Raw genomic sequence first — 72,089 nt, forward strand, 5'->3', positions numbered from 1 at the left:
TCAAAATTAAGGGTTAAAAAGTACAGACAAGATAACATTCCAACTGAGATTAAAGGAGCGCTGACATCCAATTTACTCATGGCAAGATTGTTGCACCAGCGAGTCGCTATAGACCCTGTAGCAGCGATTCGCGACCTAAAACGCAACTGAGGGATAAATAACTATCCCTCTGATTGATTTATATATCACTGGTATCTAGCACGATTCAATTCAAAAGGAAGAGTCCATTTGCACATCAACAGCTTGGGGTCACGTGACCCAAGGTAAACGTCCCAATGAGGTCAATAGTAAAGCGATCGGCTTCAACTGGCACTGAACAGGCTACGGCTTGTCATGTGAGTTTTAGGTCACTTTTTAACTCACTCAGCTGAACGTCAGGCTATAGTGTACTGTAGTACACTCTATAACACTCTAATGATTAGGCTCACCTGCTCCGCAATCATATTCTCTGCTAGGCGGGCACATTCAATCATGCCTTGTCACCTGCATTGCCGTCGTTGCCGTACAAAGTTTTGACTCTGGTTGATTACGATAGTCTGGAGCTTGGAATACCCGCGATTCGCGACGTCGCGAATTATTTTCGCTATGACCAACCTTTTACAGAACAGCGATTTCAAAATGGACGCCGTTCCAAGCAGCACTAATAAGGTGCCCAGGGATGGACACTTCAGCCATGTTCGCCCGTGTATCTCAGTTAGCTGTATTGGTGTGTTTTGTCATGCACAGCATTCATGTATACGCAGAGGGGTCAATGCAATACCGCTATCGGTAATATATATCATCGGAGAAACAGAATACGTTCCCTGGTTGCCAGGTTCTTCTTTGCACCTCCAGATGACCCCACCTATCGAGCCTCTCGCTGTTGCGGCAGAAGTAACACGGACGCGAAGTCTACAGATGAACTAAAATTCAACGATACCTGCGTGTTACTTCTAGCGATGATATATGACAATACACTGTTCCACTTTGATAGCTTGTGGTCGTGAAGACACCCTCATTGCGCTTTTTCCGTGCTTCGAACGAGACGACTGCAACTCACCTGCAACTAAATTCCCCGACATGCTGACCGACAAGCACACGTTTAATCATGCTCTTTTCTTTCGCCATTCTTTTAAAGGTGGTTTTCATCTAGATAATTTCATAAAATCATTCAAAGTGGTGTGACGAAGATCAGACGCGATGAGTGAGTGCGTTTCCAAGCTGTGGCGCCACGATAAGAGCACTCGGATCGTTTACGTCATCGCTACTAGCACATCGTCACTCAGGATGGTATTTGTGGAATGCATCCGTCCTCCATGAATGCACCACACCGAACACCATGGAGGAAGGAGCCGAGCACGTAGCACTATAAAGTGTCGATGTCGCAGGGCACTCCGATTTACATCAAACTCTCATGCTCTGTTTGCCTCCGAAATAAAATAACTTCCACGCGATGGATTCCATTCAAATTTGGCCAAGACGATCTACGCACACCAAGCAATCGCTGGAAGGGCGCATCTCGATTACGAAATTTGAGCTCATCAGTGCTCCTTTAAAGGGAGACTTAAGTCAACTATTAAGACGACGTTGATTGTTGAAATGGCGGTCCAGAAACCTCATAGTGTTACTTTTCTGCCTAGGAAGGGCCTATTTTGAAATATAATCACGTTTTAATAGTCTGCTTCAGGTTAGCGCACTTCAAATTATCCGCCTCAAGAAGCGGACAAACTCACGTCACTGTTGCCGTGCGCAACGTAGCCCCGCTTTACTGCGCTAGTAGAAGCAGACCGAAAGGAACGAGAGCCACAGCAGTAACAATGGCCATTGATCAATTTCCCGCCATTGGCTCAGAGATTGCAGACGCTTTTGTTTCAACTGCGCCCCTCTAGATGACACCACCTGTTGGAGTTAGATTTGCATGAGTTCATGAGTAACTTAGCCACGTGCCAGCTTTGCACTTGATGTCTTTTAGCTGTCACAGAGCTCTATAGATAGAATGACGTGGCGTGGCTTTGACTGTGCGCGCAGTGCTGTTAAGGGTAACTGCAACAGATAGGGAATAAATATTTAAAATCTCGTGGTACGCGATGCATTTGGTCAGGCATGCAGGGCTTATTCCTAATGTACGGTTTCTGCTTACGAGTTGCGCAGTCTGTGATCTGCGCCGATAGACCAACTTATGGTGGAAGAAAAATTACTCTCTCCCACTAAAGGAAACCATGCATAGGTGTGAACCAGCGGGTGCTAACGCCTGCACAGGTGGCGCCGTTGACGCTGGCTCTCATCGCGGCGTTGCGCAGGAGATCAACCTGGGGACGAGGCGCTAAGCACGCAAGGAGGGACCGCTGTTTCTTACTGTAACATGCCAATCACTGCTAATGGGTGAGAGACACAAGACTCTTATTGGACGCAGAGACTCTCAGTACAGTTTTAACTGAGCATAACGCGCACTCTGCTCGTTTTCATTGTTCAACAACGCACAAGAGAAGTATATCACCAGCACTACATTGGAGGTCAAGATCCAGTGCCTAATACGGGGAGGCCAGTGAACGGTTGTGCAGTGCTAGCGGTCGTTTTTTTTTTTTATCATGGAACTCGCTATCAGATATGCTGCTTGCGTCGGTGGTGCGAGTCAAGAGAGTGGGGAGTGTAGGAGAGAAAAGAAACGGGGAGGGGACGCTGCACAAAGCATTGAACTCGACCATAACACGCTTGGCATCTAAAATGGCACCAGTGTATGAGGGAAAATTGCTGGATCTGCAGTCGAAGATTTTCCGCCAAAGAAATGTAGACTGCAGACTCTAGATCACAGTACCGGCTGCCATTTGGTTCAGCACGTTAAAGATATCAGTTAATTTGCATGGAGCATACTACGATCATGTACTCTATAAATGCTACATCTACTTTATAGCTACATGTACTTTATAAATGTGCTCGCAAAATCACTTGTGAATTTACACAGTGTACACTAATCCAGAGTTCCCGTCTGTTTCTGAAGCATTGTTACAGCAGAACACTGAAAAATATTGCTGCAGGTGCATATATATAGCTGTTATATATATATTCACACAGCAATTCATACACGCCATTCTAACAACCTGACACATACACATGGCCCCACTCATGGGTTGGCTGCTGTGAGGAGCATGCACAGAAGCTTTCGTTGACACTTGCAGTGCATCATGTTACTGGAACATAAGCAACAGCGTCATAAGGCTAGACTATATTTTAGTCTTATGACATTCTTCAGCTCTCAAGGAGCAGGATGCTCTTCTAGAAAAGAAAAAGAAAAGGCAGATCCCACACACAGTATACAGGAATCGATGCATAATGCGAAGCAGCCAGGAAGGAGGAAACCATGCTGTACAATTAAGACGTGGATATTGTGATTTGCATGTTAGGAAATGTCATTTATGTTCATCATACAGCGATATGCAATGCAAATTTTGCTGTATATTAAGCTAGCGAAATTGCCGCAAGCACACCAAGAGCCTGCCATGTAAATAACGTGGTGCATGATTTTATGTCATGATTTCCATGTTACCATTTGCTCTTTATCTTCATCATGCAGTCACGTCCATAGGTTGACGAACTCATCCACGAGTCGACTGAATCAAACTCAGGTCAAGCCGTGAGTCTCAGGCTGAATGAGCTGCATAAGTTTTGCTGACCTATGGTCACGTCATATTAATTTTGGTATAAACGAAGCTATAGCAAAATAACCGCAAGCACACCAAGAGCGTGTCATGTATGTGAGGCCATTCGTGACATGCATGTCATGGTTTTCCCATTACCACACCCTTAATTTGTGTTATTTGTGCAAAAATATCTCGTCATATCATATTTGGCATATATATATAATGAAACGGCTGCGAGTGTACCAATCAATGTATAACGGTATGTATACCAATTTTGGTATACATCCTTTTAATGATATGCTAAGGAGAGCACAAGGCTGTAGGTGGCTAGATAGACAGATAGGTACATATATATATATATATATATATATATATATATATATAAGGGAAAGAAGTGTATTCCTATGGGCTCGTTTTTTCGTGTTTTAACATAATATTAATGAGATCTAACAGACAGTAATGCCAAGGAATGTACAGGGGAAGTTATTAGAACCAATGGAATGTAAATAAGAAAAAAGAAAAGTGGATAAAAAATAACCAGCCGTGAGCAGTAAACGAACCTATGACCTTCGAATAACGCGTTCGATGCTCTAACCACTGAGCTACCACAGCAGCCTTCCCTCCATTCACTTTTTTGGGTTTATATGTGAATTTAGAAGTAGGAGTGACAGTGAGCGCCATCTATAAGCCAAGTGACGAGTGTGAAAACACTCTTTTATGCGCATGTTTGGCGTCACGTAGCATGTGAACTTATATGAGCGGACAGCTGATTAATAGTCCCTCGTATACAACCTAATGACACCAAGTCTGCCAGTACGAGACCCTCGTTTAATGAAATAAGGGAAAGAAGTGTATACCTAAGGCTCGTTTTTCCGTGTTTTAACACAATATTAATGAGATCTAACAGACAGTAATGCCAAGGAATGTAAATAAGAAGAAAGAAAAGTGGACGAAAAAATAACCAGCCGTGCTCATGGCTGGTTATTTTTTCATCCACTTTTCATTCTTCTTATTTACATTCCATTGGTTCTAATAACTTCCCCTGTACATTCCTTGGCATTACTGTCTGTTAGGTCTCATCAATATTATATATATATATATATATATAGAGAGAGAGAGAGAGAGAGAGAGAGAGATTGTTTGATTGATTTATTGATTCAAAGTCACAGAAGTTCACTAAGACATGCATTGCATTTGAAGTTAAACAATTGTAAAAGGTCAGCTATTATTAGTATATTGCGTGAATGGCACCAGTGCTCTATCTGGCTTATTAAATGCATATTATTTAATTTATTGTTATATAAATATACAAAACACACCTATTTAATTTGCAGAATCCTCTGAAGAAAATAGCATCTTGTTATCGTAAACCTGCGATGGCTGGATGGCTCATTGGAATGTTGTCACCCTCTGACCACATTGCTTGTATTGCCTCTGTTGCCAATGAAACGACAATGATAACCCCATTTCATTCATAGACAGTGCCAAGTTTACTGTCTACATCCAAGGTCAGTGGGCTTGGGCTGAAGGCTGCTGTTGCGAACGCGTGTTACCACTTGCATTACTTCGTCAAAAAGCTTACAGTGTTAAAAAATTGAAAAAAAAATATAAAGCATTTCTCGAGTTCAAAAAACAATACCTCCTTGTAAGTTCACATATCTTTAGTTAATATATATAACTTTATGTATACTTTTAGTCCACTAAGTGACCAGCAAAGTTGGTTTTCAATGAACACTGAGCTTTTTTCTAAAAAAAAAAACCGAAATTGGAATTTCTTTTTCAGACGGTATATCTTGAGCACCTTAATCGTTTTTACTTCATAGCATGTTGAACAGGCTGCTATGACAATTAATTTGTGCTGTTTTATTTTGACATGCTTTCACAGTGAATATCGAATTTCACAAATTTATTCAATTTGACTCCTACCAAAATCACTTAATGAGTTTATATACATAAATAAGTTATTTATAGTTACATTATCTCATTAGCTTGCCATAAACACCATTTTATTGAGTGCATCCTATATACGTCCTATGAATGAAAATTGTTGTTTGATACTCTCTAGCTAAGTCGGCGAAAAGCTACAAACTAGCACAAACAGGCAGGAAAATTTTCGTCTACAGAAATTAGCTAGAAGAGCAAGTTTTAAACACAAAGAAAAATGTGGTGATTTTTAAGCCAGATTTTGCAAAAAGCTGTTGGAGAGTGAGAATCATTTTAGTGGAGAGTTGGAGATGTTTGTCTGTCTTTTCGCCTGACATGTTACTCTAGATACTGGATGATAATTATGATATATGCAGCGATAAACACATAACACATACATACACTCACACACATGCACTACACTATTTACGATGTTTCGTTCAGATTTGGGGCCCAAAAGAATGTCAGTAGCACTTTTGTGGCATGTAACGCACTGGAGCTACTTTGCCATGGGCCTAAAATATCTGGTGAAGTTGTCTATATCTAACAAATTCTGGCATTTTAGATTATATTTATCATACCTTTTTCTCGTATTGGTTTGATACTATTGAGATTTTGCTGTAATTTTAAACAATCAAAAAATATTCTCATAAAATTATTCAAACAAAAGACCAAATTGAATGGTACTGCACAATATTACTTGCACTTTTCAAATACTTTCACACCATTAATTCTGACACGTCAACTCTACCATGCTGTTTCCAAACTTTTATTGCATAACTTCATCAGTGTACCTTTATGATTTACCTTAGAGTTTTGCCTCTAAATTTAGGTTTACAGGCTTTAACAAAGTAGTATGACCTTTTCGAGACAGTGTATAGGAGGGCTCCAGACAATTTGAACCCCATTGGGTTCTTTATTGCGCCCTAGTATTCCACCTAACGTGGTTCTCTAGGATTTCACTTCTACAGAAATGCAACCATGGTGCCTGGATCAATCAAAGCTGCATCTATTGGGTGAGTAGGCGAGTACTGTATGAGCCACTGAAGCGGCACCACCTCTGAAAATATAAGCGCATACATGTGCACCAGCCTATACGTGCAAGCACTTCTTTTGAATAAAAAATAATTTTTTTGTGGCTAAAGTATTTTCTTCCTATTTTTTTCTTTAGGCTTAAAAATGGCATAAAGAACATTCACAAACTTTATGGACAATGACTAAGCAGCCCAAAAAATGATAGAGGGGTTTCACTTCAAAGGGAAGGGGACTTTGATGCATTAGAATTGTCATTTACTGATTTTTTTGCAAGAAACGCCTCAAGGCCCTTTCTTGTAGGGATACATTACATAAGGAGGAGGGAAAAACAGATAAGCTGTAGCATCAATAAAAAGCAGAACAATACTCATCAAACAAACACCTAAAAAAGTGTGACAAACAAACAAAATATACAAAAAGATGCCATTCTGAGAATAGAAAGGCTCTAGTGAGACAGACTACAAATGGGTAATATTTTTAATAAGTTTATTAAATTTAAATGTATTCATTTCAGTTGCAATATAAGGAGGCAGCTGGTTCAACTTGATAATGGTTTTTGGGATGAATGATTTAGCAAAGTTGGAAGTACGGCAAGCTATGTGTTTAATTTTGAAAGGACGATGTTGATTTGGAAATATGATTGAAAAAAAAATGAAATAATGAGTGGCAGTATATTTTATAAAAAAGAGGTAAACAAGCTAGTGTACAATGATGGTAAAGGTTATCAGGACCAGCACAAGCCTTTAGGACTGACACACCAATGAAATGGTAGTAATCAGATAAAAAATAACAAACTCTGTTGCATTTTTCTGGAGAGATTGATGTTACCTATGAAGTAGGACTAATCCATGTGCCACATCTATGAAGTATACTCTATATTTTAGGATGAATTGAAGTAAAGTGGGTGAGTCTATGCACCTGTGCAGGAGCATGTTGTAGATTACAATTTAAGAGGCAAACAGGTAGTGGCAGCTACAAAGCGAAGTAGGTATGACGGTTCCATGTCAGGTCAAACATAGAATGAACACCTAAATAGTTGTCAGTGGAAGCTAAATCAACAGTAATGTCATTAAGAATACATGATGTACAGAAAGCAGCATGAAACATTTTGTAAAGGTGACAAGTTTAGCCCTACACTTATTTAGAAATGTAGCCATGATGAGCACCAAGTCGTAATTGAACAGAGGTTGCTTTATAATAACTGGTAGCCAGAGTTACTTTTTATGGCTCAGTACACTACAATTGTGGTCATGAGTTAAAAAGTCTGATTTGAGAAAAAATATATTTAGGCAAATCATTAACAAATATTAGAAAAGAACAGGTGACCAAGGAAACTTCCCTGCAGTGTGCCAGATGTTACTTGAGCCGTCGAAGAGTTAGAGCCATTAACAAAGGTGAATTGACTGCGATATCAGAGGAACCTTTGTATACTAAGATGTGTGTGTGAATGTTCAGTTGTCTTAACTACAGAGTCTATGGCCCGTATTCACATTTACAAACCAACCTTGGCCTTCCCTCGAGTTCTCCTCAAGCTTCTGTACCCTCTACATGTGTTATAAAGGCTTACAACGGATAATAAAAACTTGAGGTAACATCGAGAATGGTTAGTGAATACGAGCCTATGATCGGAGAACCAATCAGTGCATCGAAAAAACTGGGAAACAAGGTTTCAATTTGAAAGCCAGCGTCTATTAATAAACCATGAGTAAATTAGGTCTGCTGATGGTCACAAGGAAATTCCTTTCAGAAAATGTGCTATTTAAACGTGATGTAATCTTTGAAATAATTATTCATTTGAGTTTGAATGATGCCTAAGGAGCTTGGAAAAAGTGTAAGTTAAAGGAATGGGTCTGTAGTTTAGAGAATCAGGGCAGGTGCCTGATTAGAACATTGCATAACTTGGCTTCACACCAGTCACGAGGAATGCAGCAAAAGGATAATGATCAATAAAAAAGTGCAGTGAAGGCTTCAAAAATACTCCCAAGTATATTTTTTAATATACCGTTGCTAAAAACAAGGAGATCCATACCTGCAGCATCTTTATTGTTTGTAAATAAAGAAAAAATACCATCTTTACTGATGACTACAAATTTATGGCATAGAGTAGAGAAATCGTGAAATGAACTAAAGACTCGAAAAGGAGTAACCATTTCAAGAGTGAAAACAGATGAAAACGCTTTTATAATAAGACAGGCAGAATGGACGCTATTCAGCTAGTCAACGTTCAGATGCATCAGGACGTAAATGTGGCTTATATTACATTCCAAAATCTCCAGGGTTTATTACATAGCATAGTGGACATGCAGGGGCGTCTGCGTAAGCATGCATTTGGTCAGTAGCGACATTGCGGACCCGAGCTAACGGGGGAGGGGGGTTCTCACCAGAGATGGATTGCCCACCCTGGTGCAGTATCTGGCCACTACCTCCCACATGCATACATCAATTAACTCACGGACCTCAGTCCCCAGCAGCTGTGAAGCAACTGATTACGGTGGCGGTCAGATCTACAACGCAGCAGAGGGTGCTAAGAATCTCTGTATCCGGACAGGCAGCCATTGGAACGTGAACATGGCAACGTTTAATGGTAGAACCTTACCTGGTGAGGCAAGTCTAGCTGTACTATTCGAGGAGCTAGATGGTGTTAATTGGGATATAATAGGGCTCAGTGAGGTTAGGAGGACAAATGAGGCCTACACGGTGCTACAGAATGGGCACATCCTTTGCTATCGGGGCTTGGCTGACAGAAGATAACTGAGAGTGGGGTTCCTAATTCACAGAAACATAGCTGGCAACATATAGGAATACTATAGCATTAATGAAAGGGTGGTAGGTATTGTATTTAACTCAATAACAGATACAAGATGAAGGTGATACAGGCTTACACGCCTACATCCAGCCATGATGACACTTCAGTTGAAAGCTTCTATGAAGACGTGGAATCGGCAATGAGTAGGCTAAAAACACAGTATACTATACTGATGGCAGAATTTAATGCAAAGTAGAGAAAAGGCAGGCTGGAGACCAGTAGGGCTATAGTCATCATTGCTGTCTTGCATCAGTGGAGGTTCATCAACCAATTTATCGATGACACATCTACACTACACTGGCTGTTTTGGTATGTCTTATTCAAATGGCTGATTAAACACTGGGCTTTCGTTAACGGGGATTAACTGCGTTTAATAATCGTTGGGGTGCAGGAATAGGTCTGGCTACATGGAGGTAGGAATGCAGAGTGAGAGTGTTCAGAGGTGGGGGAGCGTCCGGCGAACCGGAGGGCCAGGCGCGACTTGATATTTCAGCTTGCAGTTCACAGAGGAGGAGGAGAACTTTAACACTGGAGGAAGCGGAGAATCCCGAAGCGGCGTGCGACTTGAGACTGCAGGTGATGGTTGCACATCTCTGGATCCTTCTTGTAACATCCTCCTTTTTTCTATGTCGATCCTTCACCCTACAATGAAATTTCTGAGCCTCTTTGAAAGCTGTATGAAAGCTGTACAATTCAAGCAGACATCTCGATATGCTTCCGTTGATATGCCGCTGTAGTTGGCTGATTTACGTTAGTATATTGTTTTGGATTAATGCTTGCCCTGATGAATACTTGGTTCCTTCTCAGAACGCTTTTCTTTGAATCTTCGTTAACAAAAGCCCAGTGTTTAATCGGCCACTTGAATAAGACATACCAAAACATGATACCGGTCATGGAACTAACTGAGTCTATCAATCGTTGGTTGGTTTAGAGAAACAGATAAGGCTATATGGAGGTAGGAATGCAGAGTGAAAGTGTTCAGAGGCGGGGGAGCACGGCAAACCAGAGGGCCAGGCACAACTTGATATTTCAGCTCAGAGTTCACAGAGGGGGAGGAGAACATAAACACAGAAAGAAGCGGAGAATGCTGAAGCGGTGTGCAACTTGAAAATACACGTGATGGTTGCGCCATCTCTGTATCTTTCTTGTAACACTGGCGATGCCATATTTAGTTGGGTGACCACAATCTTTGTGATTGTACATACTTGTATACCTGAACAAAGTTGTCCGTATATGTGATAAATTGATCTGACCCTCAACAAATAAGTGTAACTCCATTTGTTGACATTCAAAGACGTAAAATTTTGCCATGATTTCAAACATATTGCTACGTGGCGCCACGGATAACTCAAAACTTGATAAGAAAAAAGACGATGTCGGAGCTCTCATGCAGACTGGATTCCATCTTGTATGCCTGCTTGTCTTCTCGATAGTAAATATATTTCTCCGATGCCTTTTCCCTGTAACATTTTGGTGGAGAGTGCGGGTCCTCCCAGAATCAACATCCACCACGATCCTACGAAGCGGGCATTCCTTGGCTGCCTCTACGATGGCTGATTACGACGAGAACCAGGATTCATCAGTAGACTCGATACCTTCCCCAAGCGTACCTCGTCAGACTGCGCAGCGTCCAACAGCGTAGCATCCAGCCGTCACGAACCGCACAGTCGTTCTGACGACTCCACATGACCCAGGCACCTTTTCCGGCAACGACGACAAGGATGTAAAAAAATGACTTCAGCTATACGAACAGGTGAGTGCACCATACAACTGGGACCCGACGCTCATGTTGGCCAACATTCTATTTTACCTTGAGGGCACGGCAAAAGTCTGGTTTTCCAACCATGCGGAAGAAATCACGAGTTGGCATATTTGCAAACACAAACTAATCGACCTCTTTGGCAAGCCCATTGGACGTCGTCATTCGGCGCAGAAAGAACTCGCGTGCCAACTGCAGTCCTGCACCGAGTCATACGTGACATACATTCAGGATGTGCTCGCCCTCTGCTGCATGGTAGATAACAAAATGCCGGAATCCGAAAAGGTCGCGCACACCGTCAAAGGAATCGCGGATGATGCCTTCACTCGCCTTGTGTTTCGCAACTCTTCGACGGTGGACGACGTAATTAACGAATGCCGATGCTTTGAAGAAGCGAAAAGTCGTTGCATTACTCCCCGATTTTTGTGTCTTGCCAACACAGCTGCCACGTCTACCTGCGAGGACGCCCGTCTCCCTTCAGCCGCTGCTACTACCGACAATATTGTGCGCGTCGTTCGCCATAATATTGAGGCCACATCTCCTATTGTTAATCATGCCCGTGCCACTGACGATTCTCGTGCAACAATTTCTTTAATACAGATCGTTGTCCGCCAGGAACTGGCCAACGCCGGACTACAGACGCTCTGTCTAGTTAAAAGACCTGACCAATTACCTAGTGTACCTGATATGCCCCGCGGTCCGTACAACCGTCCACGTTACCGGAACTCGGCTGAATGGCGAACATCCGATGATAGACCTATCTGCTTCCACTGCAAACGAGTCGACCACATTTCACGTCATTGGTGTAATTCCTGGAATTGGCAGCCATGGCCGCACTACGCCAACACCCGGCGGCCACCTAATGGTTCCCACATGCCAATATACGTCGACCACGAGAATGCTTCGCTACCCATGCCCGCTCGCCGTTGCCATCCGGACAACTGTCCCGCTCACCTAACCGTCACCGCTCTTCCTCCTACCGCCGCCAGTCTTCGAAAAACTAGCAGGCGCGGCTCCTAGAGGAGAGGCTGCCTTGACGACCAGACCCGAAATTCCTCTGCACACTCTACCCGGACACAAGAACTTGATCAGCGTAAATGTAGACGGCACACCTGCAATAGCACTCATTGACACTGGCACTCACATATTTGTAATGAACTCTAGCCTTCGTGCTCGGCTAAAGAAAGTGCTTACACCTGCTCCTATCACTGCACTCCGAGTAGCTGTTGGAGCAACGTCAAATGTCACTGGGATGTGTGCAGCCCGCGTAACTGTGGCTGGATGTCATAGTTCTGTTTTGTTTTACATCCTGGACCACAGCCCACATGAAATTATTCTGGGATTAGATTTTCTGTCGGAGCATTCCGCCTTAATTGACTGTTTTGTGGGTGTTGTTCAACTTGCTTTACTACACGCCGTTGACCATCCTGCTCCTGCGCCGCCAAGGCAATGCTCCGTCGAGCACATTCGCCTATTATGTCGAGCTGTGACGTATATGGACGTCTCTTCCGATCTGCCTGTGGCCGACGGAGATTATGCTGTGTCACCTATCGCTACCGTCCTCTCTTCGTTCAACGTAATGTTCCCGCACACGATTATCACTATGAAGGACAACGTGGCACGTCTCCCTATTGTCAACTTTGGAATTTGCGCGCAAGTACTGCCCCGAGGAATATGCCTAGCAACACTTGCCTCGGCCAGCGACTACATTTCCACTTTAACAGAGGATACACGTCACCTCCCAGTCTTGAGTTGGGCACTACCCGAGATGGCATAACGAAAATGATCGCATCTGATCTTCCTGCCGAGCATGTGCACGCGTTTTGGGGCCTTCTTACATCGTATGAAGACATATTTGATCTCCAGGACCAATCACTAGGCCAAACGACCATTGTAAAGCATCGGATTAACTCCGGCGATGCAAATCCGGTACATCAGCGGCCCCATCGGATATCCTCGACCGAACGCAACGTGATCCAGAAAGAAGTCGACAAGATGCTTGCTCGGGACATCATCGAGCCTTCTTCAAGCCCCTGGGCTTCGCCTGTCGTCCTCGTCAAAAAGAAAGATAACAGCTGGCGTTTCTGTGCCAACTACCGGAATCTTAACAAGGTAACGAAAAAAGACTTGTATCCCATGCCGCGGATAGATGACGCCCTGACTACCTTAGTGGAGCAAATTATTTTTCTTCCATCAACCTCCGTTTCGGCTACTGGCAGATAGCAGTTGATGACATGGACCGTGAAAAAACAGCATTCATAACTCCCAACAGACTCTATCAGTTTAAACTAATGCCGTTCGGGTTATGCAATGCCCCAGCTACATTCGAACGAATGATGGACGCCCACCTTCACAGTTTTAAATGGTCAATCTGCTTGTGTTACCTTTATGACGTCGTTGTCTTCTCGCCGACTTTTGAAAAACACCTCGAGCGTCTCTCGACTATTCTTTCTGCTTCCAGCAAGGCAGGGCTTCAGTTGAACTCGTCCAAATGTCACTTCGGCCGCCGCCAACTCACTGTCCTCGGTCACCTTGTTGATTCTTTTGGTGTTCGTACGGACCCTGAGAAAATCTGCGCAGTCAAAGATTTCCTTTTGTCGAACATCGCGAACGACGTTCGGAGCTTTCTGGGCCTCTGCTCCTACTTTCCAGATTCATGCGTAATTTCGCTCACGTCGCGCGCCCACTCACGGAACTACTGAAGAAAGATGTGACTTTTGTGTGGGGACCTGAACAAGCCAGAGCATTCGCTGAACTGACAGCCAGACTTACGACGCCACCGATCCTCGTCCACTTTGATATGTCTGCTCCAACCGAAGTGCGCACCGACGCAAGTGGCCATAGAATCAGAGCAGTTTTGGCACAAAGACAGCATGGCTGCGAGCGTGTCATTGCATACGTTAGCCGTCTTTTATCGCCAGCGAAACAAAATTACTGAATCACTGAACGTGAATGTCTTGCCCTCGTTTGGGCAGTGGGTAAATTTCGGCCATATTTGTATGGACGGCCATTCACAGTTGTCACTGACCATCACGCCTTATGCAGGCTGTCGTCCTTAAAAGATCCTAATGGACGTCTTGGTCAGTGGGCTCTACAGCTACAAGAATATTCGTACACAGTCGTTTACAAATCGGGCCGCCACCATGAAGATGCTGACTGCTTGTCGCGTCATCCAGTCGACCCACCGGACATTCCTGAGAGCGGAGAGTCTACTTGCGTGCTGGCACTTTCCGCCTTCGGCAACATCAGAGATGAGCAACGTCGTGATCCTCACTTGAGAGATATCATCCATTGGCTTACTGGTCTCACAACTCCTTCGTCTCTTCGTATGTTCCTGCTCCGAGATGGCGTATTATATCACTACAGCATACATCCTGACAGACCTGAGCTGCTACTGGTCATGCCCCAACATATGCATCAGACTGTCATCGCGCAGTTACATCACATCCCAATGGCTGGTCACTTGGGAGTCTCAAGAACTTATGACCGTGTTCGAAGTCGCTTCTTCTGGCCTGGTATGTACCGATCCGTCCATCGTTACGTCGCTTCTTGTAAATTCTGTCAACTCTGCAAAAAGCCAACAACCCTTCCAGCAGAACGCCTTTAGCCCATTCAGATACCATCAGAACCAATTCATAGGGTAGGTCTTGACCTACTTGGACCTTTCCCTTTATCGGTCAGTGGGAACAAGTCGATAACAGTCGCCACGGACTACGCCACTCGGTATGTCATCACGCGGGCTCTTCCTACCAGTTGTGCAACCGACGTCACCGACTTTCTCCTAGAAGACGTCATACTACATCACGGCATCCCTCGAATTACAGATCGCGGTCGCTACTTCCTATGCCAGGTTATACAAGACATATTCCATTCTTGCGCTACAAGACACAAGTGCACAACAGCCTATCATTCTCAAACCAACGGGCTCACAGAACGGCTAAATTGAACTATCACAGAAATGCTTGCCATGTACGTTTCCCCCGACCACCGTGACTGGGACGCGGTCCTGCCATTTGTGATATTTGCCTATAATACGTCCCGGCATGATACTGCAGGTTTCTCGCCTTTTTTTTTTTTTTCATGTATGGACGAGAACCCACGTTCCCTTTGACATGCTTCTTCCTACCGTTACCCACACATCGGACTACGCCCGCGATGTTCTCTAGAACTCTACAGGCACGTGGAACTGCTAGCTTGCGTCTTAGTAATTCGCAAGACCGCCAACGACTGCTGTACAATGCCCGCCACCACGATGTCAACTTCCAGCGTGGTGACACGGTGCTTCTCAGCACGCCATCACGGCGAGTTGGCCTGTGCGAAAAGCTGACTTCGCCATACTTGGGTTACCGACGTGACCTATAAAATTGAACCATTTCACAGCACCGGCGCCCGCTCGTATTCTGACGTGCACGTCTCTCGGCTGAAGCGATACCACTCGGACCAACCGAGCACTGAGACGGTGCCTTCGCCGCCGCGGAGGTGATGCTATGTGGCGCCACGGATAACTCAAAACTCAATAAGGAAGAAGACGATGTCGGAGCTCTCGTGCAGACTGGGTTCCATCTTGTATGCCTGCTTGTTTTCTGGATAGTAAACATATTTCTCCGACGCCTTTTCCCCGTAACAATATGAATTACAACAGCATAATAGATCTTTTGTTTTGTGCCCATACATTCTGCATCAGAATATTGCATGCTTACACATGCATTTGCATGCCTATGTGTGATGTAGATGTGTGCATGCATATGTAAATTGTTGAGAGCTATACAATTACTCTGTATACACAACATACCAACAGCAGTACAACGTGGTCAAGTTTGCACAGAGCGCGATCTGACACTTCTTTTCGAGCTTGCTTGCACAGACTTGTTGATTGTCGGCACCAGCACTTCAGTACCCTTGTTGAACTTTAACACTGCTGATGGTGCAGTGACCGAAGGTTCGTGACCAGCAGAGGACAACACCGCGACGTCCGGTTTGATGGAGGATTCCCCATCCTCAGAAGTATTGGTAGTAGCACTTCCTTGCTCTGTGTTCTTCTGGGCAGCTCCCAATGCTTCATTTAAGTCCTGAAATAAGCAAACACGATATGTCAACTGAGTGCTGTGCACAGCTTGAAGGTAGCTCCATTGTAAAAAGCTGTTTAATTTAACCACAAATACAAAAGGCATAAGCTTCATATTTCTCCTGCTCGTTCACTTCTCAATTTGCGTACTGCACTGTGTAATAAAAATGACTTCCACATCATAAAAAAAGTTACATGCAATTTCGATCATTGTAAGAGAACCTATTGCGAAAGGCTCCGAATCATTTGACCATCTCGGCTGCAAATTCTCCACCTTCCAGCGAATGAATGCACGGCACGGCCATGTTAGAATGCAGCTGCTGTGATTAAGATGAAGCCCCCGACCTCATTACAGCCGCTGAATAGTCTATGAGGCAAGAGCTGGCGAGTAGGGGGGGGGGGGGGGTATCATGCTTTTTTTTTCACCCTCAGTCACATAGGAGAGAGGAGTGCGAGATGTGTTCAATAGATGTCCGGCTCTGAAGTTTTGTGGACACGCAGCGCCACCTGTTGACGCAGTTTTGAGTAGTGCAAAGCCTGACTTTCTTGCACAGTTTGCTGCGCAACCAGGTGCAACTACAGCGTACGAAACAACAATTGAGCTAAATATTTGATGTATTTGGGCATTGAACACTCAAAAAAACAGCTACGAATTTCTCTCCGCTTATTGGACGCGCTACCAAACTGCCTTGAAGTGCTTGCTGGTTCACTCGCCTTAACGATGGCAAAAACAAGAGCAGACGCAACAGCTCTACGCTCTATACAAAAAAAAAAAAAACTTCGGTCGATGCTACTGTTGCCTTGGGAATTGTCACGAACGTACTTAGTTTTAGTGATTTCCGCAGCTTTCGCAAAGCAGAATGGCGAGAGTGATAAAACAGATTGTTGCGAACATGTTCACGTCATGTTGGGTAAGCAAATACTCGCGTTCTCCACAACCGTTTGCTCGAGTAAGTGTGAAAGTGTAGGTCCCCTGTTATTGTTTTGAATAGCCTTGACAGAAAATTGTGGTAACTTCGATTATGAAGCTTAACAGACCCTCTGACCGCGTTGCGCGACATGCAACAAAATATAGACAGGTGACGTCCGGCCGCAATAAACATCGCGCACGCTGCGACCACCGATAATCTGAAGTTATCACCACCACACAGCATCACGCACACTAGGGCTTTGAAGGCTCCAAGTGCCGGCCTTAACTAGGAAATGCGAACACGTGCATCATACAAATAAATCGCAAAATGTCGCGACCACAAACAGCTTTTTTTTTTTTTTTTTTGCCGTCGGTCTTTGAGATTACTGGAGCTATCTCAGAGGCAACGGTTTTGCCTTTCGTTGTACACTGAGATAGTGTCCATGCATGTATCCCCATTTGCAGTGTATAGAAACGGAAGGCAACCGCCAGCAGAGCATTCGAGCATGCGTAATAAAACACCTAAATGCATAGCAAGCGAGAAATCGACAGAGATTGCAACTGCAAGGCGAAAATCACCACGGCTGTTCATGCCTGATAAAGCGAGCTTCTTACCACTCACTGATCGCATAGATTTTTCGTGTATGCACTTCACCGCTTTAGCATCATGTATATGCCCAAGTTTAGTGCTTGCCTTGAACTCGATGTCATGCAATGCTTGCTTGCACCTAAATTTCCAGGTGCAGCACGCCGAATAAATAAACAAATTTTGCATTTTGCCAACATTTCATTTTAATGAACCTCCTACTTCTATGAAGCGAGCTTGTATTGAAGGAAGAAGATTGCCAGGTGTTCGATTGTGACAAAACCGCTTCTCAAGACCAACGAAACAGGAGGCCTATGCATGTTCGCTTGCGGACGGTTCTGTGAGCACTACCCAATTATGGCCAGCGTGGCGATGGGGGCGCTGGTAGTCGCGTTTTCGGCAGCACCGCCTGAGCAGAGTCTATACTTTGATGTCTATACTTTGACTCAACAGGGAGGTGGGGCGGTGCGATGAACCTTCGCTCCCACTGCTAGGGAATCCTGCGCACGCCGCCACGACGGGCATACTCGTAAATGCAGCACCTGCCAAAGAAAAACGCGAATGGACGTGCGTCAAACCTTCGCTTGCACCGCAATATACGTCGAGGCGGCAGTATCGGCAGAAAGCACACGTGCGCCGAACTTGATATGCAGACGCATAAGCACACCATTAATTGATTGATTGATATGTGGGGTTTAACGTCCCAAAACCATCACATAAGCACACCAGGGCTGCACAGGTATTCGATGTGCACATTCAGAAACCACTAATCCTAAGTATGCGCTTTCGATAATTTACCTTAATTCTTCTTCTTTTGGCGAAAGCTGCTCTCGGCGGTGGTGAAGCGGAGAACACTGAAGGAACCGCACCAGGCACCAGTCGGGCGAACTTCACGCTAATTCCGAGTGATCTCATTATAGAGGGACTCCGGTAATAGTCCCCGTCTCGAAAGTGGTTAGAGCAGATCATGCTGTGAACCATAGGCACAAAGTTCTTTCTATTTACTGCTGCAACCCACTTAGCGGCAAGCCTCTTCTCCGTTGGGAAGTGGTGAAACACGACATCGTCGCGGCTGCTGTTGTTCGAACAGCCATACGCCGAGCAGAACGACGGCATTTCGCTCGCACAGTAATTTCAAAGCTTCGGTGGGTATAACTGAAGACCTGCTGACCTCTTAAAGAACTGTACAATGGATAAACAGCGCAATTGAGGATCAATAAGCTACGAAAGCCAGTTGTCACAAAGCAGCAGGCGGCGCCGGTTCAGGAACCGAGCATGACGAAGTTCCGGTCAGCCGCGCAAGGGGCGAGCCACAGCCTCCTAGATTTCCTTTGCCTGCCGGATGAGCGCGAAATGCCTGTCATCTATGACGGCGCTACCTACGTAGGAGTAAGGGTTTTTGTATACGGCCTTTGAGATTATTAATTTTAGCGTTTACTAATTTTGAAGGCTATGTATTGTATTGTAGGAGTTGCTTGTTGATTTAGCGCAAAACGCTTGTCGTCTATGGCGGCGTCACTTACGTAGGGTTATTTATAATTACGTCTACGTCTTTTTAATTTTTTTACATTTTTTGTTGCATATAAGCTTCAAAAACGTAAAAATTTAATTAAAGCTCTCCTACTTATGTGGCGCTACCACCACAGTTCTGACGACGGCCGCTTCCCAAGTGACCGCCGATAATCCGGCAGGCAAGAAACATTTAGGAGGCTGTGATACGACGAGTCAAGGAATCTGCTCGAAAAGCGCGAGGGCAGGTGTTATGAAGCTCTATATGAAGCTCTACCTTGCGTGGCAAACTGATGTTTCGGTTCTCTGAGTGGTTTTATAATTTGGTGAAACTTTGTGGGTGGAGAGTACTTACCTTACAGTCGGTGACGCCGTGATTTTTTCTACACTTCAAGCTGCAGGAGCTCCGCAATACGCTAAAGAAATATTGGTGTTGCTTTTGCCCACGCGAGTCGCAGTGAAAGTCGGCGTCCTCGACACAATAGGAAACTTTATGGAGGAAGGAAACTGCTCTATGCCACAGCCTCCTAGATTTCTCTTGCCTGCCAGATTATTGGCCGTCACTTGAAAAGCGGTCATCGTCGGAACTGTGGTGGTAGCGCTACTTAAGTAGGGTTGTCTTCAAATGAGTTTTTACGTTTTTGAAGCTTGTATGCAAAAAATACTGTAAAAAAGTTTTAAAAAGGCGGAAACGTACCTTTAATTAACCCTAAGTAAGTGACGCCACTACAAATGACCAATGTTTTGCGCTCAATCAGCAAGCAACTCTTTAAATACAAGGCATAGCCTCTGAAATTAGCAAACGCCAAAGTTTTTTTTATCTCAAAGGCTGAGTACAAAGACCCTAATACTACTAAGGTGGCGCTGCTATAGATGCCGGGCGTTTTGCGCTCATTCAGCAGGCAAAAAAAATATAGGAGGCCGTGTAGGAGGCTATGGTCGTATAAACATCCGACCCGCAATGGCGGACTTGTTCGCACGGTATCGCGAGTTCGTGAAAGCGAATCCCGCTCTAGCCTCCGAACTCGAGACCGTACTTCGCTGGATCTCCTACTTCACGGCGGGTGAGAATGCCTCTACATCTGTAATAATCCTCAACGGCTGTCACCTCGATCCGACTTTTGCGGCGCAAACTTTGTGACGAGTAGCCCAAGGTGATCGCGGTTCCGCTTTCACTTGGCGACGAGATGCGCATCTTTCTCGAGATCACTGCACTTTCGTGCTGGCACGCGGACGGGGCTACTGCGACCAAGCGTAGCGCGTGGTTTCATCTGCTGTAGCTACTACACTCATGATTGTTGAGGCCGGTACGTTTTAACTAGTGAAAGTGCTCTCGTGAAACGGGTTTGTTTTGAAAGCGGTGCCTGTCACTTTATTGACGGGTGTCATAGGGGTGTTATAGCACGTAGAGAACGCGGTGCTTATGCTGCATCCTCCTGTCGCCTAGGCGAGACATGCAAAAAAGAAAGAAAGCGAGGGACCCTGCTCGACTAGACTCTCAGCGCGATTACTTTCCTTCCACGTTCGCGCATTTACTCAGCGCAGTACTTGTTGGTTCTTCTGCTGGCGAGAACAATGACGTTAAAGTCACTTTGGTGAAGCTTTCATTGAGCGGCACTGCTTCTATCCTGTGTCAGGGATGTGTCCGATGCAGTAACGGAAACCAGTGCACAAAATGCACAATATCCCGCGTCGTTTCTTTAAAATAGTCTCACGTTTACAAGTGTGTTGCTGGCGCTAATGACCTCGCTCGAGATGGGGAATGTCGTGCCTATTCTGCTGCGCTAACGAAGCTTGCATTTTGCATCCTTCCCTGCTTCATTGCTACGAAGGGATCATCTTCCAAATCAGCGCTGAAAACCGATAACTATATAAGTTTAGCCCACTGATAGTTAATCTGGTGCCCTGAGAGACAGAGGCGTGAGAAAAAGAAAAACCGAAATCTTCGCCACTAATAAAGGTGTTAAATCATCTATGGTTACAGATATAAGCTGTCGCAGATACAATTAATATTTTTTTTTCGTGAACAGGCTTTTGCAATTAAAATGCTGTCATCCTTTACATTGTGGTCAGTTTTGGCTGTCAAAGCACTTACACTTTTGGGAAGTTTATTTAGAATGCAAAACTCTGCACTGCAAACTCTGCAAATATCGCTGTGGCTGCACATCCAAAAATATCATTCCAAGTTTTTTCAGTTTCAGGATACGATCACCTTCACATGATATCATATGTGCAGCGTGTAGGCCACCATTGGTGGCTAAAACCATTTCTGGAATAAGGTGGGCCCACTAGATTTGGATTAATTTGCATGTGTGGCACCATGAAAAGAAACAGATGCAGATGGAAGGAAAATCGCGAAACAGTACAGACTTTCAGTTTAGTGTAATCTTGTTTGAAAGTTGAGTTGGGAGTGAGCACCATTTTGTCATCTTTCTCACCTTTGTCTTTTTCTTTTTTACTCTGTGATGTGGGAAAAACATTTCTGACCCAGTCCCAAAAAAAAGACGACAATGTAGTGAGTGCTGCTATGCATGTTAATAATAATGATAGTAATATCTGGTAGTTCATATACCAAAATCATGACGTGGTAACAAGGCACATTGTAGTAGAAGACCCGAAAAACTCTAAACCTCCTGCGATTCTATAACATGTATTTAAATGTAAGTCATGGGCCTCCAGCATTTTGCTTCCGTTGAAACGTGACCACCACGACTAGGATCGCAGCCTTTGGGTCAGAAGCCAAGCACCGTAATCATTGGGCTGCTGTAATGGCTGCTGCTCGTATTAATGTATCCAGTGGCAGTCATGCTACAGTGAGTTGTATTCCTGAAACAAGAACGTCCCAGAATACGGCCTGATGACACATTGCCTTGGAACAAAACTTTGCCTGTCAAAACTTTGCCTGTCACTAGACATGTTTGAAGTGATTTTTCTTTCTTTGCCCTATGATGAAGGTACTACATTGTATGGCTCAGATTGGTAGCTAACGTAGAAGCCTACAATTTTTTTGCGATTAGAGTGATAAGGTTTCTCAAGTGGCAGCTCTCACAAGCCTCTTTCAGCATCTTTCCTCAGCCTTCAGTGTTTTGACAATGAGCAGCCTAGGTCTAAACGTTAGCTCCGGGATGAGTGTTTCCTTTTTGAACAACTAATTATCAGTGTAAGTATTTACCATATTTCTAATATTTTGTCATTTTAATTTACTGTGATTACCTGGCTATTGCTCACCCTAGCAATCGTGATTCTTGTATCCACATGATAGCTTCTACATTTGTGAAAGGCCTCATTTCTTAAAGAAAAATAAAAGCTACGTGCATGTTTTGCAATGCATAGGTGAGCTTTGAGCAAGACACGAGGACATTGCTTTTTAACGTTCTGTTTAATTTTCTTGCATTTATTACAGGTTGCTCATTGGAGCGAGTAATGATGCTTCTTATCAGCTTAATATTAAGGTGTTCACATTACAACAGATCAGTGAGGCTAAGTAACATTGAAAGCTAATAGTTGAGAGCTGATAGAAAGTTGGTGGTAGTTCATGTTTACTTATAAAGCAGGGCACAAAGACAAAGCACAGAAGGAAGGAAAGGGACACCTTTCGTTTCTTTTGTGCCTTGTCTCCGTGCCCTGCTTTATAAGTAAACAGTCAGGCTAACCTTTTTCTGCTTCACATTCTCGCAGGTCGTTTTGGCAAGTCAGCTGTGGTTGCTGAGTTCCTTTACTCCTCATCCAGCTTGCTGACCCTCCTGAATGACCTCATCCTGCGACATGCTGCCAACGTTCCCGTGCATGTGGTGAGTACACAGGCTCTTAGAGTGAACAATCGCTTGTCATGCAGATAGTTTGGGCAGCAGTGCTTTCCTTATTTCAACTGTAGGGTGTTTGGTTGCGGAAAAACATTCTTGGAAGTGATTTTCATTACTTGACCATGTCCTTGTGTAAAATGTCCCATAGGAAAAAGTTGGCAGAGTTTCAGATAATCGCTTTGACAGTGATGTGTACTTTACTTTACTAGCTTTTCTGAAAAACAGCTATTTCTACGATCCCCTGTTTATTTATTGTTCAGATTTCACTGATGGATGTTACGTTTTGGGACCACATATTTTAATATGAACACTCAGCATCTTTGCTTGCCTTGTCTGACAGAAAAAAAGCCTTGCACACCACATGTGCATTTATTCTCTCTCATTACAGTTGCTATCCAGTAGTTTTGTATAAATGAGCTGTCTTATTTGATATACAAGGCTTTAGTTTTATTGCTATGAGGCACAGTGATCGTCATTCTTATTCTTGACCACCAACTAAGCATTTATGGTTTCATGTAAGTTATTTTTCCAGTGCCATTTGTTACTTTTACAAACAAACAACTGTTCATGTTTTCCATTTGGTGTTCTCTGAAAGCATGGTTGCTGGTGCCACTTCTTCAGGGGGCTCTTTTGTGTTAAGCAACAGCTTTAGATCTAGCACGTCGTTCCCACGCTGGACCCTGAATGTTCCAACGGGTGCCGAGCTATGCGAACTCTGACGGAACCTCTTTGGGATGTTACACTCTCTGCAAGCATTTATCCCGCTATGTTCCATAGGCGTGCGCATGGTTCCTCTTCAGGGGTGTGAAGGTTCATTGCAGTGCTCCCCCTCCCTATCAAGTCAATGTATGGGGCAGGCTGAGGTCCCCACCCCTCTCTCGGGTCATTAAGGGGGGTGGCCACCCCTTGCCCTCCTGTGTGCACGCCTGTGGTGTGATCCATCACCCAGTAACGTAATCACAGCAAATGTGTGGGATATGCAGCGCCAAAGGCACAACCATCAAGAAAACTTTGGATGTGACAAAGCTGCAACGCACCACATTGCCTTCAGAGGAAGAAAGGCGTTTTCCGTATAACACAAAGAGCAATTTATAATGTGGAAAGCACAAAGTTTAGTAGACTCTCGATAATTTAAACTCTGATAATACATACCTTGGAGTAATTCAAACAAAATTCGATTTCTTCGTTGGCCCTCTATTCTTTCAATGTATTTAAAAGCCTCTTAATTTAAACTCCACAATTCGGTTAATTCATACTTTGTGCAGGCGCAAACCAGAAAATGCCTGCTGCTTTCCCACTACTATTTAAAAATTTGTCTGCTTATATAATGCTAACAGTCTAAATATGAGAAACAAGCACCTGTGGCCTTCAAGGAAAAATGCTTTGCAAGTAAGCAAATGTTTAAAACGAAGCAAACTCATGGTAAACCGTGATGCTTCTTAACTCGTAAAGAGACCTTTGTGCTGAAGGCACATCTCTATAGCAATGAAGCAGTTGACAATTCACGATTTCTTTAAAATATCTCATCAGCAGTAAATGGCCAATAAACTTGTGGACTTCACACCTCTGCTTTCTGTTCACTGTATGTAGTTAGGGCTTAAAAACTTAAAAAAAATTTAAATGTGACAAAAATAAATGCCTATTCATAATGTGTGGTGTCACCTCACTCAGAGTCATCTATCTGAGAACTTCTGATAAGTCAAACTTTTTGATAATTCAAACTAAATTCAGATGTCCCTTTGAGTTTGCATTAACGAGAGTCGACTGTATGCTGCTACATAACAAAGGACTCCATCTGAAATATGTGCTGGCCAAAGACCTTTCTATCATAGTGGTCAGCAGCATTGACTACTTCCTGGGTATTTCATTGAACAAGCCGGAATTCATTCTTTTTTTCTTTTTTTTCATTTGTACGATATGTTTTTGTCATCTTTTCTGGCAATTCTTGCATCAAAAATAAATGCTTAAAACGAACTTCATTTGTGTATTTCATAGAGTTAGCCTCTTCTACTTTTCCATTTGTTTCCCTATTAAAGGGACACCAATGTAGAAGAATGAGTTTAAATGAATGATTATTCTGTGAAAACTCTACCATCAATAATTTTGCCATCATAGGTTTATTAAAGGAACCCTGAAACGATTTTTGAAGTTTTGTTAGTGTTTAGGCTGGAGCATCATCAAACCATTCAGACTACATATTTAGCGACATGTTAAGTACCAAGGCCGCTATGGACAATTATATCATACTCTCTTTCTCCTGCTGTGCTTCTTCAACTCACGAGACAAGCTGGCATCGCTGGCAATCACAGAGCTTTCACAAGTGCACTCGACGATTTGAGCTTTGCCCAGTTTAGAGTTCAAGAGATTGCATGCCGACGGGTTGCGTGCAATCTCGAAGGCCTTCATTCAGTCCGCCCAGCCTCACACCTGCTGTCTGGCAACAGAGATGAAGATCGCGATGTGGCTGACGTCTGCTCCGACAGTTGTTGCCATCCTAGCAGCCGAGCTTACTTCCGCGCATTCTACAGCCAATCTGATCAGCAGCCTGGTTGACATCACACTACCAGATGATGTCGTAGTGTGAATGGTCGGTTAAAAATGTGCTTTGCTGAGCCGGAGTAATCTGCAGCGATTCGCAGCTTTAAAGCATTGTAATGAATCACAGAGTTTACGCAGAGAGTTTAAACCAGCCTGTAAATGACCCTTAGGACTTGGTCTACTGGCCCAATGTGTTTGTACAGAATCATCAAAACTGTTTCAGGGTCCCATTAATATACAAAAAAAAATTCTTGGTGAGAGCTTGATTTCTAAATCTTCTGCCAAAACTTGTATTGGCAATGTGACATGTTTGGATTCATTTTTCTTTTTTTCTTTCCATATTTTGATAAGAGTGGCCCAACAAAATTTTCTGAAAATGGGTATGTCAAGTGTACAACTCCCATAGAAGACAATGCACTTTATTTTTACTAATTTGGAGCTACATAGGCCCAAGTAGACGCTGTGGAAATGCATGTTGTCACAGCGGTTGGTGTGGAAACTGCAAGGTTGCATCATCACTCGCATTTTCTTTTTGCGCACTTTCTTACTAAGTGTCCTCTCTTCACTGGTGTGCTGATTTCGGTATTGTGCGAGAGTAATTTACTTATACGGGAAATATTGTTCTTCATATTTAGTGTTTCTTTAGTTATCAATTTATGTGCTTCTGATATCGGTGTGGTCAACCTCTCTGCAGAGTGAGTGGATTCGAATTTAAAGTGAATTGGAAACTCGCGCTATGTACAGCACCATATCGATGTTATCATTCCTGGTTACTGCGACCTTCGAGGCTGCATTCTCTTCGCTGTGAAAGGAAACCACTTCTTCCTTGATGTATTGCTTCGTAGGATCGAGCTGTTGAACGGCTCCAATCCTGCCTGGCTGTCGTCGAGTACGTCGAAGTGTTCGCCGAGCTGGCTGCCCTGCACCTGCGTGGGGACCTGGCTCGATGGGTGGCGGTCGCCATCGTCCAGACGCTCAAGTGAGAGGCACACTTTATATCAACCTCGTACTTATATCAACCTCGTACTGTCGTGGTGGTGTTATCGATTTACATTGTCTCGTCCTTCCCACTGTGACATCTCCCATCATGTTTCGAAGAACACATCCTTGCATCACCATCGCAAGCGATGGGGCCAGTGTTCTTGAAGCTATGCTGCTGGACTTCCTTGTATGCATCTTAGACTCTAAGCTTTTAACTGTTTGTTGAATGTGACACCTGGAATTAGGACTTCAGCAAATTTCTTTCACATTTAAAGATCAGTAAAATGAGTGCTTCTGCATAGTTTACCAGCAGGTACCGCACTTTTCTCCTGATTGTTACCACCATATGTCCTTTTCTTTCTGGGCACAAATTTGCACAGACATATGCCATTCTTTAGTTTTTGGTTTACCATAACCTCGCTTTCTTTTAAAGGACTGTTCAGAGTTGGTGACGAAAGGTTGATACAATAGGCATATTTCTTTGATCTGATAGCCAAAAAATTCCTCATAAACAAGTAGTTCTGTCATTGTCTAGCCTTAACCCTTTGCGGTCTCTTGTCTGACCCCTCCAAATTGCGGAACAAAGCTGCAGCGGTCCGCCATCAGGTACTGCACACTTCCAAAATATCACTGAAGAACATAGGCACAATATCACTGGCAGAAATAGGCATTTGATGAGTTTTTCTCGCACAGCTGTGTTTCTGTTGCAACGTTAGATAGCGGCGAAATATTGTTGGACCATAACAACCGGAAAGTGGGAAAGGGTTTCAGACAGCAGAGAGCTAGCACATCATCAGCCTCTGGCTATATGTTAAATGTTGCCTGCAAATTGTAGCTATAGTATTGGTATTTTTTTGTGTGTATACAAAAATGAAAAATGTGGGTGAAATTAATAACCACAGGCATCGTAGCCATTACATATCTGGCAATGTACACTTCTTTTTTACTTAAATTTATCCATACCTAACCTTCCAGCTTCTGTCTATACATACAAAATTTATGGGGTAAAGATTTTTTTACATGCTTAAATAAGCTTTTAATGGCTACTGCTCTAATTAGCCCTAACAAACATCGGCACATAATAAAGTGAAGAAAGGGATAGGGGACATGAATTGTGCTGCTTTAAGTGTATTCTGGTAATCGACATAGAGATGGGAAATAAAGTGAAGTGGATCAAGAGAGAAACTGCCCAGTGGTAGTGACCGAACCCGCAACCTTCATTTACTCGAGGCAGTAATCAGGTCTTTTAGGTACCGGTTCAGACATGCTCGAAGAACAAACATTTCAAGAGCACATGTTTGAAAATAAACCAGAATTATAAAAAAAGCACTGTATTTTCACACATTTATTTCAGGAAATTCTGCGCCAAATTTGGTTTGCAAGCAAGTTAGTTTTGTTAATTTGGCTAATAGCAGCATTTGGACCCCATGGACCCCTGCTGGTAATTGAAAATTACTTCATTAGATCAACAACTTTCCAAAATATTATTTCATTACATTCAGTTTTAACTGCATCTTATTCTGAAAGACCCATGTTAGCATCTCCACATGTTACACTATGCATCGAGCAACTTGTGCGATTGTTGATCATTGATAGGAAAGCAGCTTTTCCAATCGGCAGTGGCACTTTCCATGACAAACAGCATCTCACTAAAAGCACAAAAAATGTTTTTTTTTCTTCAACAGAAAATTTAAATTTTCGAATAATCACCAAGTTCTTTGCCAACAGGGTTCACTGAGGGTGTGGCTATAAAGCCAGTCTACGCATGCTCATTTGTACAGGCGTATGTGCATGTACCTTCAAGGAGGAAATGCCACTGCCTTCTGAAGTTGTGCCTGACTTACCGTATTCACTCGACTAACACGACCAGGATTGTAACACGAGGGGTGAATGTTCATTGCGTCCAGGAGGAAAATAAAACAAGTATAAAAGAATTGTGTGCATCATTGCACTTTTAAGATAACTTGAATTTCTGCTTTTATTTGTAATGTGAGGGTGACTTCAGGTAGCAGAAATCTGAAAAATAAAAACTCATTACATTTGAGTAGATATGGTATAGTGCGGTTTGTTCAGCCTTGCAAGGTTCCCCGTAAATACAATCGATTTTGGATACATTGAACTCGAATATCACAAAATAGTTTGATATATCGATGATTATAAATACAAATTATGCCTCTTGAAGACCTAAATTAATGCATTTTAGGCCTCAGAAATCACTGCAAGCGCTAACATAATGATTTGGCCATAGTATAATGAAGGACAAGGTGTGAACTGCAAGTTACCGTACTTTATTTTGCGTGATAATAGTCCGTAAACTTGTCATGCTGCTTGCGCGCGGTCAAGTTTCAGTCATCCTCAATATCACTGAAGCTTTTTAAATAAGCGACTTCAGCTCCCTTGTCCACAACAGCGTTAATTGACACAGAACGCCGATGCAAGCCTTGAAACATGGCAAAAGGTTGGTTAGCAGCGGCAGCAAAGGCGTTGGCAGGTTCATAACCACACAGGTACACTTTTGCGGCACCTGCGACGGAAGCCATGGTCTCAGCATTGATGCAGTCAGAAACAGCTACATCGTCATCTGCACTGATAAAATCACTCACTGTTTGAGATGGTGCCCGGAAACGCTAAGTTGCAGAATTTACCAAGGCATCGTGCGCCGTTGTGAGCTGTCATGACGCACCTGAAAACGTCACCTGGCCCGCAAGGAAAGTTTACGATGGTACTTTATTTGACGTCGCTCCAAGCACTAGTCATAATTCTTATCATATGTGCGGGTCAACGTTCACTTCAACTCTCGAATGAAGATTTATCAGGAACAAGGTGAGAAGTACACAAGTCTACAAGGCCCAAAAGAAAACGCCGGGATCCCACCGTCAACATGCTAGCGATACCGATGTCACTTGTGGCTTTACAGCTGGCAGCCACTGCTTTCAGCTAGTTTGATGCGAAAAGCTAGAAAAAGGGTTGCCTCCGAGACATTTGCTTTCAAACCGAAAGCACTAAATATGCGTCATGACGTTCCACATCTCAAAGGCCACGCTTTTCAGACTCGCATGCCATTGAGCGCTAACAAACAAAGGGAATGCAAACATTGCAACGAGATCGCCAAGTCACTGCACATTCTCACTTTGGTGTCCTCGGCAATCAGTCTTCTTTAAAAACACTATGCCCGTGCGATTAGACATGCAGATTGCACATCAACCGAACCGGTGCACTCATAGGCACCATGGAATTAACCAGATCAGCGTGATGGACTGACACCGTCTTTTCGTCACCTGCTCGCCAATATGAATCCGAACTTGTTGGAACGCGGCTGAAAAATTGATCAATATTTGCTCGAAGAAATTGCATTTTCTGGGCCTCGGCGGGGCCCAGCATACGATATAGCTGTGGAGTTCGATATATGGACGCACCGGTCCCATACATTTGCGTGGCAAATTCAAGGGAATTTTAATTTGTTCGATATAGCCAGTTAATAGATGTTTCCCAGTTTGATATATCCGGGATCGACTGTACTACCATCCAGTTTTTAGGCTAAACTGTTCGATATAGCCAGTAATTCAATATATCCGAGTTTGATATATCCAGTATCAACTGTACTGCCATCCAGGGTTTAGGCTAGGTCCTGACCATATTCGCCTGGTTTCTTTCACATCCAGGGCATGCCTTCGACTGGTGCTCCTTTTGTACCACAAGCAGGGGCTCCAGTGCAGCCCCAGTGTCGCTCCATTCGACCGGAAACTTGCTCAAGGCGGCCCAGCTGCCACCCAGCCTTGCTACGAACTTCGACACAGTGGACGGCCATTGCGTACTTTGGCAGCAGGTGATCACTTGCTTTCGGATGTACCTATGATACACGCTTCATGTTGCCACATTATGTCATCTCTTTCATGCAAACTGGCCAAAGAATTACTTTTACTGTTAAGACAGTGATGGAAGTGCTACTCCGAACTGCTCCAAAGGAGAAATGCTGCACCATGGTGTTCCATTTTGCTCTGAAATAGAGCTGGGAAACTGAAAAAAAGTGAACGTCAATTGCATGATCATCTAGCATGCCTAAATGAAAGAAAAAACTGTCCGTAAACTAGCATATTTATAATCCGACACGTGCTAACATTGTGGGTATATATATTTGACAAGCAGACTATTTTTGTGAAATATGTGTGAGATTAGTTCGGCATAATAATAAATACTAACTGCCACTGTGATGACTTTGATGGGTAACTGATTACATTTACCACTTTATCAACATTGACCTCATTTATGTCACAAGAACTAGCATTTAAAATGCATTGCTCATTCAGCTTATTTTACTTCTGAAATTTTCAAGGCTGGCTGTTTCGGTGAATAATACGAATAACATACAGTGCTCTTACAAATTATAAACTGTTGCTTCGGCAATAGTTACATGCGCAATGGCTGCTTTTGTAAATTGGTGCTCAGCTTTATTGCTTCTATGTATGATATCTACTACAAGTATTGGCATTTCAAATATAGGTAACTCATCTTAATTAGTGATCAGTGACCATTCATCTGCTTTATTTTTTTGTTTCATGTGCTATTTCGAGGGATTATTGTGTGTGCAAAATCTTTGATAAGTATTGATATTTATAAGAAGCTTAGATGACTCCTTCAACTTCAAGATTCATCTTGAATATTTTGCCATCTTCTAAAAAAAAATAATGATAAATAAGTAATTTCTCCAAACAAGCATTTTTTTCTGCTCCAAAAGCACTTATGGTTGCTCCAAAGCACTATTTTTCCTGCTCAAGAGTCTGCTCTAAAATCAGAATGTCACTTCCATCACTATTAACAGAATGATATGAATATGAGGTCAGAGACCTTTGAATGCATGAGGCATACTGCGTAACAGAAGAGGGCTTGTGGTACAGTAGCACTTCATCTGTGTCCTTTTCAGGAAATGAAACAAGAATTTCTGCAGCACATTTGGATTGGCACTTATGCCTTAACAGGATGGCTTTTGTTAGTTTTTATGCATATATAGTGCTCACACATATGGACACGACAATTAAAGTCTTCCCTTACCTTCAGTGTGTGTCGCATAGGCATAATTTCAATGAAAACACTTCAGCATCAACATTAACTTTCACACCGACATGACATAGTTATCACAAGTAACTGTATGTGCCTGTTGTTGTAATCAGTTTTAACCAGGTGCTTCACTCAGTAAGCTTTGTACAATGTATTTACTCAATTACAACATGCTTTTGAATGTAACACACATCTGCTTTCCTCACATATTGACACGTGTTTATAGGAAAAAGAAAGATGATAGGAATGTTTCGTAGATTCCAGCTAGTGGGTCAGGCGGTTTTCGGGACGACAACGAAGCAGGCCTCTTGCTGTACAGCTGATCCTGAACACGCTATTTTCGCTGCCGTAAGCTGCTATCATCTTTTGTTCGCATTGCACTGCGACACTGGTGGAGGAGCTGGGCCGCGACGCTGCCCGATGCTTCACACCCCTAGTAGGAGCCGTTCATCTAGCCCGGACGTGCCTATTGCAACTCCTGTCCATCGATTCAGTCGTCGGCTACGAGGACTTCCTTCAGACTTCAACCCCTCACAGAAGCCCTCTACAAGACATCTAGAAATGGCTAACACCAGCCCCCAGCCTGTACTTCTCGGCACCAGTCCTCCCGCTCCATCCCAGGTAACGTTTTTTCAATTGCTGGAGCCTGAACGCTTTGGTGGTGGCGCACACGAAGATGTAAAAGACTGGTTAGATCACTATGACCGTGTTGCGAAGATCAACCAGTGGTCTGATCAGGAAAAGCTCGGCCGGGCCTACTTCTGTCTTGATGACAGCGCTTGTACTTGGTACGAGAACAAAGAAGGCAGCCTGTCCACATAGATCGACTTTCACCAGCAGATGGTTGAAACTTTTGCGAATGTCGACAGACGTGACCGCGCCCACCAACTACTAAAGCTAAGGGTCCAAAAACCCAATAAAACGGTCGCCATGTTCGCCGAAGACATGACACGTTTATTTCGGAGGGCTGACCTGCAGATGACCAAAGATAGGAAGTTGCGCTACCTCATGCGTGGCGTGAAAGAGCAGCTGTTCGCCGGACTTCTGCGCAACCCGCCAAGCACTGTGGAAAACTTCATCAAAGAAGCATCGGCTATCGAGCGGGCACTTCACCAACGCTGCCGACAATATGACCGCTTGTGCAGCAGCCCCCAAATTCAGGCCGCCGCTGTGACGTTTCAGTCATAGCTCCTTGCGTGACATGATTAGAGAGATAGTTCGTGAAGAACTGCAAAGGTTGCGGACTCCGGTAGTGGATACACCCACAACATCTGTCGCTCAAGTCGTTCGCGACGAAATCCGCCAAGCGTTCTTGACAGCTGATCCTGCCCCAGAGCAACGTCCCATTACGTACGCCGTTGCTCTTCGAAGCTCCCTACCTGCTCCGCCCTCAAACTACCCGCCACCTGCAACTGTTCCTTGGTCACCACCACAGGGGGAGACATTGTGGCGCCCACCCATCCAGCCCCCATACGACCAGTCGTCTTCTGGCCTGCCATGGCCTTCGTCCAGTGAGGAGTCGTCTCTGCATCCATAGCTTCGACGAACAGACACCTGGCGCACTGTCGACAGGCGTCCACTTTGTTTCAACTGCGGAGGTGTAGGCCACATAGCCCGCTATTGCTGGCACCGCGCCGATTCCTTTCGCCCTCTCAGGCCCCGGTTTGACAATCGACATGCCAATGACTACGTATCCCACCGTGGCGATGTCGGTTCTCAAGGGCCTCAGGTGCCTCGACCCCGATTCGACCGCCGCCGTAACAATAATGACGAGATTATAACTGATTACGAGCCGGGCTTCCGACATCGACCACGCTCTCCTTCTCCTGCCCAGTCACTGTTGCAGTGCCGCACTTTTGCCGACACCAGAGGAACGAAGTCACCCAGCCCACACCGGGGAAACTGAAGGCGGCGACCTCAGCGGGTAAGGTTTCAGGCTGTCAAGACGAAGAAAAAAAGCCCCCATTACTCCCACCTCAGGACGCTGTACAGATGACAAGACGTAATACTGACGAAACTGTGACCCCAGGCCTTACCGTCCTTGTAAACAGACAGCAAGTCAAAGCTTTAGTCGACACCTGTGCTGGCTTCTCTATTATCAGTGATGACCTTGCCGTACGCCTCAAGAAAGTAAAGACAGCGTGGATAGGACCTCACTTAAGGACGGCAGGCGGCCAATTACTGACGCCTGTCGGAATGTGCACAGCAAGGCTCGACATCGGTGGCTCTACTTTCGTGGCGACGTTCGTCGTTCTCGCTTCATGCTGTAAAGACCTGATTATCGGAATGGATTTCTTGAGTGAACATGGCGCAGTCATCAACGTCCCTGACAGTGTCATTACGTTTCGCAATAACAGCCCTGCTTTAGTCGATTGTTCAGAGCCGAGACATACGTCTCGTTCGGGGCCTTTGCGCCTGACGGACGACGATGTGGTTGTCCCGCCACGATCCTGTACGCTTGTTTCGGTGGCAGGGGATGAGCCGTTTGAAGGCGACGGTATTGCCCACCAAATAAGCTCGTTGATATTTAGCCTCAGTATTTCAGTTGCTCGAGGTCTAGTCACTGTTACTGCATGACGCACAAACTTACTGTTCACTAACTCTAGTGCTGAGCGCCGACACCTCCCGAAGGGTACAGCCGTCGCTTACTTTGACACTACTGCAAAAATCCAAGGCAGTTTATCGGCCCTAGACGAAGCACCTCAAGAAGAATCCATACTTAATCTTGATGTTGGTACTACGTTGTCAAGGGACGAACGAACGAGACTTCTTGAGCTGCTAGCTGAATTCCAGGACTGCTTTTCATCGACATCACGGGTCGGTTGAACGCCGCTAACAAAGCATCGAATAATTGCCCACGACGCAGCAAGGCCTATACACCAGAATACTTATCGTGTGGCTCCAAAGGAACGGGAAGTGATACAGCAACAAGTCGCTAAAATGCTTGAAGGTAATGTGATTCAGCCATCACAGAGCCCGTGGGCATCGCCTGTTGTACTAGTTAAAAAAAAGGACGGTACCCTGCGTTTTTGCGTGAACTACAAGAAGCTGAATCAAGTGACTAAGAAAGATGTGTATCCGCTTCCACATATTGATGACTCCCTCGATAGGCTTCGAAACGCTCGCTACTTTTCTTCAATGGACCTCAGAAGCGGATATTGGTAGATTGAGGTAGACCCAAGAGATCGGGGAAAAACCGCTTTTGTGACGCTGGATCATTTATATGAATTTCAAGTTCTGCCCTTCGGTCTGTGCTCAGCGCCCGCTACTTTTCAAACTCTCATGGACACTGTACTTTCAAGGTTAAAATGGAAGACCTATTTAGTTTATCTAGACGACGTCATAGTGTTTTCCCCTACTTTTGACGAGCATCTGAAAAGTCTAGAAGTTGTTTTACGAGCCATATGCTCCGCGGGCCTCACATTAAAACCAGAGAAATGCCACTCTTGTTTTGAAAAACTGTTGTTTTTTGGTCATGTCGTCAACTGCACCGGCATTTGGCCTGATCCCGAAAAACTTGCGGCCGTGGCACAGTTCCCAGTACTGTCCGATAAAAAAGCTGTCAGGCGCTTTCTGGGCCTATGCGCCTACTATCGCCGGTTCATCGCTGACTTCGCACAGATTGCGTCGCCGTTAACTCACCTCACTAGAGACAACGCCACCTTTGAGTAAAACGACGAACAGCAAGCTGCGTTTAATCACCTCCGCCAATGTCTTCAAACACCTCCAGTGCTTGCTCACTTCGACGAGCAAGCGCGAAGAAGGCTTCACACTGACGCAAGCAATGTAGGCCTCGGAGCTGTGCTTGTGCAGTGGCAAGAAGACATGGAACGAGTGATCGCCTACGCAAGCAGGACGCTAACATGCGCTGAGGCCAATTATCCAACAACTGAGAAAGAATGCCTCGCCGTGGTCTGGGCAGTTATGAAATTTCGCCCGTATTTGTATGGCCCCCGTTTCAAAATTATAAGTGACCATCATTCACTCTGTTGGTCGATTAATTTAAGAGATCCAACCGGCCGATTAGCGCGGTGGAGTCTGAAGTTACAAGAGTTCGATATGACGGTCATACACAAGTGTGGGAAGCGCCATACAGACGCCGACTGCCTGTCTCGATCACCAGTACAGTCAGCCTCTCTTTCTGTCGACGACGATATGGCCTTGCTTGGTGTACTCTATGCGTCCACGATTGCCCAACAACAACGAGGCGACCCTGAATTGCTTGATTTGATTAATTGCGTGGACACGGACGTTCTTCGAGGGACCCAGAGTTTTTGCAAGGGCATTATCGTAGTTTTGCTTACGCAATGGCGTCCTCTACAAAAGAAACTTTTCATCCATTGGAGCTCCCTATTTGCTCGTTATTCCTGCACCCCTTCGAACTGAAGTGCTCCAAGCATGTCACAACAAGCCGACGCCTGGCCGTTTAGGCTACACTCGCACATTGGCAAGAGTACAGCAGGGATGCTACTGGCCACGACTCACAACAGCCGTCAAGCACCACATTCACACTTGCCGCGATTGCCAGCGACACAAGTCACCTTCAAAAAGACCCGCCGGTCAGCTGCAACCAGTTCAAGTTCCACGCACACCGTTTGACCAGATAGGAAAGGATGTTTTGGACCCCTTCCTACTTCTACTGCAGGGAATCGCTGGGTTATAATCGCAACAGACTACCTAACCAGGTATACCGAAACAAAAGCTATCCAAAAGAACACTGCAGCAGAAATGGTGAGATTTTTCATAGAAAATATTGTGCTACGCCACGGTGCCCCGACTATCGTGATAACAGACTGCGGAACAGCATTTACGGCAGCTCTTTTAGACCACGTCCTGATGCTTAGTGGAACGACTCACCATAAGACCACTGCATACCACCCACAAACGAATGGACTAACGGAGCGCCTCAACAAGACAATTGAAGACATGCTGTCGATGTACGTCGATGTCCAACTATAAGAATTGGGACGAAATTTTACCCTATATCACATTCGCATACGATACGGCTAAACAAGAAACGACTCGCATGACTCCATTCAGCTTGGTTCACGGACGGGAGGTACGGACAATGCTGGATGCAATGTTGCCACATAAATGGGACGCTAGCGACACAGGCGCTGACGTGTTCACTGAACGCGCACAAGAAGCTAGGCAGCTCGCCCGCTTACGGATCCGCCAGCGACAAGACTACGACGCAGGCCGCTACAATGCTCGCCATAGAACTGTAACGTACAAAATCGGTGACAGAGTGTAGGTTTGGACACCCGTACGAAAACGTGGACTGTTTGAGAAGCTGCTGAGGCGATATTTCGGGCCATACCGGGTATCACGCCAGCTAAGTGACATCACCTACAAGGTCGTCTCCGACAGTCCCCACTGCCTGAGGCGTCGCCAGCACCTGCCTGAACTTGTGCATGTAGTGCGTATGAAGCCTTATGTGAGCGACTGACTGTACGTTAAAAAAAATGCTGTGGGTCTGAATCAGCATCGGGGCGATGCTCTCATAAGGAGGGGCAAGTGACGCATGTTTATAGGAAAAAGAACAATGATAGGAATGTTTTGTAGATTCCAACTAGTGGGTCAGGCGGTTTTCAAGACCACAACGAAGCAGGGGTCTTGCTGTACAGCTGATCCTGAACACGCACTTTTTGCTCCCGTAAGCTGCTGTCATCTTTTGTTCGCATTGCACTGCGACAATATAAAGTATGCATATAGGTAATTGTGCACCAGAACTCTGCAGCAAGACTACAGTAGACTTTTAGTAAAAGGAAATTTGTTGAACGGAACTGCTGCTTTTAATGGAACATCCTCTAGCATGATTAGTTTCATGCATGGGTTCTCCACCCTTGTTCATCTCTCAGTAAAAATAACACATTTTTCTAGTATATTCAGCTTTTATTTAGCAAGAGTCCACTGTATTTAAATGCTTGAACCTACCTGCTGCGAATAGTGTAGCGTGAGCTAAATAATGTGTCGCAATAAACAGTGGCACTTCTGTGTAACTGGGTGTTCCACGTAATTTCAGCTGCTAGTGAAAACTGTGATTTCAAAGGCATCTAATGAACACAAATAGCACCAAGTATCAGCAGTGGTAGAGTGTGCGCCCTCCAGTTTGACAAGCCCGCACATTTGAATTGGCAGCACTTGACCTTTTTGCACGGGTTCTAGTGCTGATACAGTCGAGCCCACATATAACGGCCCCACTTAAAACGATCTTTCACTTAAAATGAACAATATCCGCGTGACCGTCAAAATATACATTGGTTCAATGGCACAAAATCGCACTTACAACGAACGTCTCCGAGCGCCGCTGTTTGGTTACAGCAAACGGAGTCAGCGGTCTGCCGACTTCCCAGGAAACCGATTTCGACCACTGATCAGGCTTCTGCGAAGTGCCCATACATTCTTATTGTTAAACCCCGACTGTGCCTCCTCGCCCCTCTAGTTGCTGCTCTCCCCGACCGCTTTCTGTACGCCTCCTCCGTCCTTTGCCCCCCCGCTACTCTGAGCACCCCGCATCGCTAGACGAGGCCTGTGTTTTCACACTGCCACCATCTTTCGAAGACCGGTCGGCCACTTAACTTGCTTTCGATCGCTGGTACTGTCGTCGGCGTCACCGGCCTGGAGTGACGAGACCATTTGCCAACATCGTCGGTCACCGACTGTATCCGATAGTCTGCGTCTAGTGCACGCGCGTACGCTACCCCACCGACTCAGATAATTTGCGATTCGTTTCGTGTTTAGCACTTGTTCTCGCTCACTTCGCACTCGACTCAGCATGCCTACCGCGCGCGTGCGAAAGCGCAAAAACGGCTGTTAATTTGCGCGGAATGAATTGTGAAATATCAAAGTTCGTGAGGCCATGCAAACTCGCTGGCGCAACAAGACAATCTTTTTTATCACGGCCGCCGATTCTTCGAACGCCGCACGCACCGAACGAGGCGGCCATGCTTTGACTTCTGCGCACACTGCACTCTTTTCAAGTTTTTCTACGAGGAAGTTTCGCGGACCTTTCAAGCAAGCTACCCAACCTGCCTCCTTCCGGTGTGTTTTGGTTTTCAAGGTCGCCCGCCCGCCGCATCCTCCCCTCTCTTTATCGCACGGAGGGAGGAATCTTTAATTCCCCTCTGCTTTATCGCAACTCCTTGCCCTTCTCTCGCAAGTCTGCTTTCCTCTCTTGATCACAACCCCTTCGCCTGTCTCCACCACTCTGCGACGCCCGCCACGCTGGCTCGAATTAGTTTCGTTTTCTACTCTAGGCGCGTTTCCGACTGGAAACGCGCCCAGAGCTGTTCCACGCGTGTGCGCGTCTTGCTCGTTGTGTGTGTGTGTGTGTGTGTGTGTGTGTGTGTGTGTGTGTGTGTGTGTGCGCGCGTGTGCATGTGTGTGTGTGTGGTCATGATTGCCGACGGGAGGACTAGCACGTTTTTTCGTGCCGCTCAAGAAAACGTCGAAAGCGTGACCGCTTCGCTTGAGCGTAATCCGCGTGTTACATGCCGCGTTGCGGAGTGCTTGCTCATGGCTGTTGACCACCTGGCAGCCAACTTGCTGCTTCAGGCGTCCCGGTATTTAGCTGTGGAGATGGTGAATATTTCGTGGGCGACGGTGACGGCTACATGTGCGCGAAACTATTTTCACGAGGTCGACTGTCGATTGTCAGGCCCAATGCCGAGCCTGAAGCTTCCGAACAGGACCACTGCGGCGGTGATTTGTGGCAGTGCGTCATCGACTCCGACCTGGGAGAGCGGGTGGGACTTGTGTTGCGGTGATTTAATTATGGCCGATGATGATGCTGACACTGCGGAACCGTGCACGGATTGGGGCATTGTGAATGAAGTACGTGGCGAGAGCGATTTGTAGGAATCGGATTGTGAGAACGACGAAGCTGTGGAGCCAGCGCCTCATGCAGCTTATGCCACGGGCCTCGGCGAACAAGCAGCCTGCCGTTTTAAATGAATTCGAGACCGCCCTTATCGTTTCTGCTTTTTGAAACACGTGCATCACGAACTTTTTGGGGCAAAAAAAGTTTGTGTTTTCACTCGCAACTTTTTAAAAGCTGTGTTTCATTTACTACAAACTTCGGGCTACAGCGAACGGATGCCGCGTCATGCTCAGGTTCGTTACAAGCGGGCTCGACTGTATTTGGAAGGAAGAAAAAATAACCTAAGCGAGAATAAAAGTAACAATTGAAAGATCTGCGTATGTACGCACTGGGCCCCATTATGACCATATCGGAATTAAAACGGAAGCGAAAATATTGCATTACAGGGCTATTGTGCAGTGCTGCCAAGCCAGACGTGTTCAGCTGTCAGTAGTGATGCCTGGCTGGCATGTGCTATGGGGAACCTGCGGTGGTGCTTCCACAGACATGGAGTGCCGCCCTGCCGAGTGCAGTTAGAAGCTTTCGGGCGTACAAACAATTACTAACAAGAACCATGCCGCCATACGGGATGGTCAGACGAGGAAAAAGAAGGTTCGAGACCGGCGTTACTGTTGTATTCACAAATGCCACAACCACAAAAATGTTTTAATAACAGCAAAAAAAATAATCCATAGCATGCATAGTTGACTCCCTCTGGCGTCGATTTCCACCAATGTAGATGGGTTGGTGCTCTGGAAGATATCACAAGCCTTTTAATGAATACGTGCCTTGAAAACGTTCAAGAAAGCGCATGAAATCTTAGCTTGCGTAAGCACGTACCGTATTTATTCGGTTGTAACACAACCGCGATTGTAACGTAAGGGGTGACATTTCATTGCGTTTAGAAAGAAAAGAACAAAAAAGAATTTTGGTACTCAGTACGCGAGGGTTGGCTTCAGTAGCAAAATCTGAAACAAAAAGAAACCTTGCATCACATTTGAGCAAATGTGGTAGTAATATATGTGACTGTAACATGCACAGCTCTAGACCGGTTATAAGACAATGACTGCTAGAAAAGCCATGATGATCTACGCATGTTGCATTACTGACCACACTGTGCATGTCAACCACAGAACCACCATGAAGTCAGTTACGACCAGGTTGTTGAAATGCATATTTTCTTAGGTATCAGGCTTAGACGACGGTCAACTGCAAGCTTGCGAATGCCCTGCAGATGACAGCTAGTCAACTTCGTTAAAGCGCGACTGCTACGACGTGTTTGCATTTTCACCAACACCACTAAGCTTCAGTTTACATTGACCTTTCGCCCCACCGCGGTGGTCTAGTGGCTAAGTTACTCGGCTTCTGATTCGCAGGTCAAGGATCGAATCCCGACTGCGGCGGCTGCATTTCCAATGGAAGCGGAAATGTTGTAGGCCCGTGTGCTCAGATTTGGGTGTATGTTAAAGAACCCCAGGTCGTCCAAATTTTCGGAGCTCTCCACTACGGCATATCTCATAATCATGTGGTGGTTTTGGGACGTTAAACCTCACATATTAATCAACACTGACCTTTCATGTGTAGGTTGCCTTAGACATTCATTTCATGGTTCATCATTAGTTTCAACAACTTATATTAAAGACTGCGATGCGAGCATTTTCTGGGTTCACAATAGCCGTTGAACACACCATAAAAGAAAGCACACAGCCAAACATCTTCTGTAATATATCGTGCAAGAGCTGCAACTACGTAAATGTGATGTTCTCACTCAAAACAGCTGTTACTGGGCTGAATTTTACCTCGGTGCTGTCTGGAAAACTACTAATTTTACTTCAAAGCGGACGCATGCCGAACAACCTGCACACAACATCGAGCTTCACTAGCACTATTTGAACACACTCGCCTCTTAGTTTATGCCGTACAATGCTTAGCACTACGTCGAAAGGTCACACTGTTTCTTCCGTGTCATAGATGTACTTCACATCGGACAGCGTCCGTCTTTTAGACAACACAGTCTCGTGAAGGTATCCGACTGCGCACACCACATCTGCTGAAGCTGTAACAAAAAATAATTGCTGACATCGCTGCGTCGCAGTTTTCAGCGAAGTGTCCAATTCTTCACTGGTCATGCGCATTCCAACCTACAACGTGACGCACATCGGGTAAAGCCTGGGGTAGAGCCACATAGTTTTCACCATGCATTTCAGTGCACGCTTTGTGTACCAGGGCACGTTGCAGTACACCTCGCGGCAGCTTTGTGCTACTATCTGGTTCGCAGCCTGCTCGTCAGGGCGGTACATCATATAATATTTAGATATTTTAGGCACGCCACTGGGCAGCGCTGGCATCCCATACCATTGCTAATCCTTGCCACTGCGCGCAGTTCATTTGGCACCGATAAGATCATGAAACCACCAGAGAATCCACACAGACTCACAGAATGCATGTCTGCATTGGGTGGAAGTTTATTGTTCTTTACTAGGCTCGGTGGGAATAGGTTCGAAGCTAATAGTGAATTTGGTCAAATAATTTTGAATCAAATTCAAATCATATGTATCGCATGTTATGAAAAAAATAGGCATATTTGTCGTGACCTAACTAATTTTCACAATATTTTTAAAGAATTTGAAATGAGGCGTGGGCAAAATGCCAATCTTTTTTGTTCAAAGGAAGCAGAAACAACTTTCATTAGTAGCACGATTTGACTTTCAGTAGAATGCAAATGGTAACCTATAAAATATGTTACGTTTTAAATGCACTATACTTAGAGCATATAAGCTGGTATAAAAAGCTCTTGAACTTGAGAAATGATCAATTGGTGTGGGAGTAATATGTTCATTAAACCTTGAAGTAGGGCTTTGTGGCAGTGTGAATTTCCCCTGCGTGGGTTGGTTTGGCACCCTTTTATCGCAGTAAAATTATCTTTACGAAAGGTTTTATACAGACTGTTATACACTTGAATAGGTGTAGCACCCCTTTACTGCGGTGAAACTACCTTTACAGGGGGTTACATGCGGATTTATATAGACCTACTCCATGTTAGTAACCAGCAGTAGGCGCCGTGGATATATTGCCGCGCCCGAAACAGAGAACGAAGACGATGTGCACGCCAACAGTCTCGTGAAAAGAGACACTGTAGAAGACGAGGTGCTTTTTTTTAGCTCTCTGGCTCTTGGCTCCTGCATAAAAACACACGTCATCGGTTCTCGGGCTCAACATCTCGGTGAACTGCTTAAGTTGAACCGTGACACTGGTGGAGGCACTGGGTTGCAAGCCTTCCTATGCTCAACACCCCATCTGGGAGCCGTTCATCAAGTCCCGACACGCAGCCACCTGTTAAGACACCAGTACACCGCTTCAGTCGGCGGTTGCTAGGCCTCTCTCCTGAGCTGACCTCCTTCGACGAACATTCTACCAGGCATTACGTACCTCTGCCAATGGCCTCCGCCAGCCAGCCACAGGTGGTCCAAGGGATGCAAGGCAGTCCCGTTTCCAATCCAGCCCAGGTAACACTTCTTCAGCCACTTGTGCCTGATCGCTTCAGTGGTGCCCCACATGAAGATGTTGAAGATTGGCTTGAGCATTACGAACGCGTTGCCGACGTCAACCAGTGGAATGCTCAACAGAAGCTCGCCCGCACGTACTTCACTCTCGATGACAGCGCTCACATGTGGCTTGAGAATCGAGAAGGCCGTATATCCACATGGGATGAGTTTTGTCAGCAGCTCATTGACATCTTTGTTAGCGTCGGCCGTCGAGAGCGGGCACAGCACTTGCTCGAGTTAAGGCTTCAAAAACCTAACGAAACTGTGGCAATTTTCGCTGAAGATGTGACGCGCCTATGTCGTCGGGCTGATCCCAATATGTCCGAGGAAAAGAAGTTGAGCTACCTGATGTGCGGCGTGAAAGAACAACTGTTCGCTGTACTTGTACGCAGTGCCCCAACTACCGTGGCCGATTTTATAAGAGAAGCCACTGCCATTGAGCGTGCTCTGCATCAAAGATCGAGGCAGTATGATTGCTCGTCCACTACCACGCCAATCAACACCACTTCAGTGACTCTGAACAATCAGGGCTCGCTACGTGACCTGATCAGAGATATTGTCCGAGAAGAAATTCAGAAGCTTTGAACTCATTTAGTGGATACACCAGTGACTGCCGTTACCGCAGTTGTTCGTGACGAACTTAGGCACGCTTTTTCAGCGTCTGATCTCGGTCGCGAGCAGCGTCAATTGAGTTATGCCGACGCTGTCCGCCGTCCACTACCTGTCCTGCCTATTACATCACACTACCAGCCACCTACAGCCGCACCTTCGTTGCAGCCATTGCAGGAGGCTTTCAGACGTCGGCCCATGTCTCCGATGTCTTCATCCCACCAGCCATCACTTGCCGTGCCTTTCTCGTCCCCGAGAGGACATGGGACGCCCACAATTTCGCAGAACGGATGCTTGGCGCACTGTCGATCGGCGCCCTCTCTGCTTCAACTCTGGTGGTGCCGGCCATATAGCCCGCTGTTGTTGGTACCGCGACCCATCGCTTCGTCGCCCGTCTCGGCCAGGGTATGGCAGTCGTTGTGCCAACGCCGACTACATTGTTCGCCATGACGACCCTGGTTTTCGAGGACCTTCAACAACATGGTCTCCTTATCATGAGTCGCTTACTAATCGCCAGCCCAATTCCGCCCACAGGTCACGCTCTCCATCCCCTGCTCAGACATCATCACCGAATCGACGTACTTTTGCTGACCTTCGGAGAACAAGGTCGCCCAGCCCTTACTGGGGAAACTAAAGGCGGCGACCTCTCAGGGTAAAGTCACAGCCCGACCACAAGACGATGAAAAGTCCCCTGTATTGCCGCTACAGAACGACTCGACGCCGACGCATATTAACAAGGACGAAATGGTGAGCGCCGACCTCAATGTAATTATTGATAAAGAGCAAGTGACGACCTTAGTCGACATGGGTGCTGATTTTTCCATAATAAGTCACAAGCTGGCTGATCATCTTCGAAAAGTAATAACGCCATGGACAGGACCACATATAAGAACAGCGGGTGGTCAATTCCTGCTCCTTACTGAAAGATGCACAACAAGAATCAGCATAGGCGATTCTTCTTTTGTCGCGACTTTCATCGTTCTCCCAGACTGCTGCAAAGACAAAAACTGGGATGAGATTCTCCTTTACATAACGTTTTCATACAGTACTGCTAAACAAGAAACCACACGGATGACCCCATTCAGCCTTGTTCACGGACGAGAAGTAAGAACAATATTGGACGCGATGCTGCCACACGAATGCGATGACAACGAAACAAGTGCAGACGCATTTACTCAACTCGCAGAGGAAGCCAGGCATCTCGCACGTCTGCGAATATACCAACAGCAAGAGTACCACGCAGGCCGCTATAACCTGTGTCAGACACCTGTAACGTATGAAACTGGGGACAGGGTATGGGTGTGGACGCCTGTACGAAGACGGGGACTATCCGAAAAGTTGCTGAGAAGGTACTTCGGACCTTATCGAGTGCTGCGAGGACTAAGTGACGTTACCTACGAAGTCGTCTCGGATAGCCCAAACTGTACAAGGCGTAGCCAGCATCGACCTGAACTTGTGCACGTAGTGCGTATTAAGCCATACTTCAGCGAGTGACTCCGCGAGGCACCGTCGCTTCTACAAAGTGACTTTATGCGCGAATAACTGGCTCAGCTATAGCATCGGGACGATGCTCTTTTAAGGGGAGGCAAATGCCGCGCCAATAGTCTCGTGAAAAGGGACACTGAAGAAGATGACGTGCTTTTTTTTTGCTCTCTTGCTCTTGGCTCCTGCATAAAAACACACGCCGCCGGTTCTCGGACCGTGACAATATGTAGGTTTGTGGTAGCGACGTCGCAGAGTGTTGGCTGCACCCAGTCGTCCCAGCTAAAAGCGCGCCACTGCCCTCGATGGTCACGTGACAACTGGTGCAGCAGCTGCAAAAGATGCCTCCTAGCACATGTCGGGGTGTTTCCCACATGTTTGCAAGAGGCGGCCGCAACAAAGGAAGTTGCAGTGGCTATAAGAGGTGCTCTGAAACTAGCATATGAGCCATGTTGACGTGTAGCTCTAGCTTTGAGAACCTCATCTAAACATGAAGTATCTTAACGGCGAGAATGTGGCTCATTTGCAAAATGCCATCACTGTTTTGGCCATCTACGTCACACGTGAACATTTTAATTTGCTATCTAATGACCCAGTTCGATCAGCAAGAAGTCTGGGGTACGATGCATAAATGGTGCAAAAACACATCGCCACGAATCGTTACGGTAATTCCTCGTATATATAATAAATGTACTGAAAAAGTCATTCGTGCTAACGACAAGCGTGTTTTTGGCAGCATTCATTTTCAATACTCTTGGGATAATGCTTCAACTACATACTGTCAACAATGCAGTCACGTACCTGTGAGGTCTTCAGCTCAATTCATATGCTCAAGACGAGGCAGGGAAATGCATATAGACCGTCAACATACTCTGCAAGTTTCTCGAGTGTCGTTTTTCTGTTAATTCTGACAGACGTGAAAATCTCATGAAGCGCACTGCGAACGGAAGAGCGCTTCCTGATACATTTGTCTCAGGTGTGTCATTGCAGTCTCATATAGTCAGGAAAAACATAGTCTGAGTAATCTTTTCGTTCGGTGCTGCTTTAATTAACCGTGCGCACGCAGAAACAAACACATGCTCAATTACCAAGTGAAACCTTTAGTTCATGCGAGTATAACAAAATCCTTCTGATGCGTCTAAGACTTCTGCACCTATATCAACAATGGCAACTGTGAATAATTCTCTGCATATGCCAATGCTATCCACAACGTTATTGTGCTTTGAGGTAAACATTCTTGAAATGTCTCTACACAAGACTTATTAAAAAAAATGTGGTGTGGCACATTATAATCACAAAGGCTTGACAGACGTAATTGTTTTTGCTGGGTAAGCCTCTTCAAAACATAACCAATGAACCAGAGGCGAAGGCAAGCTCATGCGTTTTACAGCTGTGGCTCATCGAGAAAACTGTAGGCAGGAGGGGGGGGACCTATCTCAACTTTCTTGTGCCTTCCTGCACAAATAATCATGACAGCTCATCAGTACATGTTTTTTTTCTTTGCATGACAAACAACACGCGCGCTAGCGAAAACACAGCAGCAACTGCGGTAGGTATGGCGGCTCTTGTCTACCACGCGAAACTGAATGCCCGAAGACAGCATTACTGCATTTTCGTGACATAAATTATGTCCAGTGGAATTCATCTATACACTTATTCGTTCATCTTGAATATCTTAATATTTTCAAATATATAAATCCCAATCGAATCGTTGGAATATTCACAGAAGCCTATTCTTTACATTTCTATTTTTGCATTAAGAACACCCTGCTAGCTTTTATGACCTCTGTTCTCTCCCATGTTGAGCAGCACCACCTATGTCGAGGAGACAGTGGCGCCCCCCCTCAGCACCCCAGGGCACATCTGGGACCAACGGCAGCCTAAAGCGCCTGCAAGGTGTCGAGCTGGCTGCAGAGGTGGCGCATGTCGTGAGGCCGCTTGCACACTGTATCCTTTCTCAGAAAGCGTTGCTGTCAAGTATCATTGCACAAAAGCATAGAGCAATGTCTGGCGCATGCGTATATTAAATGTGCTCTGCAGCACTTTGCAAAGAAGCCATCAAATGACTTCACTGAAGCATTTCATTGCTTCACAGATTGATCGCCACGAGATTTTTAGTATCTCTCAAGTACAAACAGAGTTTAAAAGATTTGTTGTGCGCTTTACTTTCTTTCTTCTCTCATCCCGACAAGTGTGCTAAAAGCTGTGGGTGTGCAGTCAGCCCCTGTAAGGTCATTTGCATTTCGTGGCACACACGTGTCTCGCAGATAAGCCACACTAAGGTTTGAGAGCCTGCCAAGCAGGAGATGTTGCTGTGCTCGTGCGGGTGAGGCATAGGAAACGGGGAGGCTAGGCTGGCGCACAGAAAACAGTGGAGAGTCTCTTTGTGATTTGGCGGCTAGCTTGGATGGACGTCTAGCTGATGACGGCTAGCTTGGATGGCAACCACAGGTTGCCATCTCCCGAGGAGCATTCTCGGGGGATGGCAACCACAGGTTGCTTCACCTGGATTCCTCCTTGTGAGTCAACTGTCACAGCCTCGCATTCACGGTACCTTGTTGTTATGTCATTTGTGTGTTGTATTGGGATATCGTTCAAGGTTCTTCTGGGTGTCACGAGTGACTTTTTTATTCGACTGGCAAGATAGTCATTAAAGCAGGTGAATGAATGTACGCGTGTTTGTTTGGTTTGCATGACCACGTGACTGTGCCTATTCGTTTCGAGAGTGCCATTCATATTGATATCGAACAAAGCTAAGCTGGGGGGAATAGTAAGGGGGAAAAAAGCAATGTCATGGAGATCATGACCTACAGCGCTTTCTTTTTTGTTTCATTGAACGCCCGCCTTACCCTTAATGCGATAGCGAGCACGCACGCCAGTAAGTGGTAATGTCTCGTGGCAGCTGCAGTAACTTGGCGGCTGCTCAGCCAATCACTATGAATTTGTGTATGTGTCATCATTTGTAGAAGCTGACTTCCATAAATAATTATAAATTCCAGGCCGCATGCTGCGTTTTAATGTTTGGCCCGCATGTTTTATGGAGCTTTGACTACTTGATCGGCTATTTTAAGACAATGTTGTAAGGAAAGACAAGTTCAAAGCTGCTAAATAGCTGACAAAGTTGATTTCATCTTAAAATACTGTGTTGCCTGCCGTTCTATCGTGCAAGAGCTTTGCTACTACCTGAATAAGCGAATTGTTTGACTCATATTATTTATTCTGATTATTTAAGACTATGTGGTAAGAATATTGGCCCTATATTTACTCTAATCTATTTAGCAGCTGTAGAGTGTTTAGTTTGCGTGTTTTCTGGCCCTATTAATCATTTCATGTACCTGTATGCCTTATAGCCCCCCCCCCCTATGTAATACTCTCCTGTGAAAGGGCCCTAGGGGTATTCTGAATAAATAAATGAATAAATAAATAAACAGGTTGCTCATTGTTAAGTATACTTATGCATCTGTACTTGGATCAAATATCAGTTATGTCCTCGTTATCTACCTTATTCCCTTTGCCGTGTTGCTGCGAATTTCAAGATTCACAGATCAGCATTAATGCACCATGAGGTTTCCTTTAAATCATGAGTAAGTGAAATAAATTAATTGAGGGCTTCTGGTGGCTGTTGTTAGACACAACCGTATAGAGAGAAAAAAAGTGTAGGGTGGTGTTAATTTGTAGAATTTTAATTCAAGTGTCACTAATAATGAAGTGAAAGGAAATGAAAGTCAAAGAACAAACAACTTGCCACCAGTAAATATGAGCCCACAGTCTTAGCGCTAGGTGTGCAGTGCCACGGCCATTATATAAAAAACAAGGTGCAGCATACTGCGACGCGTTGCCGTCAGTGGATGAGTGTGTTTGAATAGAGTTGACAGTTTTGATCGCTTTTTTGGGGAGGGCGCTGACACTCCACCCGTCGAAGCGGATGGCACTTCATGTTTCAATGTGGTTGCGTGAGGATTTGTGTGTGTCCGTGTGCTTTTTCATGTGCTTTCTCGTGCTTATCTTGTGTGCGATCGTGTGTGGGGGGCAGTTTGCGTCATGTTTCCTGTGATCTAGTGCGATTCTTTGGTGCACGCGTGTGTGGCAGATGGTTTTTTGGTGGTGTGATGCTTGAAAGCTGTTGTGTGCTGCTGGGTGGCTCGAATGCGAAAAAAGATGTTACATTGAAGCACAACGTATTTTTCTGCATTTTGCAGCTTCAAGAAGCGTATTTGGATGCATATTATTCGTAACAGAGCCCTTATTTTTGTCACAAATGAGCGGTGAAGCAGATGCGCGCTGAAGCAGATGTGTGCTGCCGTCTCCAGACGAAAGCATCAAATCACCCTGCCAAACGTTTCCTTCACGGGCGTGCGCAACGAAACAAGAAAACAAGCATCGAAAGAGGCCCAGGGCATACTTTACCCTCTACACATGCGACAGCCATCCAGCACAGATGAGGAGAAGTCGAGAGATCAAAACAGAGCCTCTTTTAGCGGTGACCGTTTTTACAAACGAACCGGTGAGGCGAAGCCTTTTCCCCTGGCTGTCGCCCTGGTACATGCTACGTGCAGTACAATTACTTGGAATGTTCGCAAAACCGGTAAGGATCCAAACTAGAGGTGTCGAAGGGTAGGACGGGTGGTGAACACCGGCCAAGAAGTTGTGATATTCGGGCGGTTTGAGTTAGTCGTGTAGTGCAGTCGCCATAAGAATCGAGTTATGACAGAGTACTTAACAGCAGAAACGACAGGAGGGGATAGGAGAGACGGGACAGAGCGCTGTCTATGTTATGATGCCGCTGGCATCATAACATAGACACCAGGACGACGAACAGCGCTGGAGTTGGTTTCAGTGTTTTCTTGAAGGGAAATTTTCTAAACATGTTTGGGGAATTGTGGAGTACACACATGTGGTGAATATTTGGGGCTGCTAAGTGCTCTTACGCCGTTTATGGTGCGTGAGATTGCATTTGTAGCGCAGTAGGTTTGTTGCCGTTGTTTTAAATACCTGCTAAATGATTTTGTGAGTTGTATTTGGTAGCGACCGAGTGTGCAAGCTTGTGCGATGCCTTTGCTGAGAATACATATATATTTTGCTTGTGTCATGAGCTTTTGTTTTTTAACTCTGTCTCTGGGCCGCAGCTGACATTGTTAATACACTAAAAGAACCACCATTCAAATTGTGCACGCCTTCGTGGTGCTTTTCGGTGGGTCAATACGTTAACCCTTGCAATCTGCCTGGCGATTGCCTCCCCATGAACGGAATCAGTGACTCTTTTCATTTCAGGTGAGCCAGATGGGCAGCATTCATGGAAAGTATTGAGGCCTATACTCCATGAATGATCGGCCCTCCTAGGGCAAACTGTTGCCATATGTGGTGAAACAGGTGCTCCTAATGACGATTCAGACTCGAACCTGTGATGTGCAGCTATGAAACGCATTATTTATGGCTTACTGTGCTGCATAAAAATGCGTGTGAAAGCGTTTCTTTTTGGAGAAGCAGTGGTGTCGGAGAGAGTGCAAGGTGAACTAGGCGCGTCCCGCCGCACCTTGTTTTTTACCCAGCTGTCGTGGCAGTGCACTAATAATCAGTAATGAACTATGTTGTGCCCTGGCCATTTCTCCCCTGTCCACTTTGAAACTTCGGTTTGTGTAACCGTGGGAGTGTGATTCGTCGCTACGCGACTAATGAAATGAAAAGTAAAACACTTACGTGTGTACAGCAAAGCTTGTCTCTTCCATCTAAATGATAGACACACTCTTTCTTTTGCTTTCTCTGAGGAAGCTTCCTCAGAGAAGGCTAGTAAAAGTGACAGGCTTGGGGGGACTTGCTGAAGCCTTAACTTTCGTGCGACTCCAGTATCAGCTGTGGGTCTGTGTGGCCGCTCCTCTTGGACCCCATGGTTGATGGCGGCTGGTCTAGATGTGGCTAGGTGAGTTGCTGCTTTTTCAAAGTGCATGGTGAGTTAATTGATAACGTAAGAAGTTAGATGGTCAGCGTGAGCTTGCGTGTTATGCCAAGCCTCGCTCAAAACCAGCTGACACAAGCATTGCAGACACATGTGTAGTTAAATATCAATATAGCAAACTTCTGCATAACAAAATTCTAGATATGATGGAGTACTTCAGTTCTCAAACTTCATTGTCAAAGAGCACCATGTATTCTGGACCACAGTTAGTAAACTTTGTTTATTCTAAGTAAAGCAGCAAATCATAATAATCTGGAATCGAAACTTAATGTCGTGCAACAAACGTAGATGTTTTAAACCCATTCGAATAAAATATAGTGTGTTGAGCATTCATGAGTGAAATCTCAGATTGAAATTGGTGCACTTGTGAAGGTTCAACGTAGCATAACTTTGTTCAGATGAGTATAAAACATCCATTTTTGTTGCACTACACTAAGTTTTGATTTCTGAGTATTGTGCTTTGCCTATTTACTTTCAACTCTGTCAGCTTCAAAAAAAAAAAAATCTGGCTTTTCAAAAAGCCTATGAAATATGTTGTATTTTTAAAACTACTCATTATACTAAAAAAATAGCGCATATTTCTAACCGGTGCACAAATGTGCATCATATCACCAAGTTTCATGCATATCAACAAAGAATTGCAAGAAAAATTTCAAGAGCAGCGCAGCAGCATGTTTTCTGGCTGTGGCTTTGAGAGGAGGGCACTCTGAAGTGGTCATCTTGGCCTCGGAGTGGCGGTGAGCGAGAGCGTACAGCTGACCCATGGCATGTGAAAACCCTGGCAACCTGGTGCATCATATCGGGCATTCTCTATCATCTCTGCGCACCGTGTAGTTACACATCTTCACATGTGCATGCCGTGTGTCCATAGGTCGGTGAACTCACTCATGAGTCGACTCACTCACATTGAGCCATGAGTCTGAGTTGGAGCGAGTCCGGGTGAGTACCTTATATTTTTATGAGTAGGAATCCTAGTGAGTCCAGTGGAAGAAAAAAATTTTTCTTGAGTCCGAGCCAGTGCGGGTCAGGAAAGTTTTGCCGTGTCTAAATCCAAAGTGCAATATATATTTGATGTGCGAGTCTGAGTGAGTAACACTTATGTTGGCTGACGTATGGTCCTATCGACTCATCTTCAGTGTTACTGTGAGCCTTACTTGGATTCATGTTTATACTTACGTCTATTTACAATTATTCCAAAGCAGTATTGTTCATACCCTATTTCAATATTTATTGATTAGAGACGCGAATTACTTAGGGAGGAGGAGGAGGAAAAAACCTTTATTGATGCTGGCTGTGCCAGATAGCCCATATCCCCACCGGGCTGGTTGACATCCCTAGTCCGGGACGTCATTAGTCGAGGCCGCCACCCGAGCCCGCTGCACTAGAGTTCGCTGTTCCTCTAGTGTGGAGCCATTGAGTAGGGTCGTCTCCCAGTCCTCTTTGGTGGGGTTGGGAAAGGGGGTTAATTTTGGGTTCACTCGGCAGGCCCAGACCATATGGTAAGTGTTGGCCTCTTTCCCACAGTACTGGCACTGCCCACTTATTTTAGGGTCATAATATTTTAGTATGGCTGGACAGAGCAGCGTATTTGTCTGTAGGCGCCGCAGGATGCGCTCCTCCGTTTTCGAGAGTCCCTTCGCTGGTGCGGGATACAAGCGGCGTTGCTCAATGTAGTATTCTTTGATTTCTCGAAACCGTGTTAAAGGTGTGGGACGTTCAGGTCTATCAGGGGAACGGGGAGTTTCCCGGGAAGCTTAGGGGGTGCCTTGTACTCCCTGACCCTGCCAACTCTTTCAGAAAGGGTCTTCATAATTACTACACCTTATCTTGTCATCTTTTCGAAGAAAAATGGCCTTGCTGGCTTGCAACCACTCGTGACTCGTATTCAACGTTACTATTTAAAAGGCATCAAGAAAAGCACCGGTTATGTAAACTATCGCTGTTAAAGAGCGCTGACATCGTGATTCAAAAAGCTAATTCTAAACTTACGGACTCATGACTCTACTCACTTAGACTCAGATCGAGCCGCGAGTCTGAGTGAGCCCGAGTGAGTAATGTTTTGGTCAGCATAAGTCTCAGTTGGTCCGGCTGAAGAAAATTTTCATAAGGGTGAGTCTGGCACTGGAATATTTTGGTGACTCCGAGTCCGAATGAGTCTGAGCGAGCCCGAGTGAGTAATGTATTGGTCAGCATGAGTCTCAGTAAGTCCGGTTGAAGAAAATTTTCATAAGGGTGAGTCTGGCACTGGAATATTTTGGCGACTCAGAGTCCGAATGAGTCGGAGTGAGCCCGAGTGAGTAATGTATTGGTCAGCATGAGTCTCAGTAAGTCCGGTTGAAGAAAATTTTCATAAGGGTGAGTCTGGCACTGGAATATTTTGGTGACTTGAGTCCGAATGAGTCACTCACAATTTTTGCCCATGCGTGTGTTAGCGTTAGATTTGGCAGTTTCATTTTTGCCACGTGCCGGTAGTGGCAAATGTAATGATCTCCTGCTTATGCAGCAAGCAATCATGATCAATCCAGAAACAGATGGCGCATCAAGGCTAGAGCCTCGAAAGCGATCCTGATTGGCGAGGATAAGGACGTTGCTGCTTATTTGGGGCATTGCAAAGCTTACTCACTGTGATCCTCAACACGAAATGAGTTACTTTTTGTCAGGCTGGACTCAGTGAAGAATAAGTTTCCAGTGAGAGCTATTGGAACTAAGTGGCTTATTTTTCGCATATCAAAGTTTCATTCGTTTCCCACAGTAAGGGCACTGCTGCAACAAGTCTTAAGTAGCGAGCCAATATACTTTTTCGAGCCACTCACAGTTCATAAAACTCGCAGTTTTATGAAGTTATGTAGATGCTATATGGTCAAGGTGACTGCCAAGATTTTACTAGCAGTTCTAATGACAGTGAACTTTTTTTAAAAGGCCTCTCTCACTACGTACTAAAGGGCGTCCACAGTTTGCAGGTTCTGTCGCGGACGCGTGCTTCCCTGCAGCCACGTGAGCGGCTGGAGTTGAGTCGTCGTCTTCTGCAGCTGACGCTCTATGTGGTGCGATCCCCATTCTACGAGCGCATCTCCCAACGCCGAATCTCCCTCGCCCTCCAAGCACTCGGTGACTCCGTGCCCCTCCTTGGCTGGATCACCAGTGAGTCACTCCGCTCACAACCACTCTTCTATTGTATAGTAATGACCATAGTACTAGTTATCGGCCATTGGTAATAATGATCATAGTGTTATTGATGCCACCTAACTGTTAGTGCTTCCCCAAAATGTGTGCCCGGAAACATAGAATGATGGTCTTGGAGCAGCAGACTGCGTAGTTCAGAGCAGTTTCTTGGGGGAAGAGAGAAGAGGGAGGGCACAGGCCCTGTCTGCTATCCCGCAACTGCGCCACTGCCGCTACGCTGCCTCCCTTGAATTACTCTAAAGCAGCACACATTGAAGTTTGCGTCAAGCCCTCACCCCAGCTGTGGTCCTAAGTGTCGTGTATATTTTGTGTGGATTACAAGCAGAGAGACACCGCATGTGCATTCTTCTGTCCTCATCTGTGTATGCTCGCGTAATTGCTACAAGTCGTCGCACCGACAGATCCCCATCTCAAAACTGCGTGCAATGCAACTGCGTTTTGTGCCATGTGCAGGGCCACTGGCTGACTACATTCCGGAGTGGCAGAACACCTACTGCCACAATTGGGCCTCCTAGGGCACTACCCTTGGACATGCCTGACCTAACAAGATAAGGAGCCTTACCCAAGAAGGCAGCCACTTACACTACTGTATATCGTTCTGTGAACGGAACTATTGTAGGCTCACTGCAAGTGTAGCCCCACGTTCTATCTGGTTTGCCTTCACGGAGCCACACGCTACAGCTTGGTGACATGGTGAAGGAACAGCCATTACCAGGGATGTTTCATTTGTGCTCGAGATGACTTGGCAGTTATGTACTCCGCCGTTGCTGTCATGCTGCTCTTCATAAAGGTGCAACTCTTCACGTCATCGTGGGGTATGAAGATAACAAGTATTAGATAGCAATGTATTTGAGCGACATTTATGAAGATAACAAGTATTAGATAGCAATGTATTTGAGTGACTTAGCTGCACAAGACGTCGTAATTTATGCCATTGCGCGTGGTGCCGAATGTAATTGGGCCAGACGACTTGTTTGTGATGCATTCTATATGATGTTCAGTGATGGTCCTTCATGCTGCTAATTTTATTCGAATTCTTTTCACGTCTATGGGTTGATTGCAGATAGGCAGCACAACAATGCCAGCATGGTGCGTGCAGGACTGTGCGAAATATGACTATGAGAGTGGTAACACTATGGTGCCACCTCTATAGTGGTGCCAGCTTAGTTGTATCGCCTGCTTAGTGATGTCAGTATGGTGTAGCATATGTTTTCAGAGCTCTTTAACTGCTGGTGTGCGCATAGATTTTTTATTCGAACGATCGTCGTTCTCCCTGCCAGCCTTTTTGACTGCAGGGCCAGCCACCAGCTGCTCCTATTAAACAACTTCCACAAACCAGCTGTTTCGCATCGTGAACTTGGGCTGTGAACTAGTAAGAATCCTGTATGAGAAGCATATTTGACTTGCGCTTTTATGGGCAAGTTTGAGGTCTGTGTTTTGTCCTGATCTGGTAATTTTTCTGTATTAAGTGTGAAAAAGCTTTAGCAATTCTTTATGCAATGGCACAAGCTCTTCTATGCAGAAGAGTCTCACTTGTTCTATGCTGGAAGGTTAATTCCCCGAAAGAACATTTTCTGTGAATTTATTTTGGCATACAGTGCAATTCGCGGTTTTTTTCGTGTCTGTGTTCTGTCTGCAAATTTAGGCACAAAGTGCTGTTGCTTCCATGTTTTTATTGACTTTGAATAATTACATTTTGGTGGGACCAATGAAGTTGGTCAAATTTGCTTGCAGTTAAAGTGAAGAAAAGGTAGGCAAAAAGGATTTCGTTGGCAGTGTATTGCCCATATGTAATATGTCCCTGATTCAATTTCATACTCACGTTATACAAGTTCAGAAGTATGAAGCTGATGAGAAATTGAATTACGTTAAAGCTCCTCAGCAGAGTTAAAATAGAATGCCCTCCCCAATATCGCAAAATGAAATGCGACCCTCTGGCAAAAAAAAAAAAGAAGTGAAATTGGCAGACTTTACCTTAGTGAAACAGAAATTCGTCGCTTAAGTACTGCTGTCAGTCGGCACTCCATTGCTGTCTATGGACAATCACAACATGTCAGTCATACATTCCTGACAAATTTAATATTCAACGTTCGTTGAACAGTTGCAAAACTGAGCATGGGCTTATACATCGACTAACTATTCTGTTGAAGCTCATTTTGTGATGCACGTGATGCTCAGAAAAGCCAGTGATGTATGATGTGACTTGTAAAATAACTTATTTGCGAATACACTAGCCATTTGCATGAAAATAGCACCACATGGTCATTGCCATGCCATGCTCATCTTCATGCCATCAGTGCTCATCATGTGATACAATGGCAGTGTCATTGACATTCCATGGCCAGACTGTATCAGATGGTAGGACAGTACAAACTAATTTTTTTAATGCAAAGCAGCTCTTTGACTAGCCCGTGTAACGCTGTTCCTCCGTCTGCACTGCGCTCCCCAGGCTGCAGGTGTTTTAGCGGTGCCAAGTAGGTCGCGCCTTTCCTCGCAGTGCGCAGGCGTTGACGTCACTCTCTCCTTGGCCTATCGCCGCTCGCTGTTTGTCATCACTCTCACTTCACCCTCTCCACCGCTTGCAACATTCGAGGGCACATCGAGTAGAAACACTCTTTTGGCTCGATTACCTACCATAAAACACGAAATCCAACCCGCCTCTCGTGCCTTTGCGTTTCAAAGAAATGTTTACTCGAAAAAAGATTACACCGAGTCTCGCTTTAAACCGTTCTTCCAGCTCCTGCTTCCACGTTCATTTCAGCCGGGTCAGCGACGTGCGCACTGCTGCTGCTTCGCATCCTCTTATGGTTCTTTTCTGGGAGATGGCCCATACTTTTTGCATATCTCATTTCACTGCGCCAGGCATTTCGAGACAAAAATGATTGTACATTACCATAAAATCGCTTTAAATAATGCAAATCTGCTATACTTGTCATTTTGTTGCTTCTGGATTTCTTGCTTGGTCATCTTGAATTTGCTTTGTAGGTTGTCATTTTTGAGACCCTATAATTTTTATCTATGTGAGTTCATAATGGGCCCAATGCGATGCATGCTTCAAGAATGAGTGTATAGATGTTTTACTAAATAAACTGGCAAATAAAAAAGTTTGTCACTTTATTATGCAGTGCAGTGAATGGCTCGTTCAATGCCCGAGCTTGTGTAAAACTACAGTGATTGTTGTCAAAATTATGTGTTCAATTGCTACTTGTTTTTTTTTATTCAGAAGCAATGCAGGCTTGCCTGCTGTTTCATAGAAACAATTCATCACACTGCATTGCTGACCACTTTGTCCGCACTAACTACTAGCAGACGTCCAAAGTAGGGTTAGTGAAATGCTGTACAAAAAAGAAAATATATTACTGAAAAAAAAAACATAAGGGAATTGTGCATTTGAGTCAGGTGCACACAAGGTTATCATCTGCTTTATAGTCGTTGATAACTACATTTAAAAGCAGGACTTTGACATGGATTTGCTTGCAAGCCAACGTCGACAAAGTCATCGCTCGCTTGCATTCACCACATTGAAGGCTGTGAAGGTGGCCTTTACAGGCTTTGCTTTGAAATTTGAACCAGTGCTCCTGTTACTGGTGGTGAACACTTGGTGACGTTCCGTGCTGCTAGAATCTTCTCCATTTTCGACAAGCATGGCTCGTCCATTTGAGATAATGTCTCCCCACGAGCATTTTGAACGAGACTCTCTCTTTTCCAGGTCATTTCCCATGTTGCTTCACAGATGACTGCACTTGCTTGGCAACTACTTTTATTGTAACCACCATTTCACATTTTTTCGCCACTCGTGTTGAGTAAATTGGTGTCCAGTGATGGAGATGTGTGCATTGTTCGTGTGTCCTCGTAGAAAAGAATCCTTTCATCATCGTACATCCCTCCAGGTGCTAATTATTACGATACCGAAGTTTACTTTGATGACTGACTTTACTTAACAACATCGGTTCTTTCTTCTTGAAAACATCTTGCACTGTATTCAGCACCACGCATTTATGCCATCTTTGGGACATTGTTATGTAAAATGTCTTGTTCATGGGTTCAACTGCCTCCATATCACCTATCACACAAGTGGTGAACATAACACAAATATAGGTATGGCACCAAGTCAATGATGAGGCAGCAAGGACACAAAATACATACATTGAAGTTCAGTTTTGCAATCAATTTCTCTTCAATAAGATGACTTTAAAAAAAAATTACGACATCAAATGTACCATAGTGTACCATCAAGTGTACTAGAAAACATGACAACAAAGAATGGAAGATTTATAGACCTATCGGATTACATTATTAATAGTATAGAATACTCTCAAGTAATTGATAGTCTTTCCAGCCAAGTGTGTTAATTAATGAAGGCACATTGCTTTAGTCCATAAGCCAAGTTCAAAGAGCAATTTTCAGTAATGGAGGGCATTTGTGTCATTTTTCAGGTGAATCTTTAATGTCATTCATCACAAGTTGTTTCGTGCATTTTTCCATAACTTTCTTAAAAGGTGTTTTAATTTGGTAGAATTTGCCTGTAGCCCAAGGCCTGCCCATTACTTAATCCAGGAGTACACGAGGCAATAGTTAACTTTGTGGCACTGCCTATTCACTTGAAGTTTTATTTCTTTTCTGTTTGTACATTGGAAAGTTGAAAAGCGGAAAGTTGTACAATGTACAACTTGTACATTGGAAAGCGGAAAGTAGAAAAAATTGCACAGCAAATCAGAGATAGCGTTAAACACAAATAAAGATGGACGTCGGACTCTGCCCAGGCGGTGCTGCGAGAAACGCCGCCACCAGCGCCTCCAACGCCATGCCGGCCCTAAATGGGTAGTGCAAAGATAGCTGTCCGCAAATTAACGTGCATAGGCTCTTATGTTTTCTCGGTCTTGAGGCGTGGTTTCTTGAAAATCAAATACCTGGCAAGCTTCTTCCGTCAATCCAACTTCGCCTCAAAAAAGTAGGAAGCTCATAAAAGCAAACTGCGAGTACAAGGCGAAAGATCTTTCAGTTATTTCGGTGTGCTGCAAGTGCTAGCGAGCATCGCATGACATCGTGTTTGAGGCAAGCACTCCGACGTGCATTCTTGAACGCCTAAATGTGTTCAACTTGGGCATACACATGATCTTAAGGGGGGACGCGGGTCTTAGAATAGTGAAAAATGGCCAAAAAGTCGATTTTGAGAAAATGCGATATTTGAAATTTTTAGACCTATAAGCATGTGTCCTAAAATTGCGAACGCTGAATTCGATCAGTAAATGGATTAAAATTGATTATGAAGTCGCCACGGGAGCCGCAAACCAACCCACGGCAGGTCAAATTCGTTTAAACTTCCCGCGCGCGCCGCCAGCGAGGCAGTTGGCCGATCGCTGCCATCTTGGGCTTGTTTTGAAGCTGATTCCTTTGTGCGCATTTTGCCACCCTTCAAAATGGTGTCGCTTAAACAGAACAGCTGCCCTCGCTCCTTTTCCGGAGCCCCCTTCCAAGCCGCTGATTGGCCGGAGCGCGCACGCACCAGGCGAGCCCCCTGTTCCTTGCTTCCTATTGGCTGATGCGGCGAAAGTTGCCCGCGCTTTTTTTTTTTATATTGTTCGTCGGCCGCCGCTTCCCGTTCGCACACGTTGTTTGTCCGCTTCCCGCACGTGCCTGCTTGTGCTACGCGACCGACACACCGACTTTCCGTCTTTTGCCGGCATGATTGGAGACGCTCGTCTAAAGAAGAAGACGCGCCAAGCGTACGGCAAGAAACAAAGGCGCCCATGGAACACCCGCCAGAAGAAAGCAGCCGACAACGTGCAGTCGATTTCGCCCGATGCCGCCGAAGCGGCGCATTCCGACGACGGCGCGCAGCCGCGGCCGCTTGTGTCTGAAGCGGTGCACTCTCCTGTGCCTTGCAGCAGCACCTCATTGGATTGTGTCGTCGTCGGATCGTCATATTGCACTTCCAGCAACATCCTAGACCGCATTGACACGGCGTTTTATTCGGCGGATGAGTTTGCTGAGTGGGAGAAATGCAGTGGGCTTGAAGGCATCACTCGCATCGCAGTACACGACCGAAGGTAAGTTCGAGTTACTAGATATTGATCTGGAGCATGGTGGCAAAGAAAACGGAACAGAATTTGTTATTGTTGATCTGGCGGCGATACGCTCGTTATTTGGACTTGTCACGTGCCCAGAATGTGGTGAAAGAAGCGTCACTATTTCAAAGGCCAAGAAAGAGTATGGGCTGTGTTCAAAGCTCATAGTCACGTGCGGCAGTTGTGACTTTCGCGAAGAGTGTTTTTCGTCCCCAGGTGTAGCCGACGAGACCGATGCCAAAATAAGGCCGTTCGAAGTTAATATGCGTGCCATGAAGGCCATCAACAGTATCGGCAAAGGGGCAACGGCTCTGTCGGACTTCTCCGCCGGGATGAATATTTTGCATCGAGGGCTTCACCACAAGAGTTACCAAAGCCACATGAATATAATGAAAGAAGCCTGCTTTGCGACTGCTGCCGAATGCGAAGCGGCGAGCAAGGAGCTCTATGCGGAGTTCGGCAACGCGCCCGGAAAGGTCGACGTCATTTATGACGGCACCTGGCTTACGCGTGGACATAGCTCGCATATATGTGTTGGCTGCATTGTTGAGATGTATAGTGGCCTCGCGATAGACCATATCGTGCTATCGAACTTCTGCCTGGCTTGCACCACAGGACCCAAGGAAGGAGAAGCAGGACATTCTACCTGGCTCATTCAGCATGCCCCTCTGTGCCAGAAGAATAATGATTGTAATGCTGGCCAGATGGAAGTGGAAGCAGCACTACGCTTGTTTGAGCGGCCCCTTGAAAAGCACAAGCTTTGTTATACGACAATGCTGCCGGACGGCAACAGCAGGACATTCCATGCACTCACAGAAAAAGAGGTGTACGGCTTCATAAAAGTGGCCAAAAAGGACTGCATAAATCATGTACACAAGCGTACGGGAGCTGCCTTACGTACCCTTGTAGAGAAAAAAAAAGCTCAAGGTGGCTCACTTGGTGGAAAGGGCAGACTTACGAAACAAAAGATAAAGAACATCACCTCATACTATGGCTACGCATTGAGAAGACACAGGAACGATGTTCCAGGTATGCAGAAGGCTGTTCTAGCAACTTTGAAGCACATGTCTTCAACTGACGAGGCACCAAAGCATGACCTTTGACCTGAAGGCCCTGAATCCTGGTGCAAATTTCAGAGAGCTCTTGCAAAAAATGAGAAGCCGCCACCACACAAGGACAGCCTTCCTGATTTTGTAACTGAGACAATGGAGCCTGTGTTTAGGCGGCTGAGCGACAATGCCCTCTTGGAAAGGTGCAGCAATGGGATCACCCAGAACCCAAGTGAGAGCCTGCACGCTATGATTTGGCAGCAGGCCCCCAAAACTCTGCATGCATCCTTGCGGAGCATTGAAAGGGCAGTTGCCGAAGCCATCAGCCGCTTCAACCAAGGCACAACAAAGAGCAACGTGGAAATTGCCGAGAAGCTGGGCTACAGCGCTGGCAATAACTTGGTGCGTCGTAGCCTTGAGAAGGACAAGGGCAGGCTGCAAAAATCGCAAAGAGAGCATCTCGACAACAGTTCATTAAAGGAAAGACTTTCAAAGCATCACAAGCCAGCAGGGGACTCTGCTTACAGCCCTGGTCTGCTGTAAACAGTCATGATAGCAAATAGTGAGAATTTTCGCGAAAATAAATATTCTTGGTTTTAGACCTAAACATTGTGTAAATCTAATGTCTATCCAAGGACAACATTATTACATGATTTTTATGTGTTCCTTTCACTTGCAAGGAACTGGAACGACCACAAAGTAAAGAAATAATAATTCTCATGCTGAGTCAATGACTATTTTATAGTTCTAGAACAAGCTGTGAGCAGTATTCTGGGTGGGTACAGTGAAATTTAGCATGGCCATTTATCCTATAACATAGGGCTACAGAATGATGTCATTAATATCGCTGTAGCTTCACTTTAGCAAAAGCTAAAGTTGCTAGAAACTTCAAACGCACTTTTCTCAGTTCGATGTTTTTGCACATTGCATTTGGCCTTACGGAGATTTTTCCTTTGTTAAACTTGAGTGAATGCGACAAAGTTGGTATCATTTTATTCATCTTGACATGATCTAGGGGGTGATGCTATTTCTATTTCTCTAGCATTACTTCCAAAATTATCATTGAAGATTTTATTAAGAGAAATTTATTGTAATATAGTGACCATAAGTGTTCGACCGTTTTCTTGCTTATAAAATGCCTTCAAATGGGTAAATATACCATCACCCCCTACAGCAAGTCTCCAGCATTGGGATTATGCATTCACTTTTTGGATTTAGCAAGAATAAATTGCCAAGAAGTCCCGTAAGAAGTATGCAATCAATAAAGATTCAGACCTTCATATTTTCTAAACCACTTGAAATATTAAGAAACAAATTGGAGATTTGAAATCAGCATGAAAAACTAGCTTAGGTAGTGAAGTTTGAGCAAAAAATTCAAAAAAAAAATTTTAGAACCCACGTCCCCCCTTAAAGCGATGAAGTACATACACGAGCAATCTATCTTATGAAGCTTGTTTTATATAAAACAAGCTTGTGGTACAAAGCTTGTTTTATCCAGCATGCATGGCCCTGACGATTTTCGTCTTTGCGATTGTATTTTCTATCCATCTCTCGCTTCTTATGCGTTGAATTGTTGTTAGAGTGTGAAGTTGACAGTTGTCTTCTGTTTCTATATACTGCAAATGGGTATATATTCGCAAGCACATTCTCAGTGAACAACGAAAGGCAAAGCCAAGGCATCCAAGATAGCTCTGGCAATTGCGAACACAAACGGCAAAAAAAAATTGTAATGGTTGCGATCATTTTGCAATTTACCTGTGCGACGTACGTGTTCGCATTTCCTAGTTAAAGCCGGAACTAGAGCCTTCAAAGCCCTACATGCGTAATGCTGTGTGATGTCGACCACTTCAGATTATCTGTGGTTGTGGCGTGTTCGATGTTAATTGCACGCATTACCTGTTTACAATGCATTGTGAAACAACGCGGTCGCGCACCGCAGTCAGAGCATTTGTAAAGTTTCACAGTCAAAGTTGCTATGGTTCTCTGAGGTAACGATTGGGCGCATTATCATATCACCTATACATTATCACACTTTCTCATGAGACTGGCTGTGGAGAACGCGAGTAATTTGCTTACCCCACACGTTCTTAACGGCCCGTATCCAGCGTCCTTTCCGTTCTGCTTCATGAAAGCTGCAGTAATCAGCAAAACTTAAGTCATTTGCATCCGTGGCAATTCGCAACGCAACAGTAGCGTAGACTGGGGTAGTTTTTGTAGAGCGCGGAGCTGTTGCGTCTGCTCTTGCTCTCGCCGTCGTTCTGACAAGTGAACCCGCAAGCACTTGATGCGGTTCGGTGACTCGTCTGACCAGTGGAGAGAAATTCGTAGTTCTTTTTCTAAGTGTTCAATGTGCAAATACAACTAATAATTAGCTTAATAGTTGTTTCGTATGCTGTAGTTGCACCTGGTTGCGCAGCAAACTGCGCTAAGGGGTCGGACCTTTCACTACTCAAAACCGCATCGACAGGTGGCGCTGCGTGTCGCAAAACTACAAAATGGGTTCTTTAAACAATGGAGGTTGGAGGACAATCTGTTTGCATTAATGCAGTGTATTGAAATAGCAGAAAAAGAACACAGGCCCCTGTGGTTGGCATGTCTAGATATCAAGGGAGCCAAAGATAGTATGATTCAAGGAGACTTGTTGGGAATACTGGACACACTAGATGTGAAAGATGGAATAACTAATCTTCTAATGGACACCTATAAAATTGACAAGGTAGTTATCAAATTTATTTATTTATTTATTTATTTTCCTAATACTGTTAGCCTTTTGGCTGTTACAGGGGTGGGACATACTAAGAATGACAAACATCAATACATTCAATTCATACAGCAATTTAAACAGCAACACTTGAACTTGGAAATGATACATGACATACATTGGAAACACTGGCATTGAGGCTGAAGGAAAAACAGTGCAGTCGTAGTAAGCATACAAATAAATTTCAATAAATTAGCATAGTAGACCATGCTTACAGAAAAATATCTTTGAGCCCTTCCTCAAATTTTTCCAGTGAATCACAATGAACCAGTGGTAATGGCAAAGCATTCCACTGACTAATTGTCTTTGGAAAAAATGAATTCGCATATACATTGACACGCTGTTGTGGCACTTCGTATGTGTAATCGTTTACACTTCTTAGGTTTCTTCCGCGGCGTGGCATTAAGTAGTTTGTTGTGTTTATGTTTAATTTATTTTTTGACAATAAAAACAAGAACTTCAACCTTGCCAATTGCCGTCGTTAAGCTAAAGTGGGCAGTTGGGAAGAACAGGTATCTGAACCTATAGAGATACAATGCGTGCTTCGACAGGGATGTCCCTTGTCACCTTTGTTATTTATGCTGTATCTCCAGGGACTAGAAGCAAAATTAGAGGGGAGTCGACTCGGCTTCAGCGTCTGTTTTTGCTAAACAAGGAAAACACATTAAACAGTCATTACCAGCATTTATGTATGCAGATGATATAGTATTATAGCCGAAAAACAAGGAAGATCTGCAGGGATTGATGGACATCTGTGGTAATGTGGGAGATAGGTTAATTTTGAAGTTGAGCAGAGGAAAATCTGCAATCATGATTTTTAATGATAACAAAGGTGTGAGCATAAGATACAGGAAGTCACGCTAGAAATCGTGGATAAATACAAATATTTGGGCGTATGGAAAAATAACGGGGTTGAGTATATAACTGAGCACAAAAGTAACGTAATTACTAAGGGCACAGGAATGCAGCTGTAATGGAAAATAGGGCACTGTGAAAACTACAGTAGGTATGACGTTGTGAGAGAGATTTGGAAAGGCGTCATGGTCCCGGGTTTGACGTTCTGCAATGCGGTCTTGTGCACGAAATCATAAGTTCAAGCGAGATTGGAAATTAAGCAACATGGAATAGGTAGGCTTGCTTTGGGAGCACACAGGAATACCCCAAATTAGGGGGTACAGGGAGACATGGGATGTACATCGTTTGAGTGCAGGGAAGCTAGCAGCAAAATAGAATTTGAGGAGCTTTTGAGAAAAATGGGAGAGGAGCATTGGGCTAGGAAAGTTTACAGCTACTTGTACCTGAAGAATGTTGATACGAAATGGAGAAAGCGAACTCCAAAATTGTCAAGCAAGTATTTAGACAACAGCAGAATACCAAGCCAAAAGGAAACATCGGTTATAAAGAAGGTGAAGGAAACAGCTGAGGGACATGTGGAAGATGGGAATGCTTACGAAATCATCACTGGAGACCTACCGAACTTTTAAGCAGGAAATTGCAAGGGAATATATCTACGATAATTCTCGGGGTAGTTCTCTGCTCTTCGAGGCTAGAAGGGGGGTATCGCGGACTAAGACGTACCGTGCAAAATACGAAGGCACAGACACAGTATGTAGTGCGTGTGGAGGAGAGGAGGAAACGGCTTAACATTTGATAATGGCGCCGAATTTTTCAAAGCATTGGGGTTTAGGGACAGTGAAGGCAAAATAGACTTTAATTGGTAGAAATAACCAGGAGGAGGCTAACTGATTGGTGGCTACAATCGAGGCGCGAGTTAAATTTAAACCTTAAAAACACAGTGATAGTACTTAACTTTATGGCTGGGTAGTGTGAGCCACCGCCTGATTTAAAGGGCACAGCCGGATACATCCATTCATTTATCTATCCTTTCCAGAGCAAGGAGGTTGCCTTCTGGAGTGGAGGTGCGCCCCAATAAGCGACACCTATCGCCGACATATTGGAAAAGGAAAGACTCGGAAGCAGATGACAAAGTGTGCTTCGTAGCTCCGCCCTCGCAGTGGCCTTTGGAGACAGTGACATGTGTTTGTAAAGCAGTTAAAGATTTTACAAGGCCATGATGACTTCGTGTGTTGCTTATGGCTGCACAAATCGCATCAAGAAGACGCCTCGGATCACTTTTCACGTGTAAGTATTCTCGCTTCATTCGCTGACAATTGCCTTTTTGCATATTTTGTTAAATTAGAAACAATATCGAAGGTGCGCATACATGTAATACATGTGTATGGATGTATGGAAGGTAACTTGAAGCTGTAAATGCTCGCTGACACGACGCTGTCCCTGAGTTTTAAGTTTATGGACGAAGAACTTGCGGTCTGTGACTGCACGTATCAAACATTGGAACGAGTAGGACGTCTGAATGCCCTTTGAAATCCAAGTTTTCTGGTGTTATCTTACAAGGCAAGACTCACTGCGTGCTTGCATAAATTTTTGGCGAGTGAATATCGAATTTGGTGCATGTTTGTCGAGGAATTCTCAAATGTAGAGAAAAATTCCATTCCGTGATTATCAGTGTTATAGGTTTCCGAAAGACAGTGCGCTGCGTTCTACCTGGTAGAGAAAGAGAAAAGACTTTATTCACAGGATTCTGCGTGGGGTAGGTGCCGGCCTCGCAGGGCGCAGTCTACCCTTCTAATGTTCTAGTTTATGCAGTCCTAGAAACACTGGGCCAAGAACTTGAGGAGACGCCCCACCACGGTGTTCTAGTGGCTAAGGTACTCGGCTGCTGACCCGCAGGTCGTGGGATCGAATCCCAGCTATGGCGGCTGCATTTCCGATGGAGGCGGAAATGTTGTAGGTCCGTATACTCAGATTTGGGTGCACGTTAAAGAACCCCAGGTGGTCGAAACTTCCGGAGGTGGTTTTGGGACGTTAAACCAAACCACACATATCAATCACACATATCAATCATCAAAACAAACGCCAATAGACGAAGTTGGCAAAATGAGTGAGTGGCGTTATATTAAACATCGAGCTACCTCGCTTTTAGGCTCTGAAGGCTGCCATTGTTATGGCAACACACTTCACCAACGGAAGTTGATAAATATTATGCATAACTAACGCCACTGCAATCGTTCTTACAAACGGTTCATTCTTCATCACGGAGTTTGTCCGTTGCACGCGACATCGGTGCTTCGGTTTTGGTTCCGCCAGTGAATTGGTTAGAATTCTATAAATTCTATAACTCTATAAAAATTACTGGCGACTCCCAGTTTACCTAATTAACTCTCTTTTCTAACTTTAGCTTTAATTATGTCAACTTCCTTATATATTCTCTGGTAATCTGCCGACACACACACAAGCACATATATGAAAAAGGCGAGCAAATGTCGCATTCCCCTTGATCTTGAGCAGGCACATTTCTTAAAACACCCAATATATACTACAACCCTTTTGTACCGCAATAGTGCGCCAGCAAGCTCGATATGTGAAGCATCCCTCGGCAGCAGATTGATCTGAAAGTGTGCAGCTGACATGGGTGCATGAAATGATTTGATTAATAAACAAGAAGAGGCGTTTATTCATTGGTGTAACCTAAAAGTGGCTTCCATCTCATTTCTTTAATCTTAGAACTGCAAACCAAACACGCAACGCGCGTATTTCATTACGGTCTATGGCGGTTCCGCCCTGTTTTTCCTCTAGCAATATGACCGCCGCTGGCTTCACTAGCTCCTGTTGGCGGGGGACTCGCGGCCTGGCTTGCCACTCCAGAGCACCCGGCAATGTGGTTCACGAGATATGATGAATGAATAGATGGATGGATGTAGCTGTACCCTTTAGATCGGGCGGTAGCCAACGCCGCCTAGCCGTAATACTTAGTGAACTAATCACTAGATTAACCTTTTTTTTCCCTTTAAATAGTGAAGTTGAGGACTGGTACTTTGCAGTGAAGGGTTTAATTTTCACTCGTGCCTTGACTTTAGCCACCAATCAGATAACCTTCTTCTGGTTAATTCTACCCACTTAATGTCTATTTTGTTCTCCATGTCCTTAAACCCCAGTGCTTTGAAAAACTTTGGGCCATCATCCTGAACTATAGGGTGAAGCCTTTTACAGAACATTATCAATTGTTCGGCGGTTTCCTCTTCCTTTCCACATGCACTGCATATCGTGTCTACTCCTTCGTGTTTGGTCTGATATGTCTTGGTTCACAATACTCTCGTCCTGGCCTCAAACAGTAGAGAACTACACCGAGTATTATCATAAATTCTTTCCTTGGAAATTTCCTGCTTAATAGTTCGATAGATCTTTAGTGCAGACTTCTTAATCATGCCAATTCTCCACATGTCAGTCTCCCTTTCTTTCACTTTTTTCTTTACCGATGGTCCTTTTTGGTTTGGCCACCTGCTGTTTTCTAAGTATTTACCAGTCAATTTCCTGGTTCGCTTCCTTCATTTTGTATCGACATTCTTCATGTACAAGTAGCTGAGAACCTTCCTAGCCCAATGCTCCTCCCCCATTTCTCTCAATCGCTTCTCAAATTTTATCTTGCTGCTAGCTTCCCTGCCCTCAAAGGATGTCCATCCCATATCACCTTGTACTCCCTGATTTGGTGTATTCCCGTGAGCTCCTAAAGCAAGTCTACCTATTCCACGTTGCTTAATTTCTAATCTTTCTTGAACTTCTGATCTCATACACAAGACCGCATTGCCGAACGTCAGCCCAGGAACCATGACCCCTTTCCATATTCCTCTCACAACATCGTACCTATCGTAATTCTACAGGGCCCTATTTTTCATCACTGCTGCATTCTTGTTACCTTTAGTCATCACGTATATTTCGTGTTCCCTTAGATACTCAGTCCCATTGCTTATCCATACGCCCAGATATTTGTATTTATCTGTTATCTCCAGCGTGACTTCCTGTATCCTAAGCTCACAATCTTCATTATCATTAAAAATCATGACTCCTGATTTTTCTTTACTGAATCTGAAACCTAACCTATCTCCCTCATTACCGCAGATGTCCATCAATCTCTGCAAATCTTTCTTGTTGTTGGCCATTACCACTATATCATCTGCTACATTAATGCTGGTAGTCCCTGATCAATGAGTTTTCCTTGTTCAACGAAAGAGAGTTTGAAGCCAAATCCGCTTCCCTCTGATTTGGCCTCTAATCCTTGTAGGTACGTCATGAATAACAAAGGTGACAGAGGACACCCCTGCCTCAGCCCCCGTTTCACCTCTGTGGGCTTGGATACCTGTTTTTCCCACTTTATAACTACCTTGTTACTTTTATAGATTTCCTTTCAAAGCTTAGTGACTCCATCTTCCACACCTAGTGTGTCCAGTATTCCCCACAAGTCCTCTTGAACCACGCTGTCGTAGGCTCTCTTGATATCCAAAAATGCTAGCCAAAAGGGCCTGTGTTCATTTTTTGCTATTTCGATGCACTGCGTCAGTGAGAACAGATTGTCTTCCAACCTCTTGTGTTTCCGAAACCCATTCTGCAGTTCCCCCAGCACCCCCTCATCCTCTATTCATGCCTGCAGTTTTTCCTTTATATTCTGCATTGCCAGCCTGTATGTCACTGTTATAGGACGGTAGTTGTTGATGTCAGCTTTCTCCCCCTTTTCCTTTATAGATCATGCTCATCCTGCTAAGTTTCCATTCATTGAGGACTTCACCATCGATTATTATTTTGCTCACTGTCTCTCTCAAAGCCTGCTTAGACTTCGGACCTAATGTCTTTATCAGCATAATCGGAATGCCATCGGGGCCTGTTGATGTACTACTAGGAACCCTCTTCTCAGCCCTTTCCCACTCTCGTTGTGAAAATGGAGCCATTGCGCCACTTGATCCATCCTTGTCTATTGTGGTGCATAAGGCACTTCTTTGTTGAAATTTTTCTGTCATCCTTGTTTGTATATATTCAATAGCTTCGTCCCCTTCTAGTCTAGCACTTTGAGCTATAGTTATAAACCTCTGCTCTAGACTCGTCTCAATTCTTAGGGAGTTTAGATGGTTCTGAAATTTCGCAGCTGCCTTTCTGTCCTTTTTATGTACTTCTGTCAGCCACTGAGCACCCTTTCTTCTAATCTTTTCATTGATGAGGAGGGATACCTCCCTTCTAGAGCTTAGAAAGGTGTCCCATTTTCTTTCAACATCATCTGTCCATTCACCCCGCTGCTTAGCACGTCTGTGTTCCCTAGAGGCTTCCTGACGTTTCGCTATGGCTCTCCTAACTGTCTAATCCCACCAACTCTTGGGCTTGTGTCTACTTTTCTGGGGTGACTTGTCACGTGCCTAAGCAAGCTCTAGCCCAAACAGTGTAATTAGATTTGTGTATGTCCACACTGTTTTATTATCCTCAGTGATTATTTTCTCAATTTGTTTAGTAACAATTTATATTTGCCTTTCTGAATGAAAATTTTCCTGTAGTTGCTCATCTTGTCTCCTTCCTATTTTCGCTGCTATTCCAAAACTTAGCTTGATACGGTTGTGATCACTACCCAGACTTCTGGAGCCACCTTCATCTATGTGCATTCCTTTGAGCTTATCATACATCCTATGTGACATCAGTGTGTAATCTATCGTTGACTGCAGCCTTCCTACCTCCCATGTTATTTGCCCTTCACACTTCTCGGTACTGTTGCAAAGGATCAAATCATGCCTTTCACACATATCCATAATCATTTTGCCTGTTGAGTCAGTCTAGCCATCTATATCTTCTATGTGCGCATTCATATCTCCTAGTATAATTATCTCGCACTCTCCTCATAATTCCTCAGTGTCCTTTGCTCCCGTCCACAAGTGTACCAAACGAAGGAGTGTCATCTGCCCGGCAACTTTCGCTCTTAACCATAAATGTTCCATGCATCCCTGCTTGACTCTTTGTCAACCTATGCTCTTATGTATGAATGCACAAATACCACCCCTCTTTCTGCTGCCTTCTATTCTATTACAATATTCCCATGCGTAGTCCGGATTCAAGGTGGTTGCTCCATGTCCCGAACATGTGTCTCCACAACCCCATATACCATCATCTCCTCCTGCCTCAACTGCTCTTCTATCTCTTCCCACTTTAACCTATTCCTGCCACCCTGCATGTTAATACAGCTTACGTCTGACTTAGCTCGGTCTTTGTGCTTACGTCGATTTATTCTCCCACGGACTCCGTGTGGCTTGAATATAATTTGTGCCCTTCTAGAACCGTCTTTGGCTACACTGTTGGCTTTAGGGCTCTGGGTCCCCCTAAAAAAGCTGTGGCTTGACGACCCATTCTATTACCGACCCTTCTGCCCGTTGCACCACTGTAGTGAATGCTATCCTGTGCAAAGGGGCGAGCGCCGGGCTCTTACACGTCTTGGTTAACTTCCATTACGCTGTATCCGAGTTGCCAGCTCATACCCTTGATCACACAATTGGGCTCCACTACCCTCCTTTCAATGCCACGAGACTGCCCCCAGACCTCTTGGACTGTGCATATGGTCACATGCACACTCCCAGAGGCTTCTCGGAGTTTACGCATCCCATTCTCTAACTGTCTCTGAAGGTTTTGATCTTTGCCCTTCAACACATCATTGAGCCTAGCATGAATAATGACGAGATTTTCGCCCTCCATGCTGTTCTCTACAACCTCTTGAGCTCTGGCCAGTGCATCCACCATGCTCTTCCCTGACTGGGCCTCCACCCTGACTCTCTCATCTTCCTTCACTGTCTTCAAGACGCCATCCCTAACCCTGGCCACGTTAGTCACCCCCACCACCAGGACCCTTCTACGCTCCAATCACTGGCTTCCTGTTTGTGATGGCTGCTCTGTTTGCTTCACCTGTTTCTCTCTCTGCCGTCTGCCCTGTGTTTCTGCCCTGCTCGAAGACTGCCGCTCCATCGAGCTGTATGTTCTCGGAGCCTCCGTGCTGTGGCCAGATTATTATTATTATGGTAGCGCCAAAACACACAGCCTAGCGAGTAGGCACAGCAAAAAATGCTTTCCAATGCATAGCCTAGCGAGTAGACGCAGCAAAACCGAACTTG

At 44.9% G+C, this 72,089-nt stretch overlaps 2 protein-coding genes across 2 annotated transcripts; one reads left to right on the forward strand and one right to left on the reverse strand.

The window, feature by feature from the left end:
- Positions 1–15,782: 15,782 nt before the first annotated feature.
- LOC142796327 (peroxynitrite isomerase THAP4-like) lies at positions 15,783–18,948 on the reverse strand. The gene is made up of 2 exons (XM_075886666.1): positions 18,500–18,948; positions 15,783–16,209 (listed from the first exon to the last, which is right to left on the reverse strand). The coding sequence occupies exons 1-2, from the start codon at positions 18,815–18,817 to the stop codon at positions 15,952–15,954; spliced, it is 576 nt and encodes a 191-aa protein (XP_075742781.1). The 5' UTR covers positions 18,818–18,948; the 3' UTR covers positions 15,783–15,951.
- A 1,171-nt stretch (positions 18,949–20,119) lies between these two features.
- On the forward strand, positions 20,120–55,023 carry Pex16 (peroxisomal biogenesis factor 16). Its single transcript, XM_037422054.2, has 8 exons — positions 20,120–20,274; positions 22,889–23,001; positions 26,397–26,530; positions 30,195–30,358; positions 46,894–47,031; positions 50,929–51,001; positions 53,991–54,178; positions 54,674–55,023. The coding sequence occupies exons 1-8, from the start codon at positions 20,172–20,174 to the stop codon at positions 54,733–54,735; spliced, it is 975 nt and encodes a 324-aa protein (XP_037277951.2). The 5' UTR covers positions 20,120–20,171; the 3' UTR covers positions 54,736–55,023.
- The last annotated feature ends 17,066 nt before the right edge of the window (positions 55,024–72,089 follow it).

Source organism: Rhipicephalus microplus, chromosome 2 (genome assembly GCF_043290135.1).
Source record: "Rhipicephalus microplus isolate Deutch F79 chromosome 2, USDA_Rmic, whole genome shotgun sequence".
In the NCBI taxonomy this organism is placed as follows: Eukaryota; Metazoa; Arthropoda; class Arachnida; order Ixodida; family Ixodidae; genus Rhipicephalus; species Rhipicephalus microplus.

Bases quoted from the DNA above. Each gene is read 5' to 3' on its own strand.
- LOC142796327 (XM_075886666.1), bottom strand. From the start codon at position 18,817: ATGCCGTCGTTCTGCTCGGCGTATGGCTGTTCGAACAACAGCAGCCGC. The intron at 16,210-18,499 runs GTAAATTATCGA...TGCTTATTTCAG, and splicing joins CCAAAAGAAGAAGAATTAAG to GACTTAAATGAAGCATTGGG.
- Pex16 (XM_037422054.2), top strand. From the start codon at position 20,172: ATGGCGGACTTGTTCGCACGGTATCGCGAGTTCGTGAAAGCGAATCCC. The intron at 30,359-46,893 runs GTGATCACTTGC...CATGTTGAGCAG, and splicing joins ATTGCGTACTTTGGCAGCAG to CACCACCTATGTCGAGGAGA. The intron at 51,002-53,990 runs GTGAGTTGCTGC...GGGCGTCCACAG, and splicing joins GCTGGTCTAGATGTGGCTAG to TTTGCAGGTTCTGTCGCGGA.